This window comes from Castanea sativa, chromosome 5 (genome assembly GCF_040712315.1).
Source record: "Castanea sativa cultivar Marrone di Chiusa Pesio chromosome 5, ASM4071231v1".
NCBI classification, from domain to species: Eukaryota; Viridiplantae; Streptophyta; class Magnoliopsida; order Fagales; family Fagaceae; genus Castanea; species Castanea sativa.
The window spans coordinates 10,512,965-10,585,053 of NC_134017.1; the positions used below are offsets into that span (position 1 = coordinate 10,512,965).

The 72,089-nt window shown below is 35.7% G+C and overlaps 2 protein-coding genes across 2 annotated transcripts; both read right to left on the reverse strand.

Annotated features, from left to right (window-relative positions):
- Positions 1–689: 689 nt before the first annotated feature.
- On the reverse strand, positions 690–19,412 carry LOC142634464 (protein ACCELERATED CELL DEATH 6-like). Its single transcript, XM_075808752.1, has 4 exons — positions 19,136–19,412; positions 13,873–14,681; positions 13,231–13,763; positions 690–1,569 (listed from the first exon to the last, which is right to left on the reverse strand). Exons 2-4 carry the CDS (start codon positions 14,630–14,632, stop codon positions 802–804), a joined length of 2,061 nt encoding a protein of 686 aa, XP_075664867.1. The 5' UTR covers positions 14,633–14,681; positions 19,136–19,412; the 3' UTR covers positions 690–801.
- A 23,151-nt stretch (positions 19,413–42,563) lies between these two features.
- Positions 42,564–43,166, reverse strand: LOC142634711 (zinc finger BED domain-containing protein RICESLEEPER 2-like). The gene has a single exon (XM_075808982.1). The coding sequence runs from the start codon at positions 43,164–43,166 to the stop codon at positions 42,564–42,566; it is 603 nt and encodes a 200-aa protein (XP_075665097.1).
- Between the last annotated feature and the right edge of the window lie 28,923 nt (positions 43,167–72,089).

A 72,089-nucleotide genomic window follows, 5' to 3' on the forward strand; every position in this document is an offset into this window, starting at 1 on the left:
GCCAGCGTTTTAATTTCTTATTTGCAAATATGTTTTCTACAAGAAGACAATCAACAACAGAATATTAATTAAAGGGATATCATACAAAACCGCAAATTCCACACTAATCTTTGAACAAAGCAAAGAAACCGTGAACTTTTTACAATTCAGAGGAAATGATGCTTGTTAAAGTCCAAACATTAAAAAAAAAAAAAAAAAAACAATTCATAGGATATGATGCTTGTTAATGTCCAAACATCTAAAATACTGAGAATTGAATGGTTTATTACAATCACTAATGGCCTGTTTGGATGTTTAAAAAAGGAGGGAGAGTAGAGTAGAGGGAAGGGGAGTAATTCAATTACCTTGTTTGAGAGTTTTTTAAGGAAGGAGGGGGAGGGGTTTGGAGGGGTTTGAAGGGGTTTCAACTACCTCCAACCCCCTCATTTTTAATTCCCCCAAATTGGAGAGATTTGGAGGGAGAGTAGAGCACATAAAATTATTGATAAAGTAAATTACCTAATTTACCCTTATTATATTTATAAAATTACAATGTTAAAAACAATGGGAAGGGCTAATTACTCCCTTCCCCCTTACTAATTATAAAAACATCCAAACAAGGTGGAGGGTAATCATTCTCCTCTACTCTCCTCCCCACTACTTCCCTCCCCTCTACTCCCCTCTACTCTCCTCCCTCTCTAAACTCCCAAACATGCCATAAGCTTCTATATAATTTGAGAAGTCTCACAAACTTTTATTATTTGAGAAGTCTCTCGAGGTTGATCACCAAATGCACAAGGCATCCGGTATATTGGAAGTGAGCTAGTCTTTCTTCTGTTGAAATTCCTCCTGTCTATCTTTGTTGCTTGGCTGAGACTCTTCATGCTTGTCTTTTTCCACTGGAAAAGACTTCTGCTTTTGGTCATCTACTTTATAATTAAAAGGTGCGGTATAATGAAGAATCAAAGGAATGACAACTTGACAAAGGCAATGGAATATAGGATGGCGAATCCCAAATGGGAAAAAAAGCACTATGCAGAGTACAGCTAAACAGGAAAGGTAGAGAATTCCCATGACCAAAACAAGAACTGCAAGCCAAGAAATATTGCTGACGATTAAATATGTAGCGGACATGAATGCCAAGGACATTTGGAAGATAGCTACTCCCACTAGTAAGACGGCGTTAGCAGTGGCAGAAAATGCGATGTCTCTGGCGACAAGTGGCCCTAGGAGGAGGATAGCCCCCGTCATGGAGAAATACATGGCTATGGAATCACAGACAATGAAAACCTGGAACGCCCTTTTTTTCCCTAACGTTGCCAGCCCTGGGATTGCAGGTACCTTATTGGAGCTATTAAAACCACCCGACATAGTTAAGCCACCATTATCAGAGCTATTGAAACCACCCGGCACAGTTAAGCCAGCGGCAAAGGTCACCGTAGCCACTAGCACTGCTATCACCGACATTAAGTCGACCGGGCCCTTAATTCTCTCCAAGTTTGGTGTCTGTTTTGCTCGTAGCAACGAAGCCTTCACTCCCTTTTCACTCCAGGGTGTGCCAGCTGACCGTAAGGCCCAAATTGTTGTTATCTGCATGGAAATTTGAAGACTTAAAATGTAAGAATCGGCACGAATAACAGAAGAATGTTCTTAATTTATACATACAAAATGTTTAGGGAGACAATTTTTCTCACAAGTTTTGTTCACAACAATTACTAAGCTGCTAAACTGTGTACAATAAACAATTAAGTGGTATTAATAGTTGAACCATATCAGAATCAACAAAAACTTGTAAATTCAATGATTGTAAAAAATATTATAAAAAATATCGCGTAAGCATTACTCTCTAGGCAAATATACCCAGCACATATTCAGGCCAACTCCTTTTAATGCAATACTTATCTCACAACATCAATTCCCTCTTTTTATGTTCATTTCTTTCATTTTTATTTTTTAAGATATGATAATATGAATATATGGTATCATATCCATCATAATGGTTATTTACCATCGGGTCAATACATTAATGGATTTTTTTTTTAATATATGTGAGTTTTGATCCGAAATCCTTTAAAATAAGATATTTTGACAGTTAACTTTGAACACACAATTCTTTAATACTCTTTAATAATAGGTAAGGCCTGTATTCCCGAACATTTTCAATTTTTATTACAAGTATGCCATTCTTATCTCATAACATTAATTGAATTAGTAAAGTGTCTTTTTATTGACTAAAAATCCTTTTATTCAAATTCCATCTATACTAAAAGTCAATTAGTGTTTTGGTATAATAATAAAAAAAAAAAATCATTATGGAACAAATGTTGTATGTTTAAATCCTATCATATTTATATGTGTGTGTGTCATATACTATACTATATAATAAAATTGGGTTCTAGAAGTCATGTTTATGCCAAGTGGTTGTATTTTCTTTGCAACAATACTTTTATTAATTATTATTAGTTTACCGCATTCGATCATATCAATTTTGAAAGATTGCTACTAACACCCTATAAATTAATTGGATCCCAATTATCCAATTTTACAACTTAATCACTTTTACCCTCAACTAAAAATCAATACCCAATATAAGTGATTAACCAATTTCCATTGCATGCATATTCAAATAGCAATAAATGAATATAAACAATATAAAGTGAGGAATAAAAAGAGCAAACAAAAGATATCGAGAGGTAATGGGAGCCCCCGGAAAGAAAACCTCTTCACGGCACCACCGTCGAATCTCTACTAATGAATAGTTGTAGTACGTGATTGAATAAAGACCATCCAAGCCTAAATCTCCCATAGTACTTGAGCCCTCTAAGCTCCAGCTACCTATCGACTTCTCGAAGTCCTTTACATAGTATCGAATTCCACGCGCTAAGCGGCCAACAAGAAGCCACCAAGAGCTCTTGGATTTTTAGTGTTGCTCCAAATGCTTTCTAGCACCAACCATCTCTATCATGCTTAGATAAGGTGTAGGTAGTGATGATTAAACTCTCTTCTCTTAGATTTGGAAATGGTGTGAGGGAAGGAGAAGAGAGAAAACAATAAGTATTTGGTTCTCTAAAAGGAAATGTCTCTCTCTCTCTCTCTCTCTCTCTCTCTCTCTCTGAAGCAATCTCAAAGTTGCATTCTATCTCTCTCAGGTTTTATGTGAAGGAAAAAGATATATATATATATATATATGTGTGTGTATGTGTGTGTGTGTGTGTGTGTGTGTGTGTGTGTGTGAAGAGTGAGTTAGCCAAAGGATAAGAGTGAAAGGCTAGAACTCTATCCTCGAGCAAGTCACAACCACTACTAGGTCACGACTTGCATAAATAAATATCATTAATTTATGAGAATAAAATATGCTTCAGAATGTCATCTATATAGTATAATTTCATCTCGAAATATAGAGGACATATGAATTATGGAATCGAAAATGAACAAACCTTAATTATCTCAAAATGTGAGATTGTTTAACCTTTTATAAGGTTATGAATCCTAAGATGACTAAGTTAGGATCAAGAGCTATAACCTTAAGCTTCTAGTAGTTATCAATGGAGAAAGATGAATGAAGATGAATTAAGGTGGTTACTTTGAGGGAACCAGTCCTCCTAAAGAAGAAAGAGATAGAGATAAGAAATTGGAAGTAAAAAAAACATTGGTAATTTTAGTTATACTTTTTTTTTTTCAATTATAATTTCAGGTATACTTTCAATATTCAATACAACTCTCTTTACACCCGTCCATTTGTTGGTAGTTACATTCAATTATTAACAACTTCCTACTAACTAACATAAATACCTTACAACTGCCATATTTCAACTACCTAACAAATCACTATTACACTACACTAATGCTCCCAACAGCTTGTACATAGATTTTTAACGTAATTTTCCCCATTTAAAACATCTTGCCCATAAGGTAAGGAAATGTGATTTGCAGTTACTACAATGACTCCTAGGTGGCATCCTTGGGTGCAGTTCCAATCCATTGTACCAAAACTTCACTTATTGTCCTTATTCTTAACTTCTTAGTTCTAGTATGCAACACAGCTACTAATTCTGGCATTAATTGTCCAATTTCATCAAGAGATGGAAGAGTAGGAATTGGAGATACATACTAATTTGACTTCAGTTTTAGATAAGATACATGAAAAACAGGATGGATCTTGCTATCAAAAGGAAGATCCAATTTATAAGCCACCTCCTCCACTCTTTGAAGAACTTGAAAAGGTCCATAAAATCTGGGAGATAACTTCCATTTCCCTTTATAAGACAAGGATTTCTTCTTATAAGGCTGCAGCCTTGAATACACCCAATCCCCTCACCTGAAATGACCTCTCAAACCTATGCTTATCAGCCTGGAGTTTCATACTTTCATGTGCAAGAGATAAATTGGCCTTAAGGGAAGCCAAAAGTTCGTCCCTAACTAAGAAGAGAATCAACTACCTCCACTCATGTAGTACCAAGATTATTGTTATGTAGCTTTTGGGAGGAGTGACCATATAATGCTTCAAAAGGAGTGACTTTAAAGGGCTATGAGAAAATTGGTATTGAGCCAAAATTCAGCAAAGAGAAGCCACTCAACCCACCCATGAGGTTTATCTCCAACAAAGGCTCTCAAATATTATTCCACACTCTTGTTCACAATCTCAATTTGACTATTAAACTTAGGGTGGTAGGCTTTTGACATAGATAAATCCACACCTTGCAGTTTGAATAATTTAGACCAAAAAATATAAGTGAAAGTGGCATCCCTATCATTGACTACGGTAGTTGGAAGGCAATGAAGCAACCTTAGAAGTTGTGTAAGGATGATTTGAAGGAGAAAAGTGCACATACTTTGTCAACTTGTCTACAACCGCCAAAATCACCTCGGAACCATGAGACTTGGGCAATCCTTCCACAAAATCAAGACTCACAACAAACCAAGGCTTAGTTGGAATGGCTAATGGGTGCAATAACCTAGCTGCAGCTAAATTTCAGATTTAATCATTTGACAAACATCACATTCTATGATAAACTTCCTAAGGTCAACCTTCACACCCTTCAAATAGAATTCCTGCTTAGCTTTCTTAAAAGATTTTAAATAACCAAAATGTCTAGCAATGGAACTAATATGCACATGAGCAAGGACTAATGGTTTAAGAGCACAATGAGAACCTAAATAGAATCTACCCTTGTACAAAAGAAAACCATTTTGCCGAAAAGACCTTTTGGGAGCATTAACCCCTAAGTGAATGGACTAAAATAACTCCTAAATTTTTTCATCACCTTGATAACTAACTTTGATCCAACCAAGTGGAGTCAAGGAAGAAAAATAAAACAATCAACTGGACTTGCAACCTTCCTGCAATAAACTGGAATCAAGAGAGAAAGAATGAGGTGCAATGCCCTATAGACTAGGATCAAGTTTTCTAGAGCGAGCGAGCATCAACAACCTTATTCTCAATGCTTTTTTTTACTCCACCACAAAGGTGTACCCATTTGCCTAGTCATCCACTTTTGTTGTGCAGGAGTGCCAATTCTTTGCTCCTACAAAAATTTTAAACTTTGGTGATTAGTACTAACCACACAAGGTTTTTGTAAGAAATATGGCCTTCAATCTTTTACTGCAACAACCAAAGCTAATAATTCCTTCTTGTAGGTTGACAAATGAAGACTCTTACCTTTCAAAGTTTGATTGTGGAAGGCTATGGGCCTCTTATATTACATCAAAACAGCTCTAAACCCCAAACCAAATGCATTACACTCAATGATGAATAGCAATGTAAAATCTGGTAAGGTAAAGACATGTGGTGTAAAGACTGCTTCCTTTAGCTTGTGGAAACCAACCAACTTTAGCATCCTAATGAAAGGATTCATTTTTAATTAAGTTAGTAAGTGGTTGGGCAAATAACTATAACCCTAAATGAATTTTCTGTTTTACCTAGACAAGCCTAAGAAACCCCTTAAAGTTTTGACAAATGTTAGGATAGGCCATTGCTGTATAGCAACTATCTTATTAGGATTTGCTTTAACACTCTCCCTAGAAATAATGTGGCCCAAATACTGCATTTCACCACAACCAAATACACACTTCGATTGTTTAGCATAAAGTTGGTGTTTAAGAAGCACTTCTAATACAACCCTTAAATGAATCACATGATCAATTAGATTCTTGCTAAAGGCCAAAAAAAAAAAAAAACCCAACACAAAAGCCCTTAAAAATGGTTTGAACACATAATTTATCAAAGCTTGACATATAGAAGTAGCATGTGTTAAACCAAAAGACATTACCAAAAACTCATAATACTCTTCATGAGTCCTAAAGGCAGTCTTTGGAATACTAGTTTCAATCATTCGAATATCATGGTAACAAGATTTGAGATTCAACTTAGAAAATAGAGTAGCCTTACCAACTCATCCAATAATTCATCAACAACAGGTACATGAAATTTATCTTTAATTGTAGCCTTATTTAAAACCCTATAATCAATATATATATCCTCCAACTTCCATCTTCATTTCTAACTAACAACACATGGCATGAGAATGGGCTTTGGCTTGGCCTAATGAATCCTACTTCAGACAATTTTTTAACAATTTTTTCAATCTCAGACTTTTGATAATAAGGATACCTATAGGGTCTTTTACAGATTGGCTTGACTCCTTCCTTCAAGAGAATGTTGTGCTCATGACCTTTGAAAGGAGGCAAGCCCATTGGAACCTAAAAAACTTTGGCGTCACTCAAACATGCAGGAAGTTGATCTAGAGTGGAAATAGTAGAGGCAGTAGGCTAGATTTGTAGAATAAAAGCTTTCCTAGTAGAGCCTTTAAACAGCTGCTCACCAGCCAATATAGAAGTACCTAACTACATCAAACGATGTAACATCATAAGCTTTTGCAGATACTAGAATTTCATTGTTAACAACTTGAAATCCCATAAAATTTCACCAAAGGTACTTAACCAATTGGTTCCCAAGACCACATTATAGCCCCCTAAAGAGAGCACATTGAGATAAACTACATAGATGTAAGCTTCAAAATACACAACCATTGTTCAAATAGCCTCACCATTGGCCACCTTTACTTCCAAAATTCTAGAGGTATAAACCTTCAATTTCAACTTCAACACCAAAGCAAGGTCAATGAAATTGTGTGTACTCCCTGAATCAATAAAAGAGACTATTCCCAAATCTTTGATTCTATAGAGACCCTCATAGTATTAGGGGAAGGACTACCCACTAAAGCCTAGAGATTAATATCTGCTTCCCCATGATTGTGCTCCAAATTCTAATCATCAGGAACTTCCACTACAGCCTCATCCAACTACACTATACCTTTGAAAGTTGATCACTTTCCAATGGGATTCCCTACAAAAGAAATACCTTAGCCCTCTTACATTGATGAACAAACTGATACTTCTCATCACAATTGAAACAAAGATCTTTTTTCCTTTTGTCATCCATTTGAGTAGGAGTTAATCTTCTCAAATTTAGCTTCTACTTTTGTTCTTCATTCATTTCTGCCTTAGGAGGTAGCACAAGAATAGAAGATTTTCCAGAATATTATAAAATTTTGGGTCCTTTTCTACTATTAAATATAAATTCCTCCTGAATCTTGGCTAAACTAAGGGTTGTATTCATGTTCTGTGAAGCAAACATTCTCACTAATAGTCTCACTTTCTCCTTTAATCCATTCAAGAAGCAACTAAGTTTATGGCATTCAGAGAGCCTTTTGATTCTATTAGAGAGAGCATCTAATTGACTCTTATATGAAATTACACTTGTGGTCTACCTAAGCCTAGTTAGAGCTTCCATTGGATCATCGTAAGTAGTGGTTCCAAATCAAACTTGTAAAGCCTTAACAAAGGCTTCCCAATCTCCAAAAAGGCTTGTCTCTTCACCATCTTAAAACCAAACCAAGACTTCCCCTTCCATAGGAAAAGAAGCCATAACCAAATTTTCACGATTTGAATTCTTGTAAAAATTGAAGTACTAATTGGATTTGTATTCCCAAGTAATGGGATCTTTACCCCTGAACTTGGGAAACTCAAGCTTGAGGGTCTTAGTAAGAGATAGATCTAAGGTATTATTTGATGCAAAGTGATCACTGGATTGTGGTGCATGGGGCTGTTGCTTCTCAATTTATGAATTGGAAAGCTTCTACAATATAGCACTGAGTTGTTGTTGAATATCTTGGAAATGGTGATAATGCTGATCTTTTATTTGATGGATCTTGTGAAAAATTAACATATAGAAAGTGTCTTTGTATGTAACATGAAAAATTCAAGGGCATGTAGATTATTAGACTTAAGGTCTAATATAATTTTGGAATCACGAGACGTTAAAATTTGTTGAGAATAAATTAAGTCATGATTCTGTAGATGCATCGATACCTACTTAAACATAAGTTGATTACTCTAATTCTAATATTGCACTACAAGAACTAATGGTAGCTCACCAAGTCAACAAAGGAGTAGTCAAAGAGTGAGGAAAAGAAAAGGACTTTGGTCAGGATTTCATTTCCTATCAAGCTCTTGTTTACCTTGTTGAAGGGAATAGAGATGTAAGCGATGCATGAAGTTTCATGTAACCATGGAGGATATGCTCTCCTTTCCCACATTCTTTAAGCCGTTTATTTTGCAATGACATGCATTCAGGCTTCATAGGTGAACAACATAGATATATAAAAACTGGAGCTTTTGTTGTCTTATGACCATACTTGTCAACCATTTGAGACCTTTTTACTTCTTTTTAGTTTAATGAACTAGAAATCCTTGTTGATATTTTGTGATCCTCCATTGCCATAGTGCCTTTCACGATTAGCCTTTGCATTTTACAGTGAATCCAATGTATGGTATATGTAAGAGTACATTAGATATATTATGATAACCCTAAAACTACGATAGCTCTATTGGAAATTAATTTGTAATTTTAATAAAGAAATTTCTAGATGGTGGATGTTAGTATTTCAGGGTGATAAACTGTTGGTGTTCCTAAGGGTTAGTTATTTGTATCTAGAAGCCTCTTTCAAGTATAAATAAGTTCTATTGTACTGCTTTATGCAGATCAGAAAAAACTAATGTAGCATTGTGCAGGAGCAGCAGCTCTGCATCACAAAAAACTTTGTAATCCATTGCACTTTATCAATAAAAATTCTGCATATGCCAACAAATGTTGGTATCAGAGCCAGCCTATACAACACCTATACATCACCTGATTTTTCTTTCTTCACCCACTTTTAAACCTCTCTTTAGTTAATCTCCATGGATGCCAAATCTGGAGATATCTTGTTTTCCTATTCAACAATCTAGGTTCCTATTTTCGAAAGAGAACACTATGACTACTAGAACTCTCAATTGATGACCATTTTCATTTCCCAAGATCTATGGGATTTGGTTGAAGATGGTTTCCAAGACCCACCAGCAACTGGGAATTCAACCTAGACTGATGCAAATCTAAAGGAGTACAAGGATAAATTGAAGAAAAATGCTACTACCATGAGGACCATTCATCATGGGGTAAGCAAGTCTATCTATCCTAGAATATTTGGTGTTATAAAAGCAAACGATGCGTGACAGATTGTACAAAAGGAGTTTCAATGCTCAAATAAAGCCATCTTTGTTAAGCTTCAAAATTTGTGGAGAGACTTTGATAATTTGACAAGGAAAGAAACTGAATCTGTCAAAGATTTCAATTCAAGAGTTGCTAAGATTGTTAATCAAATCAAGAGCTATGGAGATACTATTCAAGAGAAGAAACTAGTTGAGAAGATACTCCAGAGTTTGCCTAAAAAATTTGACCATGTAATAGCAGCAATAGAAGAATCTAAAGACCTACCAGTTCTTACCATGTATGAATTGATGGGGTCTGTTGAAGCACATGAAGAAAGGATGAGTAGATTTACAAGCCAGCCATTGGAGCAAGCATTTCAATCAAAGCTGAATGTCTCTCACAATAAGTTTTCCAAAGAAGAACAAGGGAATGAGGCAATTACCAAAAGAAGGGTCAATATGGAAAAGGCTTAAGCAACTTCAAAGAAGGGCAGAACAAAGGACGAGGAAAGAGTGGAGAAATATTCTAGTAAAAAACAAGTACCAATGTTTAATTGCAAGAAACCTGGTCATGAGTCAAATGAATGTTGTTTCAGATGCACTAGATGCAAAATTCCTAATCACTCTAAAAGAGATTGTAGGTACCAAGATAAACAAGAGAAAAATTATGCGAATTTTGTAAAAAACAGTCAAGAAGATTAGTTATTTTAGTCTTGCTTGAATGCTCAACATGAAACACAAGATACATGATTTCTGGATAGTGGATGCAGCAATCATATGACAATAATTCCAGGTCTTTTGTGGAACTTGATCGTAGCTATACTTTTGTAGTAAAGTTTGCAGATGGGAAGCTAAAGAAAGTTGAAGGAAAAGGAACCATTGTTGTGGACTTGCGTAATGGAAAAGATGTGATTGGCTTAAAATGGATTTACAAAACAGAGTATAATGAAGATGGCTTAATTCAAAAGCATAAGGCACATTTGGTCGCAAAAGGCTATGCACAACAAATTGGAGTGGATTTCCATGAAACAGTTGCTCCTGTTGTTTGCATGGAAACTTTAGAACTTTCTTAGCTCTTGCTGCACAAATGGAGCTTCAAGTATTTTAGTTTGATATTAAGTCAACATTTTTAAATGGTGGCTTAGAAGAAGAAGAGTACGAAGAGCAATCAAAGGGATACATGAAGAAAGGCAAAAAAGACAAAGTCTATTGTCTTCGAAAGGCATTGTATGCCCTAAAGCAAGCTCCAAGAGCTTGGAATAGCAAAATTGACGACTATTGCCAAAATGGTTTTCAAAGGAGCAAATGTGAGCCATCGATTTATGTCAAGCATGAAGGTACTAAAGATTTTCTAGTAATTTGCTTATATATTGATGATTTGATCTATATGGGCACAAATATGAAGATAATTGAAGATTTTAAATAGGCCATGATAAAAGAATTTGAGATGACTGATTTGGATTTAATGAAATACTTTCTTGGTTTTCAAGTGCAACAATCTAAAAGTAAAGCTTTTATTTGCCAACAAAAGTACATTGAAGATTTGCTTAAAAAATTTCACATGGCAGCATACAAACTGGTGTCCACACCTATGTCTTCTAATGAGAATTTGCAGCAAAAGGATGCAGTGGAAAAGGCAGATGCAAAGGCATATCGAAGCCTTGTTGGTTCTTTGGTTTATCTCACAAATACAAGGCCAGATATTGTTCATTCAGTCAGCCTTATATAAAGGTTCATGAATCAACCCAGCAAGCTGCATCCTGCAGAAGCAAAAAGAATTCTTCGCTACCTGCAAGGCACCAAGAAGCTAGACATTTTGTACAAAAAGGAGAACGACTACAATCTTGTTAGTTTCATTGATAGTGATTGGGTTGGATCACTTGATGACAGAAAAAGCACATCCAAATACATTTTTTGCTTGGGATCAAATGTGATTGCTTTAAGTTCAAAGAAGCAAAAGGCAGTTGCATCCCTTATCTTCGGCAGAAGTTGAATACATTGCAGCAACTAATGGAACATGTGAAGCTATTTGGCTAAGGAGATTACTTTCAAATTTGTAGCAAAAAATTGAAGAACCTACTGTTATTTGCTATGGCAATATGTTTGCCATTGCAATGACTAAGAATCATATTTTTCATGCAAGGACAAAGCACATTGAGCTTAGGCACCGTTTTATTTGAGACTTGGTTAGTGAAGGGGAAATCTAGGTAGAATTAATTAGTACCAATGATCAACCAGCAGATGTTCTTTCCAAAGTAGCTAAAGTTGACAAAATGGAGTGGTTCAAGAAGCACTTAAAGATTACAAAGGGGGTGTGAGAAATTAATTTGTAATTTTAATAAATAAATTTCTAGGTGATGGCTGTTAGTATTCTAAGGTAATAAAATGTTGGTGTTCCTAAGAATTAGTTATTTGTATGTAGAAGTCTAGAAGGCTCTTTCAAGTATAAATAAGTGCTATCGTACTGCTTTATGCACAGCAGAAAAAATCAATCTAGCATTGTGCAGGAGCAGCAACTTTGTATCACAAAAAACGTTGTAATCCATTGCACTTTATTAGTAAAAATTCCAAATATGCCAACAAGCTCATGGTATTACAAAGCAACTGTAGTCCATGGTCCTAATATATTCGAATACAAATTTTTTGTATCATTTTTTGTGTTTCACTTTATTTTTCACCCATCACAATTTGTCATATATTTATTTAATTTTTCTTATAAAATAGTTAAAGTTTAAAATGAAAAAAAAAATATATATATAGAACAATTTATAATTGGTGGAACATAAACGGAACACAAAAAGCAATAAAAAAATATTTATATTTAATACAATCACCGTTGAAGAGGAAGAAGCCCGTAAAGCTTGTGATGCACGTGAAAGTCCATCATGCTGAGGGTGTGCTAAAGCGGTCACAATTAAAGAGTGTTTTTGGTGTTGTTTAGGTAGATAAAAGCATCGAGAAGGCTCTTGAAACTGAGACTTGGCCTCATGGCAGAAAGAGCTCTAGCACGAGACCATAAGTAGGCACGTCTCCAACACGTGTTGTGTAGAGGAAGGACCCATGGAAGTTAGGCGCATTGCCATTATGAAACTGGCATATACGTAGGGGCTCTAACACATGGAAAGTGAGTAGGAAGTGGTATGTGTGGCCACAAGGATGTCAATGATAGGGACTACGACTGTGCATGAGAACTTGTGTGACATTGAAACAACAATTCTAACAAAACCCAGATAAATATGTAAGAAGTTTAAGTATATATGGAATTCCAATGGATCTAGAACTTGAGTGCTGGCTATGATGTTAACAAGAGAATGCCTTTGTCTCTCCGGGACGTGTAGCAATGGTCTCAAAAGGTATTTGGTGTCCGGTTTGGGCAGAGAAAACACTTGAATACAAAATCTCGACATAATGCATAAGAGGCTGCAAAAAGCCACAGATTCATGGCTCTAATACCATGTTAGAATAGGAGGAAGGTAAAATAAAATAAAATGATGGAGAGAGAGAGAGAGAGGTAAGCTAAAGAAATAGAATTATTGTGCATGATTCGGCCTTCCGTACATAGTAGAAAGTAAAAAATGACTATTTTTTTCCTATTTTTCAATGAACCTGACGAGAGTATATATATTAGAATATATTATGTGTAATAGGGTAACCCTAAAACTGTGGGAGCTCATGATACAACAAAACCATGATAGCCAAAATTCCTAGCATATTCTAACATACCTTTCTAGTCCGCGAATATGTCTGAATCCCCAAAACAATATCAAGAGCAGTCAAGCCTTCCTTGTTTCTGCGTTTTAAATCAACTCTCTTATCCCACGTGAGAGAACATATGACTTTAGAATGAAGGTTCATGGACGCCAAATGCAAAGCTGTGTTTCCATTCTTGTCTACTGCGTTTTTAAGCTCCTCAACCTTTGAGTGTTTCAATAAGCCCTTTACCACATTGTTTTTTCCATTCTCAGCAGCAACATGAAGAATATTCTGACCCTCTTTGTTGAGTAATTCTGTTGGATTGGGCCACTGTTGTTCAAGCAGCTTCTCGACTATTTTTATGTGGCCTTTTTTGCTTGCAATGTGAATAGGAAAGTCCCAATTTTTACTCCTTTTAAAGGCTTGTTCTCCAAATTTGCTCAACAGGAATCGAACGCCATCAATGTAACCTTTGGATGCTGCAAAATGCAGTGGCGTCTTCCTCTTTTTGTCTCGTATGAGGAATAGTTTTGGATACTTCATGAATATTTCTTCTAAAATATCTAAGTTCAAAAAGAAAGATATATATTATAAAAAGTGAATAAAATGAAAGAAACTGATTTAAATAGAGTGGAAACAAAACTGATAAAGTTAGGGGCCAGTACGTAGTACCTTTTTTTTCCTCTAAGATGGCAGCGTAAACAGGTGACTCTTCTTGAGGCCTTTCAATCAGCCCATCATATACACTGGGAGCTTCTAACAGAAGTTCAAGAATTTCTATATTTTCAGTTTCAATGGCTAGACATAATGGAGATTCACCCTTTTCATTCAAATAGTTTGACACTTTTGGATTTGCCACAAACATACAACTGAGGGCTTCAGTAAAAAGAGCTTTCACAGCCTCATGCAGGGCAGTATTTCCAGTGTGATTTTTCATTTGTGATAAAGTATCATTATCATTAGCAGGACTTAGTTTACAAGACTTATCTACGAGGACTTTGACTACGTTCAACTTTCTAGCCTTCGTAGCCACATGAAGTGCAGTATCCCCTAAATTGTTTGTCCTGTTAACAAGGAAGGGGAAGTGATCAATGATGAGCTTAGCTATCTCTCTGCTTCCAAAACTTGCTGCCTTGTGAAGCACTGAATTCCCGGATGCGCTCACTTGGTGCAAAATAGTAGCCAAATGGGGTTCTCTTTCCGTTAAAACTATTTCCGATGTAGAAATGAACCTGCCAACATCATCATTTTTTACTGCTTCATATAAATAAACAGCCATCAATATATTTGTGCCTTGGTCCTCCATCCCCTGCAACGTGGTATTTGTGGATTGGAGCTTTGGGAATTGTTTTGCCTTTAAGATCTCTAACCTCTCGTAGTTTCCTCTCCCTATCTGGGAAGCATAGTCTTCAATGGGTATCTCTAGAGCCATTACTCCCACAAATGTCTGATCAAAAATTTACTGACGACTTCGAAAAGTTCTACAAACAAACAAAGAGAATATCAAGATTTGGTTTTGGATGGGTATGGTTTGTGGTGGATCAGTGGTGGTGGGTATTTGTTTGATGGGTTTTTGCGGTGGACCAGTAGTGTTTGATGGTGGGTGGGTATGAGTTTTATGGTTTGGTTTTGGGTTTGGGTTTGTGATTTGATTTTGGGTTTGGATTTGTTTTTGTTTGTCATTTTGGTGGTTGGGGGTTGGGAGTTGAGGTTATAGGTAGTGGTGGCTGTGGCAATGGTGGCTAGTAGTAGTGGATGTGGGCAGTAATAGGAGGTGAGTTTTGCAATAGGTTTGAGAGAAGACAAATACATAGAGAAAGAGAGAGGAAGAGATAGATTGAGAATAAGAAAGAATTAAAAAATGATAAAGAAATAATATTTTAATAAAAGGCTAAAAAATATAAAACTTTTGATGTTTAGTGTATTGTAAAGTAGCATGTTAAAGTAAATAAAGTAGGAAATATTTACATTCTTTGATGAAAATGCTCTATAACCATTTACACCAAAAGTGTGATAAATGTTCAAAAGCAGCCAAAATTAGGAATTAACCCTGTTTGCCAAACAATATAATTAGTAGGCACTATTACAAAACTATATTTTTTACTAACATTTCGAGTCTAAAAGACTCGATTTAGGGCCTACAAATTGAGTCCCTGTAGAGAGGAAAAATTCCCGACCTATCACAAGCTGACACATCATACTACCAAGTCCACAAAATACAACCAATTACAAGATGCCACGTACTGCTGCTAGGTTTTGCCATCACTATTCGAACTCCAATAGAAATTTGCTAAGTGTCATTGAAATAAAGGCATGAAACTGCATCAGCACGTGTAAGCGATGACACAAGCAGCCCTGCACGTGTAAGCGATGACACAAGCAGCCCTGCACGTGTAAGCGATGACACAAGCAATCCAGCACGTGTAAGCGATGACATAAGCGGACCAATCAAGCTGTGACAAGTGTCACCAATCAGACTTCGCCACGTGTCGCTCACCTACCCCTAAACTCTTATAAATAGAAGCCTTCCCAAGATATTTAGGAGGACACACAGACGGAGGCAGACAGGACGGAGACAGAAGGAAGAAGATATCTTGAGTTCAGAAATCCAGAAGCTCTGTCGGAATCAAACCCCAAAGCCTTCAAGAATTTCAAGAACTTCAACCTCGAATATAGACAACATTCGAAGCAAAATCATCCAAACTACTCGTCCAAGTCTCAAAGGTCACTGGAATCAAGCTCAAAAGCCTTCAGAAACCTCAACAAACCATAAATCAACGAAGCTCTACGGAATCAAGCCTCTAAAGCACCGAATAACTTCCACCACAAACCTTCAAACACGAAGAACACACGAAGAACACGAAGAACAAAGAATTTCTAACAAGCTCATAGCCAGAGATTCATTGTAATTCCGTTTCAAAGATCTTCGATCCATTCCTCAGCTAAATTGAAGAATATCTTGTGTTCAAATCAAAATCACATTACCACAATTCCAATCAATAAATCTTTCAAGGAGATCGAATCAGAGGATCACTCTTTTGTAATTACAGAGAATTGTACCACACATTTATCAATACAAATTCGTATTTGTGAAACTATTTTACTTGTTTGATTTATTTCGAACTAAGAAATTTAGTCGTCTACAGTCTCAAAGACTTGGTTTCAGTGTTCTGATCACGTCTAATTTGACGTTTTCTCCACGTGGTGTCCATCTGGAAATCGAGTCTCTAAGAATTGATTTATAAGCCAATCAAGTAAAATGTTTTAAGCCTACATCTTCAACCTCCTTACACACATGTTCAGCTCTCTTATGTACAAACCATTCCCCCCACCCCACAAAAAATGACTCACCATCACCATTCACCACAAACATCAACAACCACCAAAACCCACATTTTGCCTATCTCACATCAAAATCCACCCACCACCATGGGGTTTGTAGAAGGTCATGACTGAGCAAAATCCACCAAAAAAAGAAAGAAAAAAAACCCAAGGCAACCAGCCACCACTCCCAACCCACCTACCCAAAATCAAAACCCACCCATCACCCCACCACCACATACACCCTAGCAACCACCAACAAAAAATAAAATAAAAAATAAAAAAATAGCAACCCCAAAGAAGAACAAGCATCAAAACCACTGATCAGCAACCATTCCCACTGCCTGAATCCACAAACCCGGATTTAAAAAAATAAAAATGGATTGCAGATCAGGTGAGAGGGGAGACAGGGGGAGAATGGTGAAAAGGAAAGAAAAGAGAGAGCAGTGAGAGAGGACCCGATCTTACCCGTAGCCCAATTTGATGGAGGTTGAAAGGTAAAAGAGGCAAGAGATGGAGGTAGAATGGGAAGAGGAAAGAAAAGAGAGAGCAGTGAGAGAGGAGAGATGCAGGCTTAAAACATTTTACTTGATTTGTAAAGGGTCGGCTTATAAATTGAGTCTTAGAGACTCGATTTCCAGGTAGACGTCATGTGGAAAAAACGACGCCAAATCAGACGTGATCAGAACACTAAAACCGAGTCTTTGAGACTCGATTTATAGGCCCTAAATTAAGTCTTTTAGACTCGAGATGTTAGTAAAAAATATAGTTTCAAAACAGTGCCTACTAATTATATTGTTTAACAAACAGAATTAATTCCCAATTTTGGCCATGAAAAAAGCTATTTGTAGCACAAAACCACTAAAATGCAAGCTCCAACAAACATGCTATACTTAAAAAAAAAATAAAAAAAATAGCATTGGAGCTCAAGTAAGTTGTCATCTATAGCTACAATCTTATCTCTCTCCCTACTTTTCCTTAAAAAAATATTTTTCTTCTATTTCTTTATTCTCTATTCAGTTCGCTTCTCTCTCTCTCTCTCTCTCTCTCTCTTCTCTATTCAGCATTCATCTTTTTCTTTTTTTCCTCTTTTTATTGGTTCTCTCCTTCTCACCGGTGGGTCGTGGTCTTCAAATCTCCGTGGTGGTGAATCGTGGACCGTTCTTTCTCCTTTTTTTGGGTTTTGGTGGGTCCGGCTGTGGGTGATCGCGGTTCTTGGGTCACAGTGTTTCTGTGTGTCACTTTGATTCTGTGGGTAACGATCTTTTAGAGTAGGTGATGTAGGTTGATTTGGTAGCTATGGATTGAGGTTGGGTTTTGTGGCTGGGTTTTTGGTGGTGGTCGTTGTTGGTGAGGGTGGCTGCATTAGATCAAATCGGGGTTGGGGTGGGTTATTTGGGTGGCTAGGGTGGCTTGTTGTTGGAGTTTTGTGGGTGGTGGTTGATTATGGGTTTGCGAAGATGATGAGCTGACTGTGAGGGTGATGAAGAGAGAGGGACAGAAAGGATAGAGAGAAATCAATAAAAGAAAAATGAATAGCTTTTAGGTGACATGTGAAAATAGAACATTTGGCGTAGGATAAATGGTAAAGTATTTAATAGATGAAATTGTATTTTAAGACCTTAAAAGTTAAAAGCATGTTTGTTACATGAGTTTAAATATATGATTTTTAGTTTTTAAACAATATTACATGTATTTTTACATATTTTTTTATCCATACATATTTTCAAAAAAAATTCAAAACTGTTGTTTAAACACACATATCTAATAGCCCTAAATTTTTTTAAATTTTTACAAAATATCCTACTTTACCTCTTAAAAGTTACTTTATCTATTATAAAAAAACATTTTATAATTCATTTTATATCTCAACTTTTATTTTATTATAGTAGTAATATATTTACGTAATAAAATAATTACTAAAATATAAAATTGATCATCTAATTTTTTTCAAGATTTATTTCAGTTTTTTAACTTTATTAAAATTTTTTGAAAAATAAAATTTAGAAAATATTTTTTAACCATTAATTAATTTTTTTTTAATTTAAAATTTTTGAAAAAAAAATTATAAAATTAAAAAAATTAAACTCAGCATATAACAAAAATTAATAAAAAAGTATTAATTAAATAAACTTGACTGTCAGATAACTGAAATGAAAAAAAAAAAAACAAAAAAAAAAGACTAAAATAAAATTAAAGAAACTTAAACTGTCAGTTTCACATTTTAAACCTAAAATAATATATCCAAGAGCCAATAAAACCCAAATTCAGTGAAAGAGGAATGATCGGGAGAAGGGGCTGAACGAATTAAACAGAATAAAAAAGTAAATACAAGCTGCTACCGTAAGAGCCTACTGTAGCAGTATTGTAAATTTGTTAGCATATAAAAACCGGATAAAGCATTTATGGATTGTAAAATACCATTTTAGGGTGCCCAATACTAATACTCTTCAGAAAACTCCAAAGGCAAAAGAAGAATCAATTGCTACAAAGAACCAAAAAGAAGTAGCAGTATAAGAGTAACTTATCTTCAATAATCTTTCTCAAAAAAAAAAAAATCCTTTTACAAAATCCCTCCAAATAGAAAAGGAAAAAACTAAAAATTTTCTCTTACACAGCTGTAGTGTCCACACTGTAATAACTCAAAAGTAAGCTTCCACAAGTCGTCCAACGCTAGACACAGCTTTAGTCCTTGTCTTCTGCAGCCTCCAGTCGACGACCAGTGATCGAATCTCTCCAAACCACGCTGGGATCTCTCTTTCTCTCACTGTTCTGGTTTTTTGGCTGAGAACTCTCTTTCGTTTGTTGAAGACTTGAAGTCTATCTATCTATTTGGGAATGTAATTTCCACTTTCTAGCTTAGAAAATGATGCCTGTAAATTTGTGTGCCACACACCACCAAGGACCACAAAAAATCAGATTTTGATTAATGTTTGTTAAATTTAACTTTTAGTTTTGTTGACATTTGTGTACCACGGCAGCTTTTGACGTCTTCAACGGACCCTTTTTTATATTTGGGCCGGGAGGACGTGTGCCTTTAGAGAATACATTAAATTATTTAATTATGGTAAAATTTTTTTAAGAATTGAAAAAATTGTTAATATTTTTGAAATTTTTTGAAATTTTTTTTTTAAAAAATAAATAATTATTGTGTGCCCTTAGGGCACACATTAATAAAATCCTTTATATTTTAGTAATATTTCATGTTAGATTTAAATTTGATACCGGTGATTTATTATCGGTTTACTCGGTAATTCTACTGTACTCTTTTTTGAGCACGAACTTATTGTGGGGAGTAAAAAGACCTTGATGGGAATATGGGCCGTTGGGTCTTGCTAAGGAAGGCCGACCTGCTCTTGGGGTTAGGGCTTGTTAGTGCTACGGGTCGGCCCATACGCCGAGGATCCGAGGATCCAGCCGAGGATGTTTTTCCCCTCGGACTGACACCGGAGAACCCGGGACTTCATGGTAAAGGTTAGGGAATGACACGGTCAAGACCAATGATTAGAGGGAGTGAACCCTAGAACGCCCCAGAAGTACCGGTGTTGAAGAAATGTCAAAGATAAAGGCTGCTACCTCCACATTAAAGACCCTGCACCTACCACCCTGGCCGCATTTATGGGGAAGTGACACTTGAACAGTGGAAGGGAAACTTCTAGTTACTGTTCAAAGGCACTAAGAAAAGAAATATCTAGGCTAAGGGAGGAGTTGGGGCAACACGTGTATAAAGTATTAAAAAGAGAAGTATTTAAGGAAGAACCTAGAACAGAAACAGGGACGGACTTTTTGTAACCTAAAAAGAAAAAAGACAAGGAGAAAGATATAATACAAGAACAGCTCTCGGCTTGCGTCCGAGGTGGCCAATCTACAATATCCCTTGTTGTTTCCAAGTATTTGCAGTCTTTAGTTTGTCATTTAATCCCCACACACTTCTAACCTGGGTTTCAAGCCCACACTCTACAAATTCATATTGTTTAAGGCTCATTGGGCCTGGGCCCATAACTGTTCTTGGGGCCAGGTGCACTTGTGCACTTACACTTATCATGTTACCAAAATGTCATGTTCATCTTAAACAGTATTAACATTACATGTAATTATACTTTGGTTATATTTCGTAGTTCTTTTATTTTTTGTCATACTTGATAATTTTATTATCACATTAGCTAGTACCAATATCACATTTGACCACACTTTTCTCATATTCGATAGTACTCTAATTTTTTCTTCACATATGATAATTTCATCTTTACATTATGCTATATCAACATTATATGTGACTATACTTTTTCACATTCAGTTGTCCCCCATTTTTTTCACACATTTGATGGGTTCCACAGTCACATTAAGCAATACTAAAATCAATTTTGACCGTACTTTTGTTGTATTCGATGGTACCATAATTTTTTTCTCACATTTGACGATTTTATTGTCACATTGGACAATACTAACATCACATATGACTGTACTTTTTTCACATTCGGTAATTCCTTTTTTTTTCCCCTTATATTTGATGGTTCCATTGTCACAGCAAGCAATACCAACATCACATTTTACTATACTTTTGCCACATTCAATGGTACTCTAATTTTTTCTCATATTTGACAGTTTCATTGTCACATTTGACAGTATCAACATCACATGTAACTGTACTTTAAAAAATTAAGCTCAATTAACCAATTTTAACATACACAAGCAACTCGGCCCTTTGAAAAATTTTAAAACAAAATAATTTTGTTCTTACCAAGAAGGAGATGCACACATCAAAAACACTAATAAATAATAAATAATAAAACCCTTTAGCAATTAAATAGAAAAGTTGGAGGTCAGAGCTGCCGCACGCAGCTAGTAGCAAAGTTGCTCACCTAACCTTAAGTTTTGACTTCATCCTTAGTACCAACATCACATATGATCGTAATTTTATCACATTCGATGTTTCCCTCTTTTTTTTTTTTTACTCAATTTATTATTTGTTCTTTTTTCTATTTTTATATCTTAATTTATGATTTGTGTTAGTTTCTTAATTATAAATTATAAATAAGTTTGATTATGTTCTTAATATTAAAATAATTCTTAAATTCAAACATATTCACATTCTCAACAATCTTATATATTTATGACTATGATCACGCTAAATCCCTGTGACTAGACATCAGATTCAGAAGAAATTAGTTTCGTGCTAATGTATATTGCCATTAGCTAGGTCCAGAAACACGATATGCTTGTGATGCCCTAGATAAAACTAGTTTTGATACCAATAAATAACCACCATTGGCTGGGTATTAGAGTCAAACAAAAATATATCCAAAATCATATATATCAATTCAGAGTTCAAACAAAAATATATCTAATTCAAATATATATATATATATATATATATATATAAATCATATATTCAGTATTCAAATATATTTGTAATAATTCTTTGTTCTTTACTTTAAATTAGGAATACAATTGAAATAAAATTGTAACAATTATAAACAATTTTTAGTAGTTAAAATACAATAGTACAAGCAAAATAAAACTAATCAGGATAAGGTTACTTACCTCAGCTAGCTCACCACAAAAGAATTTCTCCGTAACATTTCCTCTAAAATCCTTAGATATCACCTAAAATAATTTTTCAAGTACTATTTACTCAATAATCAAATCTACTAACTATATAAAAAGCGGCTGTGCCGCTACAATGTTTCGACACTGTTCACTCAACTTATTTCACTGTGCAGCACTGGAGCTGCAATAGTGATTTGGTTTAGTGAGTAGTTTTTTTTTTTTTTTTACGCCAATGCGGGCATAGTGCCTTGGCACTGTGCATCCAGTGCAAAACACTGTTCAGCATTGTAGCTGCAACAGTACTTTGATTTAGTGAGTTTTTTTTTTTTTTTAGTAATCGGTTTGTGTTTTTTTTTTTTTTTAAATATTGATGCAAGTTGACATTTATATTGTTATGCTGACATAACAAATTTTACAATTATTAACGTGTCAATTTCTTACGAGTTGAAATAAAATAATAAAATAAAATATGAGATTGGTTTTTTTTTTTCCAGTAATCGATTTGTGTTTTTTTTTCTTTTTAAATATTGATGTAAGCTAACATTTATATTGTTATATTGACATAATAAATTTCACAATTATTGACGTGTCAATTTCTTACAAGCCGAAATAAAATAATAAAATATGAGATTATAGCCAACCACAACTGAAAATTAATGTTTTAAAAAAATGTTACAACACTTATTGTTATCACAATAATTTCACAATTTTTGAGATCTCAGTTTCTTATAGATCAAATAAAAAAAAATGCTAAGTCCACAACATTTTAACATTAATTTCTACAGTGCCTAAAGTTTTTTTTTTTTCCAAGTAATTGGTTTGTGTTTTTTTTTTCTTTTAAATATTTATATAAACTGACATATATATTATTATACTAACACAACAAATTTCACAATATTTTCACAATTATTGAGGTATCAATTTCTTACAAGTCGAAATAAAAAAATAAAATATGAGACTGTAATTGCAACTGAAAGTAAATATTTTGAGAAAATGTTACAACACTTATTGTTATCATAATATTTTCACAATTGTTAAGATCTCAGTGTCTTATATATCAAATAAAAAATTGCTAAATCCACCACATTTTAACATTAATTTTACAACAAATCATAGGTAAGGTATTATTGATGGATAGCACTGGAGCTATAGTGCTTTTGGTTTATTCAATTGGCACTATAGCTACAGTGCCTAAAGTTTTTTTTTTCCCCAGTAATCGGTTTGTGTTTTTTTTTTCTTTGAAATATTTCTGTAAGCTGGCATGGCATATATATTATTATACTAATATAACAAATTTCACAATATTTTTACAATTATTGACGTGTTAATTTCTTACAAGTCAAAATAAAATAATAAAATATAAGACTGTGACTAACCATAACTGAAAATAAAAGTTTTGAGAAAATGTTACAACACTTATTATTATCACAATATTTTCACAATTGTTGAGATCTCAGTTTCTTATAGATCAAATAAAAAAAAATGCTAAGTCCACAATATTTTAACATTAATTTCTACTGTGCCTAAAGTTTTTTTTTTCCCCAATAATCGGTTTGTGTTTTTTTTTTTCTTTTAAATATTTATGTAAGCTGGCATATATATTATTATACCGACACAACAAATTTTACAATATTTTTACAAATATTGAAGTATCAATTTCTTACCAGTTGAAATAAAATAATAAAATATGAGACGTGACCAACCACAACTAAAAATAAATGTTTTGAGAATAACAATAACAATGTTATCAGTTTAAAACCAATAATAACTTGTCATTTAGAATTTGTTCTAAAAATATTATGAATGTAGCATTTTTCTCAAATAAAATTAAAAAAAACATCTATTCGAATCCTAAAAATGAAGATATTGTGAAAATATTATAATATTTTGTTGTATTTTTAGACTTCTTTTTTAATATAGTCAAATTAGATAAGCTAAAATTCACAATTTTATACACAAAATTTATATTAATTTTCTCACTATTAGCACAGCACGTGCCTTGCACGTGCAGCCCACGCTAGTAATCTAAAAAATCTTATAATAGTACCCAACCAACAAAAAAAAGCTAAAAATATCTAATAATTTCTCATGAATATCTCACACCAAAAATCCCCGCACTTTCTGCCACTAATGCCACTAATAGTTCCTAGCGATAAGGCCTCTAGATTACATGTAGGGTCAAAGTCAATTTGTAAAGGGCTATATGTGTGTTCCATTCTTCTTCTTCTTCTCCTACTTTTTATTTTTTTATTTTTTTTATTTTTTATTTTTTTTACCTGCCACTATTAATTCTCTTTGAGAGGAGGACAAAACCAAGCACAAGTAAGGCACATGGGCAGTTACGGGATACTTTTTTTTTTTTTTTTTTTACATCTGATAGCTTGTTAGACTACAGGCCTACAACTTGACCTTTCCTATTCACCAAAATTTTCCTTACATTCAAACAGTTTTATTCTCATGTTGTGCTGTATCAACATTATATATGACTGTACTTTTTTTTATATTTGGTGATTTTTTTTCTCACATTTGATGGTTTCATTGTCATAGTAGGCAGTACCAGCATCACATTTGACTATACTTTTATCACATTCGGTGGTACTCTAATTTTTTTTTTCTAATATTTGACAGTTTCATTGTCACATTGGATAGTATCAACATTGCATGTGACTGTATTTTAAAGAATTAAGCTCAATTAACCAATTTTAACAAACACAAACAACTCGGCCTTTTAAAAAAATTTAAAACAAAATAATTTTGTCTTTACTAAGAAGGAGATGCACACAACAAAAAACTAATAAATAATTATCCTTTGAGCACGTGCTCAAAGACTCTTATTTTTTGGATAAAATTTAATTTAAAGCATTTATTATAATTTTGGATTACTACATTTTCTAGTCATAACGTGCTCAAAGGCTCTTCAATTTTTTGGGTAAAGTTTAATTTATAGCATTTATTATAATTTGGGATTACAACATTTTCTAGTCATAAAAAAAAAAAAAAAAAAAACCTAGGGGTGTGATGATAATTTTTTCATCACACCCCTAAGTTTTTTTGTGATTAGAAAATGTAGTAATCCCAAATTATAATAAATGCTCTAAATTAACTCTTATCCAAAAAATAGAAGAGTCTCTACACACATGCGTGAGCGTGTACTCAGAAGCTAGTATAAATAAAAATACACATAACTCTCTCAGACTACTCTCCCTCTCTTTGTGAAATTCAAATTCTCTCTAAAAAGTGAAAACACACTCTCTCGCTCTATGAAAACAAAATTGTGTGTGTGTGTGTGTGTGTGTGTGTGTGTGTGTGTGATAATGAGTTCCTATCACAGGAACTCTTTTCCACAAAAACACTCGGATTGAAGAACCACTAATTTCCAAAACGTAAGAATTCTTCATTAATTTTATACTCCTCTCTTCGTAATTTTCATGTGAATTAAGGAATTATTAAAATTTAAAGTGTTCTCTAGGGTTTTGATCAATAATAGTTTAAGAATTTTGTTAATTTATTTTGTGTGTGTGTGTGTGTGTGTGTGTGCAGATTGATTGGTTTATTCCAAATCGGTCGGCAATGGACTTTGATTACGCACACTACATGCTCACTGAAGGCAGTAGGAAGCAGAAAGGGAACCTATCTCCATCGAGTGTGGCGTACCTGAAGCTACTTGCGAAGGCCTTGAATCTCAATTGTACTCTAATCACAAAAATACCTCGGGGTGTGATGACTATAACTTGAATCAATGCACTTTTTCAATGCATTACTTCACAAATCCAAAACTGACTATTAAAAAATTTTAATGTACCAAAAGAAATAATTAAATCTATTGGGAAATTTAGACCCCGGTTGATAGAATTAACAAGTTTTAAACCCAAGTTATTAATTAGATTTATTATGTATAAAACTTGTCAAAACAAACAAACATCAATATCATGTCAAAAACATGCATAGCGGAATAGTAAATAAGACAAGATATGATGACCCAAGAAAACCAATGAAACAAACTAGTTTCACAGTAAAAAAACCTTGGGGAAAATCTTCTTGAAAAGCAATTCACTATAGTAAAGAGAAGTTTCAAATCTAGAACAAAACTTTCGTCCCTAGACTCTATAATCCCCGTAGATAAATTTACAGCAGAAACCTTCTACCGCTTTAGAACCTCTGAACTCTTCAATATATGAACGCCACCTTTTTGTACGGATCCTAGTACGTGACTAACCAATGATGCACAGCTCCTAGTACGTGACTAACACACCAACTTGAGAAGAAGATGTTGACTGCAAAGTTCTTTAGTTCATCACACGATAAAGATCAAGAAGCATTTAGTTACAAAACCCTAAGGCGTAAAGACGCAGTAACTTCTTTCAGAGAGAATATGGCACTTGGTCACTTTTTGCATATGTTCTCCTTATATTCTCTTATGTGACGGTCTTTAAAATAAGTCTTATATATGTCTAGCGTTGTGAGAAAAAAATCCTACACATATATGTCAGCATGAGCCGAAAATCATATCTGAAAATTCTGATTTCGTAATTCTCAATAGATAGTATCTGTCGAGCAGCTGTCGAGCCTCGATAGATGGTATCTGTTGAGCAGCTGTTGAGCTTTAATGAATCAGCACTTCTTCACTTATTTCTTGGACAGATTTACATGGCTTCAATACTAGACTTGAACTCTTGCTCCTAAAAGTATTAAACACATCATAGATCTATTCAAATACAAGTAAAGTGCGTTTTGTCAAAAGATTAGTCAATTCTAAATGACAAATGTTCCTAACATGAATCACATATGTTCTAACAAAATCTAAGCAAGGCCCATTATAGCAAAAGTATAAAACTGGTAAGTAGATCAAAATGATAATGTAAAACTCACAAATAGCATTTACGGGTCGTAAAAATTAGGAAAACCAAAAGGCAAAATAATGAACCTTATGAATCCTATAAAAAATTGAAGAGACTAAAAAAAAGAGAGAGAATAATAGGTACCTTTTCTTTCTCCTCTTTGGCCAAGCAGTTCATGCTATCTCTGGCCTGATACTCACAAATGTCCAAAAGGCAAAATAATAAACCTTCCTTTGAACCAAAAAGGGTTCTAAAGGTACCCATAAATGATAAAAGAATACCCTAGCAAACGTACCTTTATCAAACAAAAACAGCAAAAAATACTACATCAAACCAAAAAAAGAAAAAGAGAAAAAGCAAAGAGTAGAGCCATATATGAGAATGGCATGTCTCATCTAAACAATAATTGCTCAAATAGAAGGTTAATAAAAAATACAAAACCTAACATGGCAATAAACGCAATTTAACAAAACCTATTTCCATTTGGCAGAGAAGTTTTGGCACACATATAACAAAACTTGTAATATATGCATACATAAATATGAGAAAGATTCCTCAAAAAAAAAAAAAAACAACAAATTTGAGAGAGAAAATGAATTGGATCATCTGAGGAACAATAAGTAGCAGGTACAATTTTTGTGGAGTTTGGATGGTGTTCAGTGAGATCTAAAAAAAGGCACCTATGAATATGATTAGAAGAAATGTGGATATATGGCTGGTTTTTTTTTTTTTTTTTTGGGGGCGGGGGGGGGGGGGGGGGGGGGGGAATAACGGTAGATGTGAGTTTTTTTTTTCCCTGTACGACATATGTGTTTTTTTACAAAGAAACGTGTCTTTATTTTAATTTTAATTTTTTTTATAAATGGATAAAACAATTTGAAAACTATTAAGAGAGTGATCTTATTTTGTAGGCAACATTTTAATGGGAATTAAAGATGTATCTACTTTATATATATATATATAAATTGTATATATCTATTTAGTTTAGTTTTTTTGTTGATAACTATTTAGTTTTCTTTTTTGGATATTTAGTTTAGTTTTTTTTTTATATAAAAATTAATACTAATGTCTATGGATAAACGTAGGGTTTTTTTTTTTTAATAATAATAAATTAGTATTAGAAACTAAGGTTTTTTTTTTTTTTTAAAGGAAAAAAACAATAGAAACGTAGGTAGTTTAACTAATTTTTCTATTAAAAAAAAACAATAAACCTATAGTTACTTTGAAGAAGTGGGTTAGTAGAAGAGTGTTCCTATTTTGTAGGTAATGTTTTAGTGCATGTTAGATATGTATTTTTACTAAACTATCCTTTAAGTTTTGTCTCTATTTAAACTTGGGGGTGTAGGGGTATTTTGGAATAAAAAAAAATCCAGTCTAACCAGGGAAAGCTCCTTAAATAGTAATATAGATAAATAATAAAACCCTTTAGCAGTTAAGTAGAAAAGCTAGAGGTCAGAGCCGCCGCACGCAACTAGTAGCAAAGTTGCTCACCTAACCTCAAGTTTTGGCTCTGTCCCTAGTATCAACATCACATATGATCGTAGCTTTATCACATTTGGTATTTCCCTCATTTTCTGTTTTTACTCAATTTGTTATTTGTTCTTTTATCTATTTTTATGTCTTAATTTATGACTTGTGCTACTTTCTTAATTATAGATTATGAATAAGTTTGATTATGTTCTTAATATTAAAATAATTCTCAAATTCAAACATATTCACATTCTCAACAATCTTATATATTTATGACTATAGCCACGCTATATCCTCGTGACTAAGCATCAGATTAAAAAGAAATTAGTTTCGTGCTAATGTATATCCCCATTAGATGGGTCTAGAAACACGATATGCTCGTGATGTCCTAGATAAAACTAGTTTTGATACCAATGAATAACCCCCACTGGTTGGGTATTAGAGTCAAAATATAGTTATATTATCCAAAATCATATATATCAAATCAGAGTTCAAAATATATATATATACACACACACACACACACACATCTAATTCAAATATATATAATCATATATTCAGTATTCAAATATATTTGTGATAATTCTTTGTTCTTTACTTTAAATTAGTAATACAATTGAAATAAAATTGTAACAATTATAAACAATTTTCAGTAGTTAAAATACATTAGTATAAGCAAAATAAAACTAATTAGGATAAGGTTACTCACCTCAGCTAAGTCAACACAAAAGAATTTTTCCCTAACACTTCCTCTAAAATCCTTAGATATTACTTAAAACAATTTTTTAAGTACCATTTATTCAATAATCAAATAATTTAAGAAAACTTATAATGGTACCCAACCAAAAAAAAAAAAAAAAAAGCTAAAAATATCTAATAATTTTTCATGAATATCTCAAACCAAAAATCCACTATATATTTCCTTTACTTTGTGCCACTAATAGTTCCAAGCGATGAGGCCTCTAGATTACATGTAGGGTCAAAGTCAATTTGTAAAGGACTATACGTGTGTTCCTTTCTTCTTCTTCTATATTTTTTTTTAATCTCCTGCCACCTGCCACCATTAATTCTCTAAAAACTCCCTTAGTAATGTAAATTATAAAATTAACCCCCACAAAGAGATTTACTTAAATACCCCTCCTGTTAAGTTCCTTTTTTTTTTTTTTTTTTTTTTTTTATGGGTAGTGCAAGTCCAAATTACTAAACTTTAAAATAATTATAGTAATAGAAAAATAAAGTTGAATTCTAAATATTTTTTAAAAGCAATCAAGGCAGTGAGACGATATACAACTTTCAAGGAGTATTGCTATACTTTTATACTTTATATTGAATTATTTTCTCAATTTTTTTTTGAGTAATCAAATTACATTTTTAAACTTTATTTACTAAGTTTAATCACTTGAATTAATTTTCATTAGTTATGAATTTATTATATTTTTGTTTCTTTATTTTTGATAATATGAAAAATCGTTGATGGAAACTAAGTAAATTTACCTAGGTATGAATTATACATTATAGTTTACATTTATATTGCATTTTGTATGAAGTTTACTTTATTATTATATAATTGTTTGTTTGCCAAGGGTCTTGTAATTGAATTGACACATCTTCATGTACAAAGTGCTTAGTGGTCTAGGAGAGTGTTGATATCGTATTTTGTTCGTCCTCGATTTGCATGCCGGGCCCCGAAAAATCCAAGAATATTATTTCTTTCCATGGGGCTGCGAGAACATTCAAAATGACATGGCATAACCTGTTCTGACATTGGAGCACTCAAAGTGCCTTTTTCAACCAAAATGACCAAAATGCCCCTGGTCAGCCCTAGGTTGACCAAGGGTCAAACAAGGTCAAAATCCTCACAAAATAACATTTTTCATGATCTTACATCAAATCCGAGCTTCTCGGAGACTTTTAGTAAGTTTCACCAAGTTTAACCCGGAGTTGACCCTAGCCCTAGATAGACATGGCAAAATGGGCGAGTCGGGTCGGGCTCTGGTCGGGTCAATCGGGTTTGCGGGTCAAACGGGTCACGGGGCAAAACAGGTCCTTTTTAACTGGGTCAATCGGGTTGCAGGTCGGGTCAGGTTGACCAGTATTTTCAAACAAGTTTTTTTTTTTTTTTTTTTCCCAATTACAAAAACAAATCAATGACAATCTGTTTAGAGAGAATGATTAAAATCAATTAAGCAAATGAATTACACTTAATGCCACTTGTTAATATCCTTCCAATTCTAACAGTTTTGAGCATAACAAAAATTATTTATAGTCATAAATTCATGGTGGGAAAAGTCTTCAATGTTAATAGTTCATTGTCAAAATCCATATAATTACAAGTTTACATCTTTAAAAAGAGATAGATCTTAAAACAAACAAAACAAGTAAGCCAGCTGTGGGGAGTAAAAGGACCCAAGTGGGCATATGGGCCTTTGGACTGTAGCATGGAGGGCCGACCTGCTCCAGAATTAAACTCTACGAATTGGCCCATACGCCGAGGATCCGAGGATACAGCCGAGGGGGAGCTTCTCCTCGGACAAATCCAAGAGAACTCAAAACTTCATTATGAAGGTCAAGGCACAACTCTGGAAAGACTGATGGTTAAAGGGGGACACCCTGAACCTTCTAGATGCACCAGTGTTAAAGAAAATATCAAGAGCAAAGGCTGCCACCTCCGCATTAAAGGCTCTACACCTACCTCCCTAGCCGCATTAATGGGGAAGTGACCCCTGAACAGTAGGGCTGAAACTTCTAGTCACTGTCCAAAAAGTATCAGGGAAGGAAGTATTTAAGGAGAGTCTGAAACGAAGAAAGAAATGAAGAATTGTAATCTTTAAGGAAGAAAGAGAAATAGTAAAGAAGTAGTCCTCGGCTCAAGTCCGAGGAGACCCATTTGCAATTATTATTCGTTATTTACCAGTGTTTATTTATAAAAGCCTGTTATTAAGTTCTCAGTACCTTTAATCTAGATTTCAAACCCACACTCTACAAATTTTATTGTTTAAGGCTCATTGGGCCTGAGCCCATAATCTTCTTTGGGTCCAGGTGCAATTGTGTACTTACAATTGGCGCTGTCTATGGGAAATCTAGTCTCGAAGGAGTTGGGATACTATGGCAGGCCTGGGTTCTCACCACGCAGAGTCACAGGGATCACAATCGGAGGATAATTTCGAGCGTCTTGAGCGTCGAAGGGATCGTGAGGAAAGTGTCCATACAGAATACCCCGAGGCTAACCATACTCATGGTGGGGGTAGCACCACCCATGAGGATGGTGCTAAAGCCATGCAGAAGGAGATTAATCGTTTGAAGAGGAAGTTACGTCGCGCCAGACGCAGGTCTTCACCGTCCTCATCTAGTCCTTCCTCAGAGGAGGTACGGGGAGGTAGCTATAGCTCAAGGTCATGCTCACCCCCCAGTGCAATGTCCTCTGGTGAGGAGGACGACCAGCCAGCTCGCAAACGCAAGAAGCTTCCTTCAAGGGGCTTAGGGAACGATGCTATGAGTCGGGCGTTGCACCAACTCTCCAAATCTCCGTTTTCACGGAAGATTGAGAAGGGGAGGCTTCCCAGGAGGTTTACCTAGCCAACCTTTACCATCTACAATGGCCGGACTGATCCGGTGGAGCACGTGAGTCACTTTAACCAGAGGATGGTGGTGCACTCTCACAACGAGACCCTGATGTGTAAAGTTTTCCCCTCTAGCTTGGGACCTGTTGCTATGAGGTGGTTCAACGGCCTTAAATCGGGGTCTATAGGTTCGTTTGGGGAGCTCACTAGAGCATTCGCTTCCCGGTTCATTACGTGTAGCAGAGTACCTCGGCCATTGGACTCGCTGCTATCCATGACCATGAGGGAAGGGGAGATGTTGAAAGCATATTCTGACCGGTACTGGGAAATGTTTAATGAAATAGATGGTGACTTTGATGAGGTGGCGCTCAATACTTTTAAGGTAGGCCTTCCTACTGATCATGACTTGAGAAAGTCTTTGACTAAAAAGCCCGTCCGCAGCGTACATCGCCTCATGGACCGCATTGACAAGTACAAGAGAGTGGAGGAAGACCAGCAGCAAGGAAAGGGTAAGGAGAAGGTTATCCCGCATGAGAGAAGGGATTTCAGGTCGGACAGGTACCACAACAACAAGCCGAGGAGAGATTATGTTGGGCAGTCCGGCTCGGCAGCACCTCAGGCCGTGAACACTGTGTTCCGAGAACCAGTACATCAGTTGCTAGAGAAAGTTCGTAAGGAGCCCTTCTTCAGATGGCCTGGTAAGATGGCAAGAGACCCTGCGAAGAGGAATCAGAACCTCTTTTGTCAGTACCACCAAGATGTGGGCCACACTATCGAGAACTGTCGGACCCTTTGGAACCACTTGGAGCAGCTGGTCAGTGAAGGGAAACTAAAGCAGCACTTGTGTCAACCTGGTGGACAGGGCAGTCAATCTGGCTTGAACAATCAGAAGAATAATCCATCTCGGCCCGCATTGGGAACGATTAATGTTATTTTCGCTGCACCTAGCAGGACTGGTTCAGGCCCCACTAGGGTGATGGCGGTTTCCCATTCTCAGGCCGAGGAACCAGACTGCAGGCCGAAGAGGTTGAAGGTGACCTTACCCGTCTTGGGATTTTTGGAGGAAGATAAGGTTCGTACCATTCAACCCCATGACGATGCTCTTGTGGTCACTCTCAGGATAGGGAGTTATGATGTCAAGAGAGTTATGATTGATCAGGGCAGCGGTGCAGATATCATGTACCCTGATTTATTTAAGGGGTTAAGGCTGCAGTTGGAAGATCTTACTCCTTATGACTCGCCACTCATAAGCTTCGAAGGAAGGGCCGTTGTGCCGAAGGGACAGATTCATTTGCCCGTCCAATCCAGCTCAGAAACGGTTGAGGTGGATTTCATTGTGGTCGACGCGTACTCCCCATATACAGCCATCCTCGCCAGGCCATGGCTACACGCTCTGGGAGCTGTCTCCTCTACCTTGCATGTTAAGGTTAAGTTTCCCTCGGGGGAATATGTTGAGGAAATCCTCAGCAGCCAATCAGTGGCCAGGCAATGCATATCGGCCGCAGTGCTTCATCAGTCAGAAGCCGAGTCATCAGCTTTGCCTATCCGAGAGTCATAGCAATTAACAGCTCCGGATGCACCTGGGGCGGTGACAGGAGATGAGGCTTTTTGTGAGGAGTTAGAGAAGTTTTTAATAGCAGATGACCCGGAGAGGTTCTTCCAAGTTGGCATACGTTTGCCACACCAAGAGAATATGGAGTTGTTGGAATTTCTGAAGGACAATATTGATGTTTTTGCGTGGGACCCTTATAAGGCCCCAGGCATTGATCTAATCTTCATTTGTCATTGTTTAAACGTCAACCCTGCCATTATGCCGAGAAGGCAGCCACCTCAGCGCTCTTCCAAAGAGCATGCCGAGGCTGTTAAAGAAGAGGTGCTCAAACTCAAGAGGACTGGGGCTATTAAAGAAGTTTTCTACCCCGAATGGTTGGCACATACAGTTGTGGTTAAAAAGAAGAATGGAACGTGGAGAGTATGCGTGAACTTCACAGATTTGAACAAGGCCTGCCCCAAGGATTCATTCCCAATGCCGCGTATTGATCAACTGGTGGATGCCATTGTCGGACATCCTCGAATGAGTTTTTTGGATACCTTCCAGGGTTACCATCAGATTCCATTAGCATTGGAGGATCAAGAGAAGACTGCTTTTATTACTCCAACAGGGAACTACCACTATAAGGTCATGCCATTTGGGTTGAAGAATGCTGGGGCTACCTACCAAAAAATGATGACCAGAATGTTTGAACAGCAACTAGGGAAGACCATTGAGGTATATGTGGATGATATGGTGGTGAAGAGTAAAACAATACCTTCACACGTGAGAGATCTGGCCGACACCTTTCAGGTGCTAAGAAAGTACAAGCTGCGCCTCAACACCTCAAAGTGCTCTTTTGGCGTGGGGTCCGGAAAGTTTTTGGGATACATGATTACTCACAGAGGCATAGAGGTGAACCCAGCGCAGGTCAAGGCTATTCAGGATTTGCAGCCACCTCGAAACCCAAAAGAGATCCAGAAATTGACCGGAATGATAGCTGCATTGAATAGGTTTATCTCTCGGTCAATTGACCGATACCGTCCTTTCTTCCAATTGTTGAATAAATGGAAAGGGTTTCAATGGACTGAGGACTGCGTGTTAGCTTTCCAACAGTTTAAGCAATATCTTTCTCGGCCACCCATTTTGTCTCGCCCCGAGGCGGACGAGGTCTTGTTCGCTTATCTGGCGGTGGCCGTCCATGCAGTCAGCTTGGTCCTTATAAGGAATGAAAGCGGGGTGCAAAGACCGGTCTACTACGTTAGTAAGTCTTTGAATGAGGCCGAGGTGCGCTATCTGCTCCCAGAGAAAGCGCTTCTGGCCATAGTTCACGCCACGCGCAAGCTTCCTCATTATTTCCAGTCTCACACTGTGGTGGTCCTGACCCAGTTGCCTCTTAAGGTGGTGTTACGCAGTGTCGATTACTCTGGCAGGGTGGCAAAATGGGGAACCATTTTGGGAGCCTTTGATGTTAAATACAAGCCTCGCACCTCGGTGAAGGGCCAGGTACTCGCTGACTTGGTGGCAGAGTTTACCGAACCATTGCTAGAAGAAACCCTGAAAGAGGCACACATGGATGAAAAACCAGTTGGTGTGATCACAGCTGCAGTACTTCCGACCTGGAAAGTGTATGTGGATAGGGCAGCTAATCAGAGAGGATCTGGTGTTGGACTTGTCCTAATGTCCCCTGAGGGAATTGTCTTCGAAAAATCTTTGAGATTGGCGTTCTTGGCTACCAATAATGAGGCTGAGTATGAAGCAGTCTTGGTGGGCATGAAGATGGTGCATAGGATGGGTGGAAAGGTAGTTCAGGCGTTCTCGGATTCTCAGTTAGTGGTCGGCCAAGTCAAGGGCACCATGGAGGCTAGAGACTGTAGAATGCAGGAATATTTGGCCCAAGTCAAGCGTCAGCAAGCCGAATTTGACTCCTTCATCTTAGCCCACATTCCTAGGAGTGGAAATACTCATGCAAATTCTTTGGCTACGTTGGCAACGTCTTCGGCTCAGGGTTTGCCCAGGATTATCCTCGTGGAGGATTTGTTAGAGCCAACTCTTACCATTGTCAGCACAGTTCACATTCATCTGATAAGGCCTGGACCTAGTTGGATCAACCCGGTTATATCTTTTCTTAAGAATGATACCCTTCCTGAGGACAAATCTGAAGCAGATAAGATACGTAGAAAGGCGCCACGTTTCTGGTTGTCCGAGGACCAGAAACTGTACAAACGATCCTTCTCAGGACCGTACTTGTTGTGTGTGCACCCTAAATCAACGGAGGCATTACTGGAGGAACTGCATGAGGGGATTTGTGGAAGCCACACTGGGGGAAGGTCCTTAGCCCATAAAGCTCTGACTCAGGGTTATTGGTGGCCCAATATGCAGAGAGAGGCTCAGGACTATGCCAGAAAATGTGATCAATGCCAGAGGTTCGCCCCTAATATTCATCAACCTGGAGGGGTTCTTAGCCCTCTCTCCAGTCCTTGGCCTTTTGCACAATGGGGATTGGACATAGTGGGGCCATTTCCGAGAGCTGCAGGAAACAAAAGATGGCTTCTCGTGGAGACAGACTATTTCACTAAATGGGTTGAGGCCGAGCCCTTAGTAAATATCAGAGACGTTGACTCCAAGAAATTTGTCTGGAAAAACATCGTCACTAGATTTGGTATTCCACACACACTTATCTCAGACAATGGCGTTCAATTCGACAGCAAGGCTTTTAGGAAATACTGTGGTGATATGGGCATCATAAATAGATATTCAACCCCAGCTTATCCTCAGGGAAATGGGCAAGCCGAGGATGTTAACAAGGTCATAGTTAGTGGGCTCAAGAAAAGGTTGGACGATGCGAAAGGCAAATGGATAGAGGAACTTCCACATGTTCTGTGGACGTATCGAACTACGCCGCGCAAGTCCACGGGAGAAACACCATTCTCTATGACTTATGGAGTCGAGGTGGTTATACCCCTGGAATCTGGTTTTCCCACCCTGAAGACAAGTTCTTTTAGCCTGGAGAATAACAATGGACTCCTGGAGAAAGGCCTCGATTTACTTGAGGAATGACGCGAGGCAGCTATGGTCCAAATGGCTTATTATCAACAGAAGCTAAAACGGGGATATGATGCTCACGTGAAGCTAAGGCCACTCGCACCTGGAGATCTTGTACTAAGAAAAGTAGTGGGCACTTCTAAGTACCCTGCTTGGAGTAAGCTAGGACCAAACTGGAAAGGCCCCTATCACATTATTTCAGTAGCTGGCATAGGGTCATATCGGCTAGCTGACCTAGATGAAAGAATTGTACCACGTCCGTGGAATGTAAATAACCTTATAAGGTATTATTATTAATAAAATGTGCTTTTGTTAGCTAACATTTCAAAGTTATAAGTACCTCTAACATTTGGAGTTACTATTCTTAAGAATCAAACAGAAACTTAGTTAAGTGTAGTCCTCGGACCACAAACCTTGTTGAAATTGATATCTTATCATTTGTTAAACAGAACCTTAGTTATGCCGGGTCCTCGGACCTCCTACTTTGGGGAAATTAGCATTTGGAGTTACTATTCTTAAGAATCAAACAGAAACTTGGTTAAGTGTAGTCCTCGGACCACAAACCTTGTGGAAATTGATATCTTATCATTTGTTAAACAGAACCTTAGTTATGCCGGGTCCTCGGACCTCCTACTTTGGGGAAATTAACATTTGGAGTTACTATTCTTAAGAATCAAACAGAAACTTGGTTAAGTGTAGTCCTCGGACCACAAACCTTGTGGAAATTGATATCTTATCATTTGTTAAACAGAACCTTAGTTATGTCGGGTCCTCGGACCTCCTACTTTGGGGAAATTAACATTTGGAGTTACTATTCTTAAGAATCAAACAGAAACTTGGTTAAGTGTAGTCCTCAGACCACAAACCTTGTGAAAACTGATATCTTATCATTTGTTAAACAGAACCTTAGTTATGCCGGGTCCTCGGACCTCCTACTTTGGGGAAATTAACATTTGGAGTTACTATTCTTAAGAGTCAAACAGAAACTTGGTTAAGAATAGTCCTCGGGCCACAAACCTTGTCACTGTTCTTAATATCTTGTCACTGTTCTTATTCTTACCACACGTTTTATGGAAATCAGTATCTCACCATTCATTAATTTGGATCTCAAGTTCCACATTTTTAAGTGTTAAACAAATTTTTGTAAGAAATGGCCTTCGGACCTTACATCCTACTAAAAGCAATATGTCAAATTACAAAGGTTTAACCACCATGTGAGTTGTGTAACTGTGACATTATTTAATATCTAAATTAAGTTATGTGGCTGTTTTGAAGTCATAGTTGTTTGCATGGTGGTGTTAGACTTATTTATTCTGTTTTCCCTTTAACTGTTTATTATTGAAAACTTTCATGACAAGCACAAAAAGAATAAGGTAAAACAAAGACAACATGAACGAAAGTTGAATAAAAATTTTCTTCATTAATTATATACAAAAAAGGGGGAGGAGTACAAAAGGTTCTATCCTAGGCCTTAAGCTTGTGCAGGGGGTCTTGGAGGGAGCTGCTGCCAGCCTCAGTACTCTTCAACTCCAGTTCAAAGGTGGACAAAACTTGCTTCCCTTTGTTTATTGAAGGGACGTGGGGCTCCATGTCTTGAACTTGCTCCTTCTCGGCGCCATCACACTTGTCCTTCTCTTTATAGGAACCTTCAGGTTTTGTAGGATCAGGAACAAGTTCTTGCACCACAGGAGGAAGGGCAGGAGAGGCAGCAACAGGAGGGTCTTCAATTTCCTGTATGTCTAGGGGAAGCCAAATGTTCTCGGGCTTCCTCAGCTTGGAAGCTTGAGGAACCCCTGCTGCATTCATGGCCTCTCCGCAGACCTGCTGACAGTACTCTCGGCACAAAGCCGCAAAAGCCTCTGTCAGCTGTTCTTGCGTTCTGGTCACCCCCTCCTAATAGCTGGCCTTCTTCGCGGCCTCCAGTGCGTGCTTGTGGGCGCGAGCCTCCTCCTTCGCCCGCGTAAGCTCCTTTTCCAAGTCAGAGCGTGCCTGTTGGACTTAGGCAAGCTCGTCATCCTTTTGGCGGAGAAGCTTACGCTGCCCCTCCACTTAGCCCTCCATTGTCTTCAAGCTGGCCTTGTCACCATCTCTCTCTCTTTTCAAGTCGGCCAGCTGTGACGTGATCTTCCCGTTCTCTGCTAAGGCCTGGCCTAGGGACCTTTCTGCCTCTTGCCTTAGCTCTTGCTCCATCCCAGCGCGCTTCCAAGAATCCTCCACGAACTTTTCGGCCGCGAAAACTTCTTGGATGGACTGCAAAAATGCCAGGAGGTTAAATACGGTAAAGTGTTTACAAATAAATATAAAGTACGAGTGCGAGGTGGAACTTACCAGAGCTAAACCCCTTTTTAATGAGAGGAACAACTGCGGCTGACCCATCTTCTCCAAGGTTTCCATGTCCTTGGGCAGTAGAAGAGGACGCTCCAACACCTCGGCCAAATGATGGGCGTGGCCTTGTTGGACTGCCCTAATGCTAGAGTGACAGGGAATGGGTGCGCCATCCAGTCTCAAGTCAGGAGACCAGGTAGCTGGTGCTCGGCGCACCTCAGCCACTTCTCTGATCTCCCCGCTTTCAACTGAGCGGGCGCTCCCTTTGCCCTTGTCCAATTTCTGCTGCTGGGCCGGCGCGAGCTGTTTCATCTTCTTTTGTTTTTCACCACCAGCCCCTTCGGCCTCCGCTTTCCTTTTCTTCTTGGGATCTTCGGCTGGAGGCTTGGGGTCGGCTGGAGGAGGAGGAGGTGGTGGTAAAGCCAGGGGAACCTGGGACCCCCTCGTCCCCTTCTTCGCCACTCGTGTGCCTCTTTCGGTCATAAGGCCCTTCAGCTCATCCATCTCTTCTTCAATGGAGCTGTCGTCTGGACGCGCTATCACTAGACCTTCTATCCCAGAGGCCTCAGCTGTTTCTTCTTCCTCATCGGAAAGAACAACGAACGGGTTTTCACGAGGTCGTGGGGAGTCCTCGAACTGAAATTGTTCTATCTCCTCATCCAACATGTTCGAAGAAGACACTCGCTCCTCTGGGACAGCAATTGCCTGAGAGTGCACAGCGAGGGGAACTGCCGCTATGGGCTGTGTGTACAACACGATGTGTGGGGCGTCAGGGATGTCCTGGTCGGCCAAAAAGTGGGGTCTGGCTACGTGAATTCTCCTGCGCCTTCGGTCACCCGCGATTATTGCGTTCTCGATCTCCTGGAAGTCCGAGGAGATGGGATCGTACCCCAGAATCAAGTGGGCCGCCCTAAGTTGAAAGTCTCTGCTGACGAACACCTCGGAGCGTAGCACTCTATTCAAATCTGCAACGTTGCAGTGGCTTAAGCGTGGGCACACGTTTGGCTTATCTGCAAAGAAAAACATCCAAATAAACAAACATGGTCAGATTCGTAGAACGTATAATAAATTAAATTTAGACGCTCAAGTAAATGCGAATGCACATGTCTAGATGATTTAGGGAGTTATGGAGTGGGAAGTTAAATTCTAAGGTGTCGCACCTGGATCTCCCCACTCAACTGGGCAGTGGGAGTCGTCGTGCCAGTTGCTAGAGACGATGAGGTAGTCATCTTTCATGCCTTTATTGAACTTGGGCAAACAGGAGATCAACCTAACTACGCTAGAGCGAGATTTGATGTAATAACCTACTCCAGTGAGTTTGTGGCATTCGTACATAAAGACGACATCATGCCACGTGAGGTTCAGACCCATTTGCTCGTTTAGACTATCAACGCTTCCTAAGACCCTAAAAACGTTGGAAGCGCACTAATCGGGGCACAATCGGTGGTTGCGGAGATACTCCTTGGTAACGGGTTTCATTGGGAGGGTCATCCCACCTTCTACGAAGGCAACCATTGGGATGATGACCTCTCCGGCTTTCCTAGAACCGGCCACGGCTTCCGCCGTGCAGTATCTTAAACCTACATCGCTGGGAATGAGGTACTTAGCTCTAAAACCCTCCATCCCAGCAGCGGTATCTACTAGACACTTAAACTTTCCCATCAGGAAGAAACGAAAGACTAAGTTCTAAGAGAGGGAACAGTTAAAAGGGGGGCCGAGGACAAGATCCAAGGAGAAAGGTTTAAGGAAAAGGAATAAGAACTTACAAATTTCAAGTTGTGCGAATTTTCACGAATTTCTGCAGACAAAAGGTGATTACTGATGTTTTGATGGGATTAGCCTCTGAGGAAATAAATAAGGGCGCAAGTTCCCGAAGCGTCACGACGTGTGGGAAGCGGCCTCGAAATTGCATTTGTCCCGCCCAAATTTTCATGGAGTAAGAAGGGCCGTTGGATGCTTATCTCACCGTTGAACGTGGGGGACAAGGTGTAACTTACGGTAATAAATGCGCGCGTTTTTGAAAATAAAACCGCCAAGTGGCATCCTCTGGAACGCAAAACGATTTCCACACGTGCGGTTATTTACAAAACGTGTGGGGTAAGTCCTCGTTTAATCAAAACCCTATTTTTTCTCCTCGGACGAGGAAAAATAGAGTTTTAAGGGGCTATTGTAGGGAGTGAAAGGACCCAAGTGGGCATATGGGCCTTTGGACTGTAACAGGGAAGGCCGACCTGCTCTAGAATTAAACTCTACGAATTGGCCCATATGCCGAGAATCCGAGGATACAGCCGAGGGGAAGCTTCTCCTCGGACAGATCCAAGAGAACTCAAAATTTTATTATGAAGGTCAATGCACAACTTTGGAAAGACTGATGGTTAAAGGGGGACACCCTGAACCTTCTAGATGCACCAGTGTTAAAGAAAATATCAAGAGCAAAGGCTGCCACCTCCGCATTAAAGGCTCTACACCTACCTCCCTGGCCGCATTAATGGGGAAGTGACCCCTGAACAGTAGGGCTGAAACTTCTAGTCACTGTCCAAAAAGTATCAGGGAAGGAAGTATTTAAGGAGAGTCTGAAACGAAGAAAGAAATGAAGAATTGTAATCTTTAAGGAAGAAAGAGAAATAGTAAAGAAGTAGTCCTCGGCTCAAGTCCGAGGAGACCCATTTGCAATTATCATTCGTTATTTACCAGTGTTTATTTATAAAAGCCTGTTATTAAGTTCTCAGTACCTTTAATCTAGATTTCAAACCCACACTCTACAAATTTCATTGTTTAAGGCTCATTGGGCCTGAGCCCATAACCTTCTTTGGGTCCAGGTGCAATTGTGTACTTACACCAGCAAAGTAGCAAGTTATCGGTCTTCTTAAGTACACATGTTCTTGTTGCATTTAAAATAATAGTAAAGTTAGATTACTTAGAAAAATAAACTAAACAAAAAAAGATTTAAAAATAAACATAACGTATTAAGTAAAGAAGAATAAGTAAATATTTTATAAAAATTACATCTCAATCTCAATCTACTCAACGTTGGTAGCAGATTCGGCACTTCAAATATTCATACTTGCAAATTGTAGCTCAAGTTGGCCAATTTCGTCAGCATCTTCATCTACAATACAATATTTTAATATAACTTAATGTACCATGAAAGCAAATCAATAAAGAATTAAAATTGTATAATTATAACTATAAAAAAATTAAATTACCTTCAAATCCATATAGCCAACTTTTAGTACATAACATAGCTTCCACATTCTCAAGTAAAAGACGTGATCGATATGGAGTAAGAATTTTTTTCCCAGTGCTAAAACTTAATTCAGAAGCAACAGTGGTTATCGGAATTCTCATGAGATCCCGTGCCATTGAAGAGACCTCTGGAAACCGATTGTAATGCTCTTTCCACCAAGAGAGAACTTCCAACTTTGGATTTTGCTTTTTGTTAAGTCTAGACTCTTCTAAATACAAGTCTAACTGAGATTTTTTTTTTTTTGTTTTGGTACCACGACCACTTTCATGATGATCAAATTCCTAATCATTAAAAAAAATTGCAATGAAAAATAATACCACACAACATTACAATCTTTATTATTAAAAAAACATTGCACAACATATACCAAACAAAATGCAATTCACTTACATCATCTTCCTTATCTTCATCATCATCAGGATCATCCACAACACCGCTAGTATGACTAGAACTCCCAACACAAGATGAAATAGTGGTCATAGGCTTAGGGCATTCATATTCTGAAAAAGCTTATACAATGTAGTCTCAACGCTGTCCACCTTCATTTTAGCAATGTATTCAATTGGCTCTATTTTCTTGAAAATATAGTCCACATAATCCAACATATACCTTGGATCAAGAACAATGGCACAAGCTAGCACCACACTATAAGAATCCCAATATTTGTCAAATTCAACTTTCATCTGTTCTGCCATATTACTGATAAATGAATCTTGGCTCTCCATTTCTTCAAGTAAGAGCAATTCAATTTGAGACACTCCTTGAAAATATAGATTTGTTGTAGGGTAATCAATTCCAGAAAATAGAGTTGTAATGTCATAGAAAGGTTTCAAAAACTGAGTTATCCTTTCAACTCTATTCCATTCATTCCTTGATGGACAATGCTTGAAATTAGCATCTTCCTCTGCTAAACGGTTCAACACAAAACGATATCTCATAGCACTATCAATCATGTCATATGTTGCATTCCATTTTGTACACACATCTAAACGTAAACCCTTTGTTCTCTTCATACCAACTAGTTTTGCACATTCATCAAATCTACACATTCTACTCTCTGATCCTTTAAGATATTTCATAGTTTCTCAGATCTTAATCACTGAGTCATCTATTACTTTCAATCCTTCTTGAACAATAAGATTCAATATATGAGTACCACAACGCACATGGAAAAAGATACCATCACATAACAATAAACCCCCCTCATTAAGCTTTTTCTTTAGGAAATCTTGGTAATTATCATTATTAGATGCATTATCTAAAGTAATGGACAATATTTTCTTCTCAATACCCCATTCTTCCAAGAAACTTAAAATTTTCTCGTATAAAAGAATTCCCGTGTGTGGAGGTGGCATCTGACAAAATTCAAGATGATGTTTTTCAATTCCCAATTCTCATCCACATAATGTGCTGTAAGACAAATATATCCCTCACTTGTAACAGAGGTCCATAAATCTGAAGTCAAACATATTCTACTAGGAATTAATTTCAACTTATTTCTAACATCATCCTTCTCTTTCTTGTAAAGTTTTAGAACATAAGCTTTTGAAGTATTCCTAGAAATATGTTTAACATCTGAATTTAGATTGCTAAAAACTTTTCTAATGCCCTCATACTCAACAAAGCTAAATGGTAAATTATGTTTAATAATAGCCTCCGCTAAAATTTTACGAAACTCTTCTTGAATTATCTTGTTTTGTAACACCCTACACTCTTCTTCACCATCTTGTTTTACTTCATTTCGTTTTAAGCATTTGAGAAGATGGCGATGCAAGTTTGATATTCCATGATGACTATCCGCCAAAAAAAATTTCCCACACCATTGACAAGTAGCCTTACTTATCCCTTCTTCATTAATAGGCAATTTCACAAATTCAGTCCAAACTGTAGAAGTGTGATGTTTTTCCTTTTTATTTTTCCCTGAAACTCTTTTTGGTTTCTTAAACTTTGATTTTGAATTGACTCTTAAAGATGGTGAAGGATTAGTAGAAATATCCATAATTGTAGCATCATCATCACTTTCCAAATTTACAGCTAGTGAAGCTGCTGTACTCTAATTATCAAAGCAAAATATATAATTAAAATTAAAATTCTAGTCTATTTAAAACATCTAAAGAAACTGTGAACGTAACTACATAAGTGATAACACATTCATCCAAATGACATAGAGGTAGAGGCAGAGGCAGAGCAGTATACCATATTTGATGACACATTCATCCAAATGACACATTCATTCAATAATCAAACACACAAACACTTAAATATAATGTTAGCAGAGGCAGAGTAGTATACTATATTATTATTGATAATCATAAATTCATAATATTAAAAAATCAATCCAAAAACTAAAAACATTTAGGGATTTAAGAGAATGATGAAAATGATTTAACTTACCTTCACCATAGTTGATGATTTGTGGTTGAGCTCTTCTTAAATGGGTCAGCAGCTGTGTGGGCCGTGTGGCCTATGGGTGGCGAGAGACAGAGAACTGAGAGAAGTGAGAAAGCAGGGCAATGAAGAAGCATAGAGGGGCAAGCTTTGACTGCTTTGTGTGAAAATAAAAAAGTGTGGAATGCTGAATGTGTGAAGAAGGCAGGCCGGAGGCGCAAGAGAAACTAAGAATTGAAAGACAAAAAGAGTAGAGCAGAAGACTGAAGTACTGAATTAAGGAAGAGGAACTTTTAGGTTTGTAAATTTGTATTCTACATTATGTCATTTAGTGTTTTTGGCTTTGGAAAATCTGAAATGGACGGACCTGTTGGTGTAAGGTGCTGTGAGTTGTCAATTGTCATGTCATGACAATTGTTTCAATTTTTATTAGTTTATAATTTTATATGATTATATTGAATCATTTTATTACTAGTTTTGGTACTGAGGTGCTTTATGCACCTAGTATCAGGACATAATTTAAATATTTTTTTAGCAAAATTTTTTATCGAGTCGGGTCACAAGTCAACCCGTTTTTGCTTCGGGTCAAAAAAATCAGGTTCGAATTAGGTATTTTTCGAGTCGGGTCGGGTCAGAAAATTCTGACCCGTATTGCCATGTCTAACCCTAGGTGGGCTCAAAAACCCTAATTGTGATTTGGCCGTCAGAACAAAAGTTGAAACCAACGCCACTGCAAAGATTATCATATTCTCATTCCAACGACTATCATGAAAACCGGGATAATGCATCGATCGATGTACTACTAACTTCCCAGAGCCATAACTTTTGATCTGACCGTTAGATTTTCAAGTTCCATACCTTTTCAGAATTAGGAAGTCAACATCTTTCCAAGGGTGTCAAGATCAACCCGATTAGAGGAACTTTCAAGGTGGCGACCCTTGAAGGGAGCCTCCTCAAAAAGCGTGCTGGGGCTATAAATAGCCCCAGACACCCCCAAGACCAAAAAAGGAAAAAAAAAAGAAAAAAGAAAAAAGGAGAAGGCTCACCAAGTTGTTTGCTTTGCTTGGACGTTTTCTACACGTTTTTTCTCTCTTCCAAACACAAAAAACACAAAAAAAAAAAAAAAACACACATCAAAGCCTCTTGATTCTTCCTTCTTCACCAAAAATACAAGGTAGTGTTCTTGCACCTAATCTTCTTTTCCTTGGTTCTACATCTTGGATTTAGGGTTTAGGGTTGTGGATGTAGCTTTTTAGCTACTATCCATGCCCCTAACTTTCTAAATATTTTTCTAGCATTTATCTTGCTCTTTTTGCCTTAATAACATGATTTATTACTTTCTTTAGCATGTTTCTTGTTTTATCTTACTCCTAGCATGTTCTTAGCTTAGATCCATGTTCTTCGATGCTTGTTTATGTGTTTTTTGTCTCGATCTACATGTTTTGTTGCCCTTTTCGTTCTATGTTGATGTTAGGGTTAGATGCTCACATGCTTGTATGATGTTTTTGGCTATGCCTTGTTTGGATCTATGTGTTTATGTGTACATTTCCATGTTGTATGATTAGATCCTTTTCTTTGCATGCTTATAGGCTTGAATTCATGTTCTTCCATGTTTATGTGCTAGGATCTACACGTTTACATGCATGTTTCTATGCCTACTTGTCTTGACCTTTGTTCTCACATGCCTACATGCTTAGATCTATGTTCTCTACATGCTTTATGCCATCTTTCATGTGCTTGTGCGCTCCATGCCATGTTTGTGTGCCTAGGCCTAGACTATGTTTGTCAATCCATGTGTTATTGTAGCCCTTTTGTCACTTTTGTCACTCTTTCTTGTGTTTTGGCCTATTGGTTCGGATCCAATCTTGACCCTATGGTCTTGGTTCTCATTTGTACGCCTTGGCCCATATCGAAGGGTTTAGATCACCCCATTTGCATGTTTATGTTTGCTTGCTTGTATGCTTTATCTTCCATGTTAGCCTTTCGAGTTCTAGGTTTTGCCATGCTTGATGCCCTTTGCGAGTTTGTGGTTGTGTGGTTATGTCCGACGCCCCTGAGGCCTAGTTTGGGTGTAATCACTTGGGATGCGTCTCCGGATGCTAGGTTGCTTTGTGCATACCTTCCCCTTTTCCACTTTGTGCGATGATATGCTTGCCATGCTTGTTTGCGCCACCTATTGGCTTTCTATGCATCTTTACACGCTTGCTTACATGTCCATGCATGAGTCTTGATTGTATGTGTCATCCATGCTTCAAGACAATGAAGTTATGGACATTTGATCCAAACCTACATTTGTCCCTCGCGGACACCACCTTTTGTTTGTTTTCTTGCTTCTCATTTGTTTGCTTGTTTTCTTGTTTTTTTGCTTGCCATGTCTATCATGCACATTTGCTTTATACCTTTTTCATGCTCTTTACGCCTTTTCCTTCCCTCACTTGTCTGTTGGTTTCTTGTTTTTGCCCTCGTATGTACACACAAGGAGCGAGGATGCTTGGAGCTAGGGCATGGTCTCCCAAGCGCAAGCAAAAAAGGCACGGATGCGAGCATGTAAATATAAGCTAAACGGCTATGTTTAGTTGGTTTAGGAGTTTAGCCTTTCCCATTGAGTTATGTACTCTTTTAAAACCCCATTCCTTCCCCCCTCCTTTTTCTCTTAGATGGGTTGTATTAGATATATCATGCCGTGTATCATTCGTCCTCATCTCTAGAATATGGGGATTCTTGTTTACTTTCTTGCACCTATATTTTGGGCCATACTCTAGGGATGTAGGCATTTACTTTCATGCTCTGTGTGCTAGCATTGTGCATGATGTATGTGTATATACCTGCTCTACCCCTTCCGGTGTGATTGTCACATTCCATGTCACCTAAGGCAAGCAATGCCTAATTTCCACCGCGAAAGTAAGGTGACACGTCGCCAGATTTTCGCTGTGGAAATCTGGTACTTTGCCCGAACGCCTTAGGAAAACATAGATTAGGACCACACCGTTTCAAAAGCCAAACCTCAAAGCCTCCCCATGCATGCAAAGCCCCAAAAGCCAATACCAAAATCATGTTTTTATTACCAATCTCCAAAAATTAAGGTCTTATCAAAACAAAGGACTGTCCTTGGACAGGCGTTGTGGGGTGCCTAACACCTTCCCCACATGTAACCAAACTTCCGGACTCAAGAATCACAATTTTTTTGCCATTCATATTAGATTGGGAAAAATGCCATTTTTCTTAGCCTAGGATTAGTAATGAAATCAACTAGAAATAGGTGACCAATCAAACCTTAGAAAAACCTAATGATTGGTGGTGACTTCACTCACCTTTGGTAATCCCTTAAAATTTAGCCAAGATTCCCGCCACACCACCAAAGCTAGACACCTACCCTCCTCCACCGAGAGAGAGAGAGAGAGAGAGAGAGAGAGAGAGAGAGAGAGCACCTGAAGCTCTGCGCAAACAATGTCGATCATTCGAGAGGGGCCTCCAACGGGCCTCACGCACGCGGGAGCGTCCCCACGGCGGGTGGTCGAACGAATGCATGTGGTTCTCCGTTTCGGGCCAAGCGTTAACAAGGAGAAAGGGTTCAAACTGGGAGATTAGCATCATGTTGTAATTATCTATATATATAATTGTTTATTTATTTATGTTAATCTCCATTAATATTTTTTGGTTCTAGTACCATATGCCTTCTTTATTATAGTCCTTGAGCTCCCATATGAATACATTTTCTTTTTGTGGATTATCCAAAACCTAAATTATCCTCTGGCAGTTGTTTCAGACGGCAAGACCATCAAATCTTCCATGGGATGAGAGGTGCTACGTCCACAACATTTTTACAACATTTTTACAACAAATCATAGGTGGTTAGTTGTTATTGGTTCAAATTTGAACCTAACACTAAGATTACTTTTTTGCCCCAACAATAACAACCAGTAACATCCTGCCACTTAGGATTTGTTGTAAAAATGTTATAAAAATGTTGTGGACATATCATTTCTCTGTTCTATTTTATAGGATGTTCAAAGAAACAGCAACATGTGTTGTTGAAGAGATGTATATCTCATTCTTCGTTGTTGGGTTAAGATAGCTTGACCTTGGTTAATTAATTCAATTAGGTTCAATTGCATGCAAATTGTGAAGGCACCAACAAATCACCAAAAAACTAAGTGCAGCAAAAAATAAATTATACACAGTGATTTGTTGACAAATGGGAAAAACCTCGCAAGGAAAAAAACCTCACCAAGTAATTTTAGGGTCACCACTCCCAAGGATCCACTAATCAACAATCAAGCGGTTACAACTATAAAGAAACTTACCAACTATCCTAGCCTATCTCGAAAAACCAACCTACAATTGAACCTTTATTTCAATACCCAATTGGACTTAATCTTGTAGTAGTCTTCGTTCCTTTGATGCACAAACCTCCAATTTGTGATTAACCCTTTGCACGGATCCCAGTAAGTTACCAACTCCAACAACTTGAACAGATGTTGTTGGCTGCAAAGTTCTTTACTTCATCAAGAATGAAGATCAGGAAGCACTTGGTTACAAAACCCTATGGAGTACAAACGTAGTAACTTCTCACAGAGAAAATAAGCATTTCGGTCTTTGTATCCGTGTGTGACGGCTTTTAAAATAAGCCTTATATATATCTAGGGTTGTGAGAAAAGAAACCCTAAACAAATACACAAGCCTAGGCTGAATTTCAGATCTGGAAATTTTGAAATCGTATATGATGAGTACCGCATGAATGGTCGTCTATAACTCAAAAACTGTCTATAACAATGATGAGTAAGAGTGTGGATTAGCGTAAATGCATTTAGTCTAGATAGCATTTAATGATTGAGTGATAAATGAGCATGAAACCGTTATCTCTGTCCAATAATGTGCAATTAAAGGTTGGTTACAAATAGCAAACGTTGGGATTAAATGACCATCATTGAGCATTAAATCCTCCGACTACAGTGTAACATGAGACTGAGCATTAACTTAGCTTAAGGCTATATAAAGCCAGGAAAGATAGGTAAAAGGGACAAGATTTACATACTACAGAATTGAGATTCCTAAATAGTTGAAACTAACTTGAGCATTAGAGGGTCTCTGGTAGGCCCTAAATCAGTGCCATTATCTATTTGGTGTTTTCTCTTACACAGGATCTCAGGTCGTCCATCGTACTAATGAGGGACATACTGACCAGGTGAAATCGTGTTTCATTAATTTGGCGTCGTCTATGGGAATCCGAAACATAATCCGTTGAACTCCCTATTGACTAAGTTCCATAGAACTGATGGACTCAAACGTTATTGCACCACCAGATCTGGTGGTAATGGCTCAACAAATTCAAGTACTGATAGCTAATGTGCAAGAATTGATGAAACAGAATGAAGACTTGGAGCGGAAGGCACGTCGTGAGGGCACGAGTCTATCATAGTGTCGGCGTAACCACAACGACAATGATGATGAAGTCTAGAGCCCAAGAATTAGCAGAAGAGAAACTTCAGAATACCCCACGCAGTCAACTTGTGGCAGTGATCAAATGACAAAGAACATGAGGAAAGAGCTAGACGAAGTCAAAAATGCCATGAATGGTAAGACAACTATAAACCTTGATGGCATGATCAAAAGAACAGACTCACCCTTCACTACTAGCGTTCTAGAGTGCCCTTTGCCTCTCAAATTTTGTCTCCCTCAGCTGGAAGTTTACGATGGCATGAAAGACCCTTTGAATCACATAGGGGCATTCAAGACAATTCTAAGCCTCCAGCAAACCCCAGATGAAGTTATTTGCAGGACATTTTCGGCCACCCTTTGGGGAGCAGCAAGGGCCTGGTTCAGTAGACTGCTGTAGCATCTATTGCAAATTTTGATTAGCTGAGTGACTCCTTTGTTTTTCATTTCATTGGGGGCTAATACCATAAGAGGCCCACCTTTTATCTGTTAACCGTGAAACAGCAAGAAGGAGAAACCCTAAGAGAGTATGTAAAACGTTTCAACAAAGCAGTATTAGAAATTGACAAAGCAGATGACCAGGTAATAATGACGACCTTCCAAGCAGGGTTGAACAATCCTGACCTAGTTTTCTCTCTAGGGAAACTCCTCTAACTTCAATGACGGACTTGCTATTCAAAGCGCAAAAATACATCAATGGGGAAGATGCACTAACTGCAAAGGGATTGACAGGTAAGCAAAAGAAGGAAGAAACCTCACAAATGCCAAGGGCAAGAAGAAAGATCGTAAGGATAACCTCACAGATGCCAAGGCTAGCAAAGGTGGTCTAGAGACATTGTCAAAGAAGAAGTTGAATTTCACTCCTTTGCTGATGCCCACTGACAAAATCCTCATGCAGATAAAGGATGACCCAACGTTGAAATGGCCCAAACCTCTAAGCTTGTCCTTAAAGCAGAGAGATACAAAGAAATACTGCCACTTCCACAATGACCATGGTCATTATATTGACAAGTGTCGAGATTTGAAAGAGCAGATTGTTAGGACATATGTGATTCAATGTTAGGAACATATGTAACTATTTATGCAATTGGCTAATCGTTTGACAAAAGGCACTTTACTTGTAATTGGGTAGATCTAGGATGTGTTTAATGTTTCAAGAAATCTTGTTCCAAGATCAAGTATTGAAGCCATGCAAGTTTGTCCAAGATTCAAGTGTGATAAGTGTTGTTCTTTAAAGCTCGAAAGCTAGCATCTATCGAGACTTGAAGAGCTGTTCCAGCTAGCAACTCGATAGTAGCTCGACAAATAGGTTATCTGTCGAGGTTTATGAAACTCAGATTTTCTGGTCTGTTTTTCATCCAATTTGTGATTATGTGTTTAAGCTTTCTTTTTCTCACAACCCTAGACATATAAAAGGATTATTTTAAGGGCTGTCAAAGGTTACATAGCCAAGAGCACAATTTGGGAGTGTGGGGTTGCACAAGACGTAAGGGCTGGCTGTGCAATAAGTCTGCAGAAGTGTATCACTGATTTCCATAATATTGTGGCGTTATTTGAGTACTTAATGGACCGATTATCTACATCTGATTTTGAGGTCTTCATTGTTCAAGCCTGGCTTCTTTGGAATCAGAGAAATGTGGTTGTTCACAGAGGCCAGATAAGGAATCCAAAATGGCTAAATCAGAGAGCAATGGAGTACTTAGACGAGTATAGGAAAGCGCAAGACCAGATAACTCTTCCAAACACCGCGGCACAGTCCAGACAGAGCTGGAGCCTCCTTCATCATCGATATATAAACTTAACTTTGATGCAGTTATATTTGATGGGATTCAGTGCTCGGGCTTTTGGGCAATAATCAGAAATTCACATGGTGAAGTAATGGTGGCAATGTCTGTTAAGGGACCTTCAGTCATTAGCAGTGAAGAAGCGGAGGCATTGGCATGTAGAAAGGCTATTGAATTTGCTGTGGAAGCTGGTTTTTCAGAGTTGATAGTTGAAGGTGACAATAGTGCAGTCATGAAAGCAATGGCAGGTTCATTAGGTGGCTACTCGTTGCTGGGACATGTGTATGAAGACATCCATTGCAACCTTCGTGGGTTGCACTCGGTTTCTATAAGTTGTATTAGAAGAGGGGGAAATAGGGCACAATATGCTAGAAATGTTACTGTTGAGTTGTATTGGATGGAGGATGCTCCACCGTTTGTCCTAGAAGCCTTGTACCATGACTGTTTAAATATTAATGAATGAACATTTGCATTGTCTTCCAAAAAAAAAAAAAAAACAGAGTTATTCCACAAGTATAAGTGTTTGAGGAGTGTGGGGGGATAAGAGCCGAGGTTCAAGTCTCTAGGAATGAGCTTCACACACATATACACTTAAATTAGGCTATAATAGAATTTTTATCTTGTCTATATATATTAAAAAAAAAAAAAAAAAAAAGAGACTGAGGACAATTGGCATCCATTAGGACCATTACAATACAAAGCAAATATTTTTCAGATCATGCATGGCTAACACAGTAAGCAAACTAAGTAAGAGGAAAAAATGCAAAAATGTTTTTTTAGAATAAAAAAAATGCAAAAATGCTTTAATAAAAAAACGAATAAAAATATTGTTTCATTAGCAGTTTCAAATTTTCTATATACATTTGCTCTTTTAATAATGGTTGTCCATTTAAGAATAGGAGAAATTATACAATACTTTGGGAGCATAATAATGTCATAATCTCTCCTCTAATATGAATAACAACAAAATTCATGGTAGGATCCACTATTCATATAAGAGAAGAAAATATATTATTGTAATTCTAAAGTATTGTATAAATTTCCAACAAATAGATCTGATTCTATGCCATCCTCACCACACAAAAAAATCCAACTCTATTTATAGAAATTCAAAGAGATTTGTTGTCATTCTCCTCTACAATTCATGCATAGAGAAGACAGAAAATTATTGAATACTTCGAGAGTGTTATAAATTCATATTCTTCCCTCTCACATGAACTGTGGATCCCACCATGAATTTAATTAGCGGAACTCACTATTATGTGAGAAGAGGGAGTGCATTTATAGTACCCTAAAAGTATTCTATTATTACTCAGAGAAGATTGGTCCAAAAGCAAAAATGATATTCTACCTTTGTTTTTTTCAATCATACAATTTAATAATTATGGTACTTATTGTCTTATTGATAGGTATTTATTATGATTATATTTGTATATGAAACTATTGATTCTATAATCAAAAGAAAATACTTTCTCAATATATATATATATATATATATATATATATATATATATATATATATATATATATATAATCAAAAGAAAATATAATGTGATAAAATATAAAAATTTGATTTAATTAAATATAAGAAGTTTTTAACAATTCTTTATAAAAATTAAGTTCAATTTAATTATATATTAGAATTATGACATAGAATATTGTGAGGCCTTAAGCTCTTATTTGGTGAAATTTCATGAAGCCAACAAAAAGTTAAACGTCTTCGGTTTTATATATATAGATATAGATATTATACATATATATATATATATATATATATATATATATATCTTATTCGATGACAAAATATATAAATAGTTAAGCTAACTAAAATTCACCATATCTTTATCTATATATCAATTTTTTTCCCAAGCCAAAAAAAAAACCAAAATTACCCTTGTTTAATTTTAAAATTGCTAAAAGTGCCCTTGAGAATCATCAAACAAGCATCAACCCAGCATAACCCTCCCAAAAATATAATTTTGCCTTGATTGCCCTAAAATTATGGATCTCACACAAAATTTACAATTTTACCCCAAAATTACTAATTTCATCTAAAAAGTACAATTTTGCCCTTGAAATCACGAATTCGCTCCAAAATACTCAAAATTAAAATTATGCCCCTCAATTTTGCAAATAGATCACAGACAACAACCCCAGGCTATAATAAAAGCAATATCATTCTAAACATATCATGAACCACAATGTCACATGAAAGTGAACATTGTTCTTAATTTGTTCAATGTCTTTTACTTTTTCAAGATATCAGATAAAGAAGGGACAATTGTGGCTACCTCATCTTACCCTTCTTATTGTTAAAATGTAAAGAGATGACAAAACCCTAATTTCAATTGGAAAATAAATTGGGGTCATGAAAACCTTTCAAACACCTCAAATAGCAAAAAATGGTTAAATTAGGATAAAATCAATAGTTTTGTAGAAAAATGTGAGGTTTGACCAACTCTAACAAGAAAATCTAACATTCTGATCTAATCAATTAATTTTCACACAAACAAAAAAAAATCTTTGAATTCCCTTTAAATGGTTGGTTGATCACAAAGATCATATTTAAATCGAACAAAATATCATGAAAGCACAAAAATTTCCACAAAACACATGAAAAATTGGCTGTATGGAAAGTTTAACATAAATTTGGCTAAGTGTGAAAATTTTAACCTAATTTGTAGATAGGTTAATTGCCATAATGTAATCTCACGACAATCTTGCAAAGCAATGATTACAGAATCCCACAAAATAATGACAATACCGCAAGATGTACACTGTATATGCTCCTTTTCTCATAAACTAATTTGTAACTAGGTTAATTGCCATAATGTAATCTCACAATGACTCTATTGTGACAATTATATACACGAGTGAGTGTCTAGATAGTAATAGTAGATAAATAATAGCCAGAGATGGAGAAGGAAGTAGAAGAAGACTTGGAGTAGGGAAACTTTCAAATAGTGTCAAGTGCAGTTTGTGCCTAATGGGAAAATTGGATATTTTGGAAAATTTTGGGTAGTGCTTGATATTAGCCTAAACCTCGGGGTGGTTGAGAGAAAGAGAGAGAGAGAGATTAATTGAATCTCAAATAGGATCTCTTGTAATTTCTTACTAGAAATAGAAAAAATATAATAAAAACTTTAGGGGACAATCTCACAAATGAATAAGAAAAACACACCATAAACTCCACTAAAAAACCATTATAACTTATAAGAGTGTTGTATGTCGTATAACTTACTCCACTCTCATTTACATGTTATCATACAAATACCTTCTACTATAAGAAATGGTGCTTGGTAAAGTCCAAACATCTAAATTATTACAATCCATAGGATATGATGCTTGTTAATGTCCAAACATCTTATTACAATCACAACCCTTCCATTTTTGAGAAGTCCCACAAGCTTTTACTCTTCGAGAAGTGGCTTGAGAATGATCACAATATGCACAAGCATTAGGTATATTTGCAATGAGCTAGTCCTCCCTTATTCGGCCTTCCTCCTGCAAATCTTCTCTCTCTGGCTGAGACTCTTGCTTTGCTATCATCTACTTGTTCCCAACGTTGGACGAATAAAAGCATCAGTGGAACATTATATTAAAGGGACTCCTTCCCAAATTTGGACCCACAAAAGCTTGTATGGAACGAGATAGTGACTAATGAAATGTAAGATACGATTGGAAGTCCTAAATTTTGGGAACATCAACGCAGTGAAAATGAAGCTGAAAGTGAGAAGGTAGTAGATTCCCCCAGCCAAAAGAGAGTACGAAATCCAAGGAATATTGCTCAGGGCTATGTATACAACGGCCATGAATGCCATGGACATCGTGAAAATAGCTACTATCAGTAGAATTAAAGCGAAATTAATGGAGAACTTTTCCCTGTCACTGGCTACTAATGCCCATATGAGGACGAAAGCCCCTGTCATGGAGAAATACATAGCTACGGAATCACAGATAATGAAAACATAGAAAGCCAATCTATGCCCCGCATCAGAGCGGTTGAAACGACCCGGAACAGTGAAGGCAGCAGAAAAGGTCACGGTGGCCACTAGCACTGCTATCACCAAAATTACGTTGATCAGGTTCTGAATTTGCTCCAATTTTGGTGGTGCTCTTTCTCGTTTCAAGCTAATCTTCCTTCCCTTTTCACTGTAGGGTGTGTCAGCTGAACTTAAGACCCAAAGTGTTAAGTCCTGCATGAAAATTTGAAATTTTGAAATCCAAGTCCTTGGCATTAATAACAAAATGTTTTTTTTTTAATTAATTAATTTCTAAATAAATATAGTCAAGAGACACAATTTTTCTTATAAACTTTTTTCATAGCTACTAGGGTGTTAGATTTTTAATGATAGACAATAAAGTGGTCTTAATGGTGGACCCATATGATCATGACTCATGAGAATCAATAATAAGTGACAAGTTTAACAATTTAACTTGAGACAAAGGATTGAGGAGCAATTTCTGAATTTTAAACAATTTTTTTCTTAAAATATGCGTCAATGAAAACTTGTCAAATACTCGAGTTTGGAAGGGAAGTTCTCAATGTATAATGAACGTACTTAAAAACCTTCAAATGAATTAGGAACCACCAAGAAATCCATGAAAAAAAGTGTTCACGGTTGAAGAGGGAGAAGCTTGTGATGCACATGAAAAACTCCTTGTTGAAGGCGTGCTGAAAAATGGCAGTGCTTTGTATGCTGCTTGGGCAAAGAAAAGCATTGAGAAGACGCTTGAATGCAAAGAAAACATAATGATAGAAATTGCTCTTTCGCTATAGCATAAGTAGGCATGTCTACAACTAGCGTGTAAGAGCTAGCTCTAAATGCATGTGAGACACATAAAAGGTGTCTTCAAAGGGATGCTGTAGATGTGGCTACAAGGAAGCTTGTAATTGAAACTGAGACTGTGCATTAATGTGTGCGCGATGATAAAACGGTCACTATGGAAGGACAGGAATGCATATCTAAACAGATTAAGTATAGATGGATCCCCATGGATTTAGACCTTGTGTGTGGGCTATTATGTTAATAACAATATGACTGGATCTGTGCCAGGGATGTGCAACTACGGTCTTAAAAGGATTTTAGGGTGCTGCTAAGGAAAAGAAGGCATCCAAGAAACACTTGAATACAAAAAATTAGCACAACATAAGGAGATTACTAAAGACCACATATTTGTGACTCTAATAACATGTTAGAATGGAATGAAAATAAAATAAAATGGTGTAAAGAGAGAGTGGGAGAGAGTTGATGAATTAGAATTAACATGGTTTGGAATGATAGTCCATGTCCTCAAAAGAAAGCCCCGAATGACTCCATATTTTCTATTTTTAAGTTGATTTTATTTATATATATATATATATATATATATATATATATATATATATATATAAACAAAACCACATTAAGAATAATATGGTAACCCTAAAATTACAGTATTTCATGAAACAACAAAACCACTATGACCCATGGTGCTTAAAGAGAAAAAAAAATTGGAACAACTGACATTTGAGAGAACTTTTGACAGTTTTTAGGGGCTAGAAAATAATAAAAAAATCTGACATATGAAAGTTGCTTTTAACTTTAAACATAACTTTTGCAAGCTGTCAAATTTATTGGGTGTTTTGCATTTGGCTCTAACTTAAAAAATTAGTTTATTTTACTATTTAGCTTATTTTTGCTACTATTTATGGGTTTTACTACACTTTTTGGTACTATTCATAAAGTCTATTATACTATTTCAGCTAACTTTTACTTTTATCTAGAGTACTTTCAAGAAAGAGTTTTCGGTTTCAACTAAATAAGCGGATCCCAACCTTAAGTTTTACGCAACCAAGAAAGAAGAAAGAGAGAACAAATCTGAACGAGAGAAAGAAAAATGCTGGTTTTGCATGTCAAAAAGATCTAGAATTTGAGGGAGGAAATACCACGCAGTATGAGTTTGAGAAACTGCGAGTGACGCCAATGAGTGGAGAGATCGAGAGAGTGAGAATGGTTTTTTTTTTCTTCTTTTTCTAGTTTCGGTCCGGAATGCATTTATTAGCCAAAATGCGGTATTTTTTCCAAGTATGACCGAAACGATATGGTATGAGCTGGTATTTAAATCGAAACGAAACAACCATGTTTCGCGCCGGCGGAAGTATCGGAACGGTAAATATCGGTTGTACCAAGCCGGTACGGTACGGAATCAACTTCCTTAGTTTAAAGAAAAAGAAAGAAAAGAAAAAAAAAAAAAAACTTTTTACAATAGTTCATGGATGATAAAAAAAATAATAAAAAAATAAAATAAAAAACTTTTTTAAAATGAAAATTGATGAGTGTAACACCTAAGACTTTGGAATAAAAATGCTTACCAGAAGGAATCCGGTTCTTGTCAAATGGTACTTCAGACGTTTTCTTTTTTGGGCTCAGAAATTAAATCTTCAAAACTTAGATCAACATTGTAGTATCCCCGAAGAACTTGACTCCTTAAATCTGCATTGACCTTGCTTTCCTAGAACCATCAATGAACAACCTTAAAAAAAAAAAAACAATTTAAAAAAAAGTGAGGATTGTGATTGAGGGCAAGAGAGGCACAGGAGGAGACATTTGAATAGAGTGGTAAAGAAGTTTTGTGACTTTTAGTGCTACTGTTTGATTCTCTTCTGGATAAGAACCTAATAAATAAGAGAAAGAAGCAGAAGACCTTCCTTGTCCTTTTTTATAAAGAGAAAGATGCAGAAGACAAAAAGACGGTGTAAAAGAGGAAGAAAAAGGCTATAACTATTATAAAACACAAAATGTTAACAAATGCATATATGAATGAATGTAATTGGGTAAGCTTCGACAACCTTATAGATGAAATATTTAAATTACTTTCTTATGACTAAGTAATATCACTGTTCCCCCTCAAAAAAAAAAAAAGAGTAATAACACTGTTTATGTTAGAGGAGAGGTGGTATGTTACCAATTACTATACTTGGGGAGTACTCTATTGTTCATGTGAAATGAGGGAGTAACACGCTTTATCCAGGAGTATCTTATAATTGTAATCCTTTTCTCATATAATAGTAGGTATTTAAGGAAAAAACACTTTGGGGTGACCACAGATAACTGATTAATAACATAACATATAAAAATACCACTTAACTCAAAAGTTTAACTCTATGAGTTGACGCTCAACTGTCTTATGTTAAGTATTCTTCTCATTATTATTTAATATGAGACTTCACTCAAACATATATATCTAATAGTCTTCCCTCACATGTGAGTCATCCATGGGAACCAAACCTACACTTCCATGTTCACGAGAAGTGCACCATTGACAACATTACTTTGTTGGGACTTTCACCAAAATTATCTATGTGTGGGTTTGATAGGCCTGCATTATGCAATGCACCATATCTATGCAATTTGTCCTTGCTCCAACTACAAAAGAGAGACCTCATTAATGTATCATTTACAAGCCACTAATGGTGGAGTCAGGAATTTATTTTTAGGGTACCAAGATAAACACAATAAAATTCTTTAGTATTAATAAAAGAAAATTATTTAAAACATCCTTTATTTGACAAATTAACTTTAACTTAACAAAAATTTTCCCTACGCTTTTTTATGAAATTAAATCATTTATAACTGATTTTAAACTAAATTTTTTAGCAATCACTTTCTCTGTTTATATATAGTTAAACAGTCACTCAAGAACTCATTGTCAGTCTTGTTTCGAAGCTTCATCTTGACAAGTCTATAAACAATAATTTAATTTAATTGGAAAAACCACTACTATGAATTAAACAAAAATTTTAAAAATTACTTTTATCAAATTATAATAAATTCAATTTAAGTATACTAAACTAGGCTACTATACAAAACAATCTATTATACTTACTAGCATGTAACCCACACAAACGCATAGATGCATTCAAAATTAAACACAATTTTTAATATAAATAATTTAAAAAAATAACATGTAACACATGCATTAATGCATACTTATAGATACATTTAAAATCAAAAAAAAAATTATCATAAAAATATAAATAATTAGTGAAATTATTTTTTTAAGTAAACGTAATTAATCATATATTAAAATTCTTAACTAAATTTAATACTAATTATGAAAATTTATTTTCTAATTTTCAATAAAATAGAATCTACGGTGATTTTTGTTGTGTGGTTATTTTTATTAAGTATATGTGATTGGTTTTTTGTAATTTTATAGTTTATTAGATTCTTAGTATTTTGCACTCATTAACTCACTTAACACAACTATTAAAAAACTTAAGTGGACATAGCACAAACTTAAATGAATAATTATAACATGATCCTCACATAAATTTAGACACATGACGCAAAATCGGATTCTAATTTCAAATTCTAATTGAACTTTCTCTAAATCTTTCCTATTAATATATATATCTATATATATATATATATATATATATAGATGGTTGCTTTAGGTTTTTTATTATTTAATTTTTGGTTTGAATCATATGGTTGGAAACAATTAATTTTTATTGTGGTGTGCAATCAATGGTGAGTTTGGCATTAGTTTTAAACTTTTCGCTTTTATGTTCAATATTTTAAAACCTCAATTTTTCCCGTATTTTCTAACTTTTTTAAATATTTTCAAAATACAAATATACTTTAACACACATTCAATAAAAAGTTTTCTGCAAAAAAACTAAATAAGTAGTTACAAAACAAACAACAAATGTCATCTGTGGTGGTGTCCTGACTTTATCTTTTCAAGGTGTAGTGCTGTTTATTTCAAACTTAGAGTACAAATATTTATTGTAATGTCAGTGTGTCTTAAGTCCAAAAAACTACTTTACTCTCCTTAATATACATCATGGGAATTGTTTTTTTTTTTTCCCTAAAGAAGCTAATAGTTTTCTCAACATTTATTAGTATATGTTTACTATGGAATCTACCACAAGAAGTCCATTAACACTCTTTTAGCAAAAACAAAAAACTGGCTGCACAACTATTACAGATAAGAAAGTTAAGTTTTTCCCAAGACTTCTTTTTTTATTTTTTAAGAAAATGTTAAAAGTAATACAAATTTTATAGCCTAAAGTTTACAAATTGATGTGTCAACATATGTGATTGATAGATTTCAACCACATATAATAAATCAATATTTAAAATGTGTTTTAGTGATTGTTGACGCAACAATTTATATGCATTATATAGTAAAATTTATAGTATCATTTTAACATTTTTTTTCTTAATGACTACTATTAGCACAAGTTACTTTCAAATCATTGGTTATCAATAAATAGAGCTGTAAATGAGTCGAGTTTTATTGAGTAGTGAATATTCAAGCTAGGTTCAACAGCAAAAGTAGAATGTTCAAGCTTGGCTTGAGCTTGATATGAGCCTACAAATAGTGTTCAAGCTTAAACTTGTTATAAAGTACAAAAACTTGAGCTCGGCTTGGCTTGGCTTAGTTCATTAGTCAAGCCAAACTCGAGCTCTATATCAAGCCCAAACTCAAGCTCAATATCATGTTTTTGAGTTTGAGATCCAACACAAGTATATTATCAAGCCTATATCAAGTTTATTACCTAGCCTATTTGGTTTGGATGAGCGGTCTCAACTTATAATTAATTAAAGTCTTAGAAGAATATGAGTTTACTTATCAAGTTCATATCAATTTTATTATCAAACTCATAAATAAGCCTATGCTCAACTTGTTTTGTTACTTTTGTATCGAGCCTTGGTGTTCACGAGCTTGTTCATGAACAATATTTTTTTACTCGAGCTCGACTTGTTTATTAAACAAGCCTAAAATGAAAGTTTAAGCTTGGCTTATTTACAAACAAACGAACATGAATGAGATTTTTATCGAACCAAGCCCGAGCTGTTTATGAACGGCTTGGTTCATTTATAGCCCTACCAATAAATTCGTTTGTCACGATCTATTTTTTATTATTTAACTATTTACACTAAATAATATAAATGCTCCATTTAATAGACATGACGTCACATATGATTACGTAGGGGGAAGGGAGCATTAAATTGGAAGATTAATCCCTCACCAACCGGGACTCCCTCACCAAGAGATAAGTATAGCATGTTATCTTTTGTATTTTAAAAAATAAAAATAAATAGATAACTAAAAAAAAATGGACCCATGGCATTTAGGTTTTTTTTTTTTTTATTGCCAATGTGCAAAATTTGCCCACTATATTTTACCATTTTTCATTTCAGTCCTCTAAGTATGAGTTTTGTCATTTCAGTTTGTTAAATTTCATTTATTCTCAATTAATTCCTCTATTAACAATCTGTTAGCTATTGCTATTATTTAAAGCAAAACGATGTGGTTTTTTCATTTGTTTAAATTTAAATTTATGATTTATATGTTAAATTTAAGAAAATGTTAATTTAAAAAAAAAACAGAAATTAATTTTAAGAAATGGTGGCATATGGAGAACAACATTGAAGAACAAAAATTCAATCCAAACTCGATACTCTAGCCCAATTCTAAGAGACAGAGAGGGGGAAAGAGGGGGAAAGAGAGATCGTGAGGGGAAAGAGGGAGAAGAGAGACTGAAATGAAAAGTTGTGAAACTTAGAATATGGGTTTTGCATTTTGGCTTAAAATATTTTAGGTTGAAACAAATGGAGCCATAACAAATGAATATTTGAAATGTGCTTTAGTGATTGCCACTACTTCAATTTATAAGTGTCATGCAGTAAAAAATTTTGTAGCAAATCCAACGTATATTACTCTCTTTTTTAATGGTTCTTAAACCTTTCTCGTTAGCATAATATAACTCATGTATGAATGTGATGGTAACTAAGAAAACCTAGCAATTTGTTGGTTGGCAATCATTTTTTGTTATTTAAATATTTATACTAAATGATATAAATGTTACATTTAATAGCAACCACATCAAGTAAAAATACGTAGGGGGATTACGTAGGAGGAGGGCGCAATTACTTTGAAAATTACTTAGGCGGACACATGATATAAACTTAAATAAATAATTATGGTGTAATTCTCACATAAATTTAGATATATGGTGCAAAATTGGATTCTAATTTTAAATTTTAATTAAACTTTCTCTAAGTTTTACCTATTAATATATATATATATATATATATATATATATATATATATATATATATATATATATATATATATATATATATTGATTGTTGCTTTAGGTTTTTTATTATTTAATTTTTGTTTTTTTTTTTTTGGTTTGAATCATATGGTTGCAAAACCATTAAGTGTTATTGTGTTATGCAATTAAGGGTGAGTTTGGCATCAGCATTAAGTTTTTAGCTTTTATATACAGTTTGCTAAAACCTCACTTTTTCTCACATTTTTTTACTTTTTCAAATATTTTCAAGATACAAATATACTTTAACACACTTTTAACCAAGGGCGAACCTACAGTAGGGCGAGAGGGGGTCATCCCCCACCCCCATTAAAAAAAATTGGTATACAAAAATTTAGGTTTGCCTGGCCTTAAATATATATATTTGTCTCTCCTCCTAAAATATTTAGATATTGACCTACAAGAAAAGAAATAAATAAATAAAATTCATGCTCCTTTAACTACAAAAACAAAATAAATAAATAAATATAGACTAAACAAAAATCGTGCACAAAATAAGAAACACTTATTTTGTATGTTATACTTTGTTGATGTGTTTTATAATATAATGTTGGGGACATATTTTTATGTAATTAGCACATCCTTTGATAAAATGCACTTTACTTGTATTTGGGTAAATCTAAGTAGGTTCAAGATGATCATTATAAGTGGTTAAATTGAAGACATGAAGATTACTTAAGAACTGCTCAAGAAAAGTACAAACTGCAGGTCTCGATATCTCCTCGGTAGAAGCTCGATCCGTCGAGATTCATTAAAGCTCGACAGATGTCTCGATCGATCGAGCTTACAGGATTCGGACTATAGCCGGCAACGTTTTATTCTAAAAGGCTATTTGTTTATGGGTTTGTATAATTCTTATTGGACTAGGAAAGCCCAAGGTTTGTGTAAACCTATTTGGAATAGGAGAGCCCATTAAGCTCCTATTTAAAGGAGGTGAAAAAAGTAAAACCTAACCCTAGAGAGCTTCATAAGATTTTCTTTTTGAAACCCTAGCCTCCTCTTACAAAAGAAATAGTTTTTGCTGCGTTTCTTCTACGCCTTTGGATTTTGTAACCAAGCAAAGTCTCTTACACCAACATTGAAGATCTTATTGGTGTTTCTATATGAAGCTACTGCAAATCAACTACAACAATCAAAGGGTTGTTGTGGAGTTAGTCATGTACTAGGATTCGTGCAAAGGAGTGGTGATCAAGTCGCGTACTGGGATCCGTGCATCAGATTGGTTAGTCACGTACTAGGAGCCATGCAATACAAGGAGAGATTGTCACTACAGAACAAATCCAATTGGGTATTGGGGTAAGGGTTCAACTGTAGGTTGGTATAAGGTACTGGGATTTTTTTACTTGTAACCGCTTGTTGTGATAATAGTAAATTCTCGAGAGTGGTGACCTTAAAATCACCCGGTGGGGTTTTTGCCTCGGAAGTTTTCCCCATTCGTAAACAAATCACCGTGTCAATTTATTTTCCGCTGCACCTTAGTTTATTGGTGATTTGTTTATGCTACCACACGTTTGCATGTTAATTTGATTAATTAATAAACTTGGCTAATTAATCAACTTAATCCATCACAAGGGGTCAATACGTTTTTGGCCTATCAAGTGGTATCAGAGCAAGCATACTACGATTAGATTTTAATCTTTTCTTTGTGTGATCCATTGACCTCTATTGTCATGGAAACTCTTGATTGTTTTGATTTGCATGATCTTGTGTTTAATGATGATGATAATATTCAAGATGCCTATTGTAAGCTTTATAATTTTTGTATGAAATCTCTTGAGTTTTCTACAAAATTAAAAGCTAATTTTAAAAAGGTCAAACTTGAAAAAGATGATTTGATTTCAAAATTGGATGAAGCCAATAATTTGAATGAGAATTTTAAAAATCAAATTTCATCTCAGGTGGACAAAATTAAGAGTTTGGAAGAGCAGCTAGGTGAATTTAAAACTGAAGTTAAAAAATTAACTAGTGTCAAACTTGTTGTTGAACCTAACTCAAAAGAAAAAAAAAATTTATATTCCTCCATTTAAAAGGAATAATGAAGAGTTGAAGGCTAATATTGCTAGGATAGACAAAGGTAAACAAAAAAGTATAATTTATACTTATATTTGTGTATCATATCTAGAGTGTTTGCAGTGCGGTTTTGGATCATTTTTAGCACCACACTTTGTGGTACAGTTTAGCTAAAACCATAACTGCATTATACCTTATTTTTGCGGTCACATGTGTGGTGCGGTGTCGTGTGGTATGATTTAGAGTTTAACTAAAACCATAACCGCACCGCACCTCATTTTTGCAGTTACATATGCAGTACAGTGTATAAGATGTAATTTAAATGGTTTGAAGTTGGTATATTTTTCAAATTTTGGGTTTTTCCTACCCAAAACTAATTTTTCCCTTTGTTTTGAACCAAATTTTAAGCTATTGAGATAATTTTTCTTTATTTTTGGTTGACTTTCCTAGTCAAAAAACTTGCTAGAATTATCAAACTTTTTTTAAAAAAACTAGGGTTATTGAACTATTAATAATATATCTAATATTAAAAATAAATCAATATATTAATATATAGAGAGGATGCGGTGTGGTGCGGTTTGTGCGGTTTTCTTATTATAAAGCGCAAACCACACCGCACCATGCGATGCGGTGCGATGTCTTGTTACTTGCGGTGCGGTACGGTAATGCTATTTTGCGAGCGATTTTGGTGTATTTTTGCAGTTTGTGCGGTTTGGTGAACACCCTTAATCATATCATATCATTTACTACATAATAAAAATGGTTTTACCAAATTAAAAGAAGTTTTTTTTTTTTTTTTTATCAGTTTTTCCACAACAACCTTATCAATTCAAAAGCTTAATAGTCGATGATATCAACTTATTTTTTCCTTTTCCCTAATAGACCGCTATTTCTTTTTTGTTTAATATAATACTATACGTTTATAGATATTTATTAGGTTCAAATTATTTTTCCTAATACACGGCTCTTCTCTCTAACTTGAACAATTTTTGTCCTAGTAAACAGCTATTTTCATTAATAATTAAATTAGTTTTTTTATTAATTGTGTTAAAATATATTTCCTCAAATTAAAGATAAAATTTAAAAATAGTTTTAATTTAGGTAAAGCTTCATCATTAAAATTTTACCAAAATTAAATTTTATTCAAACTAAAAGCCTATTATAAATTTTTTATAAACTTCTTGGCATGGCCGACACAGTAAGCAAGGTGGGGTACTGATTGGCATGACCGACACAGTAAGCAAGGTAAGAGGAAAAAATACCAAATTTTTTTTTTTTTTTTAGAATCAACAAAAATGCAAAAATGCTTTAATAAAAAAGAAACGAATATCCCCCTCAAAAAAAAAAAAAAAAGAAACGAATAAAAATATTATTTCGTTAGCAGTTTCAAATTTTCAATATGCATTTTCTCTCTTAATAATGGTTGTCAATTTAAGAATAGGAGAAATTATACAATACTTTGGGAGTATATGAGCATCCACAATAGCAAATGTCATCCCATCCTATTTTACCATTCCAAAAAGCTATTTTATCAATTATACCATACCATTTTACAATGCACCCAACATTTCAAAACTCTATTATTTTACCATTTTATTAAAATATTATTTTTTTAATCTTTATTTATTATTTCTTTCCAACATCCTGCCAATCAAAACCACCAAAAACCACATCCTGCAAATCAGAACCACCAACCAAAAAAAACCCACATCTAGTGGGTAGCAACCAACCCCAACAACTGCAACCAAACTCGGCAAAGAAGAGTCTCTTGCCACACCCATCTACAACTCTCGAAACCTCACCTGAGACCCATACGCAACCCACGGCCGCACCACTTGAGACCCACCCACCATACCAAAACCCGGCAAGCCATAAATCACAAACCGACAATCCAATCTTACCTCACAAATCATAAAAGCGACAACCCACACCCCCTGAATCCAATCTCACCTCCAATGCCCACGAATCCAATCTCCACGCCGATGCCCATGAATCCAAAATATTCTTTGCTTATACCATTCGGCTTCTCTAGCATGTTGGGTTTATGGGATGAGTGAATCGGTAAAGGGATTTGGAGATGGGTGAGGGTGAATCGGCATTCGGCGAGAGGCTTGGTGATAGCGAATTGGTGATTCGGAGAGAAAGAGAGAAGCTTGACAGTGGCGAGAGAGAGAGGGGATGAGAGAGCGAAAACCGGTGCAGTAGCGAGAGAGAGAGGGGCTTGAACGGATTAAAATATACTATTGTGTTTTGGCATAGCGCTACGGTACCATCTCACCTTTGAGATGGTAGCGCGCTATGCCAAAAAAATTTGGCCATTCTCGGTTTTATACTCCCGTTGCTGGGTGTGTTTTGGGCTTGAAGGCCAAATGTACCATGCATTTGGCATATTGCAAGCCTACTGCTGATGCTTTAATAATGTCATAATCTCTCCTCTAATATGAATAGCAACAAAATTCATGGTAGGATCCATTATTAATATAAGATAAGAAAATATATTATTGTACTTCTAAAGTATTGTATAAATTTCCAACAAATAGATCCGATCTATGCCATCCTCACCACACCAAAAAAAAAAAAAATCTAACTCCATTTATAGAAATTCAAAGAGATTTGTTGCCATTCTCCTCTTCAATTCATGCATAGAGAAGACGAAAAATTATTGAATACTTCGAGAATTCCATAAATACGTATTCTTCCCTCTCACACGAATTGTGGATCCTACCATGAATTTAATTAATGGAACTCATTGTTATGTGAGAAAAGAGAGTATAAATTTATAGTACCCATAGAGTATTCTATAATTACTCAAAGAAGATTCACCCAAAAGCAAAAATGATATTCTATCTTTCTTTTTTCAATCATACAATTTAATAATTATGGTACTTAATGTCTATAGGTATTTATTATGATTATATTTGTATATGAAACTATTGATTCTATAATCAAAAGAAAATACTTTCTCAAAATATATATATATATATATATATATATATATATTTTTTTTTTTTTTTTTTGAGAGAGTTTCAACCTATGGCGTATGCTTCTGATGATAAGCTCTTTATCATTAGACCAAGACACCAATCAGTTTTTGGTGTAGATGGAGATTGAACTCCAGATCTCTTATACAACCATTAGAGACTTTACCAGTTGAACTAACTAGAACCCACAAAGTTTAATATAATTAAAGATAGGAAGTTTTTAACAAATCTTTATAAATATTAAATTCAATTAAATTAGATATTATAATTATGACATGGAATATTGTGAGGCCAAGCGCTTATTTGTTGTCATTCTCCTCTACAATTCATGCATAGAGAAGACAGAAAATTATTGAATACTTCGAGAGTGTTATAAATTCATATTCTTCCCTCTCACATGAACTGTGGATCCCACCATGAATTTAATTAGCGGAACTCACTATTATGTGAGAAGAGGGAGTGCATTTATAGTACCCTAAAAGTATTCTATTATTACTCAGAGAAGATTGGTCCAAAAGCAAAAATGATATTCTACCTTTGTTTTTTTCAATCATACAATTTAATCATTATGGTACTTATTGTCTTATTGATAGGTATTTATTATGATTATATTTGTATATGAAACTATTGATTCTATAATCAAAAGAAAATACTTTCTCAATATATATATATATATATATATATATATATATATATATATAATCAAAAGAAAATATAATGTGATAAAATATAAAAATTTGATTTAATTAAATATAAGAAGTTTTTAACAATTCTTTATAAAAATTAAGTTCAATTAAATTATATATTAGAATTATGACATAGAATATTGTGAGGCCTTAAGCTCTTATTTGGTGAAATTTCATGAAGCCAACAAAAAGTTAAACGTCTTCGGTTTTATATATATATATATATATATATATATATATATATATATATATATATCTTATTCGATGACAAAATATATAAATAGTTAAGCTAACTAAAATTCACCATATCTTTATCTATATATCAATTTTTTTCCCAAGCCAAAAAAAAAACCAAAATTACCCTTGTTTAATTTTAAAATTGCTAAAAGTGCCCTTGAGAATCATCAAACAAGCATCAACCCAGCATAACCCTCCCAAAAATATAATTTTGCCTTGATTGCCCTAAAATTATGGATCTCACACAAAATTTACAATTTTACCCCAAAATTACTAATTTCATCTAAAAAGTACAATTTTGCCCTTGAAATCACGAATTCGCTCCAAAATACTCAAAATTAAAATTATGCCCCTCAATTTTGCAAATAGATCACAGACAACAACCCCAGGCTATAATAAAAGCAATATCATTCTAAACATATCATGAACCACAATGTCACATGAAAGTGAACATTGTTCTTAATTTGTTCAATGTCTTTTACTTTTTCAAGATATCAGATAAAGAAGGGACAATTGTGGCTACCTGATCTTACCCTTCTTATTGTTAAAATGTAAAGAGATGACAAAACCCTAATTTCAATTGGAAAATAAATTGGGGTCATGAAAACCTTTCAAACACCTCAAATAGCAAAAAATGGTTAAATTAGGATAAAATCAATAGTTTTGTAGAAAAATGTGAGGTTTGACCAACTCTAACAAGAAAATCTAACATTCGATCTAATCAATTAATTTTCACACAAACAAAAAAAAAATCTTTGAATTCCCTTTAAATGGTTGGTTGATCACAAAGATCATATTTAAATCGAACAAAATATCATGAAAGCACAAAAATTTCCACAAAACACATGAAAAATTGGCTGTATGGAAAGTTTAACATAAATTTGGCTAAGTGTGAAAATTTTAACCTAATTTGTAGATAGGTTAATTGCCATAATGTAATCTCACGACAATCTTGCAAAGCAATGATTACGAGAATCCCACAAAATAATGACGATACCGCAAGATGTACACCGTATATGCTCCTTTTCTCATAAACTAATTTGTAACTAGGTTAATTGCCATAATGTAATCTCACAATGACTCTATTGTGACAATTATATACACGAGTGAGTGTCTAGATAGTAATAGTAGATAAATAATAGCCAGAGATGGAGAAGGAAGTAGAAGAAGACTTGGAGTAGGGAAACTTTCAAATAGTGTCAAGTGCAGTTTGTGCCTAATGGGAAAATTGGATATTTTGGAAAATTTTGGGTAGTGCTTGATATTAGCCTAAACCTCGGGGGTGGTTGAGAGAAAGAGAGAGAGAGAGATTAATTGAATCTCAAATAGGATCTCTTGTAATTTCTTACTAGAAATAGAAAAAATATAATAAAAACTTTAGGGGACAATCTCACAAATGAATAAGAAAAACACACCATAAACTCCACTAAAAAACCATTATAACTTATAAGAGTGTTGTATGTCGTATAACTTACTCCACTCTCATTTACATGTTATCATACAAATACCTTCTACTATAAGAAATGGTGCTTGGTAAAGTCCAAACATCTAAATTATTACAATCCATAGGATATGATGCTTGTTAATGTCCAAACATCTTATTACAATCACAACCCTTCCATTTTTGAGAAGTCCCACAAGCTTTTACTCTTCGAGAAGTGGCTTGAGAATGATCACAATATGCACAAGCATTAGGTATATTTGCAATGAGCTAGTCCTCCCTTATTCGGCCTTCCTCCTGCAAATCTTCTCTCTCTGGCTGAGACTCTTGCTTTGCTATCATCTACTTGTTCCCAACGTTGGACGAATAAAAGCATCAGTGGAACATTATATTAAAGGGACTCCTTCCCAAATTTGGACCCACAAAAGCTTGTATGGAACGAGATAGTGACTAATGAAATGTAAGATACGATTGGAAGTCCTAAATTTTGGGAACATCAACGCAGTGAAAATGAAGCTGAAAGTGAGAAGGTAGTAGATTCCCCCAGCCAAAAGAGAGTACGAAATCCAAGGAATATTGCTCAGGGCTATGTATACAACGGCCATGAATGCCATGGACATCGTGAAAATAGCTACTATCAGTAGAATTAAAGCGAAATTAATGGAGAACTTTTCCCTGTCACTGGCTACTAATGCCCATATGAGGACGAAAGCCCCTGTCATGGAGAAATACATAGCTATGGAATCACAGATAATGAAAACATAGAAAGCCAATCTATGCCCCGCATCAGAGCGGTTGAAACGACCCGGAACAGTGAAGGCAGCAGAAAAGGTCACGGTGGCCACTAGCACTGCTATCACCAAAATTACGTTGATCAGGTTCTGAATTTGCTCCAATTTTGGTGGTGCTCTTTCTCGTTTCAAGCTAATCTTCCTTCCCTTTTCACTGTAGGGTGTGTCAGCTGAACTTAAGACCCAAAGTGTTAAGTCCTGCATGAAAATTTGAAATTTTGAAATCCAAGTCCTTGGCATTAATAACAAAATGTTTTTTTTTAATTAATTAATTTCTAAATAAATATAGTCAAGAGACACAATTTTTCTTATAAACTTTTTTCATAGCTACTAGGGTGTTAGATTTTTAATGATAGACAATAAAGTGGTCTTAATGGTGGACCCATATGATCATGACTCATGAGAATCAATAATAAGTGACAAGTTTAACAATTTAACTTGAGACAAAGGATTGAGGAGCAATTTCTGAATTTTAAACAATTTTTTTCTTAAAATATGCGTCAATGAAAACTTGTCAAATACTCGAGTTTGGAAGGGAAGTTCTCAATGTATAATGAACGTACTTAAAAACCTTCAAATGAATTAGGAACCACCAAGAAATCCATGAAAAAAAAAGTGTTCACGGTTGAAGAGGGAGAAGCTTGTGATGCACATGAAAAACTCCTTGTTGAAGGCGTGCTGAAAAATGGCAGTGCTTTGTATGCTGCTTGGGCAAAGAAAAGCATTGAGAAGACGCTTGAATGCAAAGAAAACATAATGATAGAAATTGCTCTTTCGCTATAGCATAAGTAGGCATGTCTACAACTAGCGTGTAAGAGCTAGCTCTAAATGCATGTGAGACACATAAAAGGTGTCTTCAAAGGGATGCTGTAGATGTGGCTACAAGGAAGCTTGTAATTGAAACTGAGACTGTGCATTAATGTGTGCGCGATGATAAAACGGTCACTATGGAAGGACAGGAATGCATATCTAAACAGATTAAGTATAGATGGATCCCCATGGATTTAGACCTTGTGTGTGGGCTATTATGTTAATAACAATATGACTGGATCTGTGCCAGGGATGTGCAACTACGGTCTTAAAAGGATTTTAGGGTGCTGCTAAGGAAAAGAAGGCATCCAAGAAACACTTGAAT

What these genes read in the sequence shown, in the direction of transcription:
- LOC142634464 (XM_075808752.1), bottom strand. Translation starts at nt 14,632, where the DNA reads ATGGCTCTAGAGATACCCATTGAAGACTATGCTTCCCAGATAGGGAGA. An exon ending in CATCTTAGAGGAAAAAAAAG is followed by an intron (nt 13,764 to 13,872) that starts GTACTACGTACT and finishes TTTTGAACTTAG; the next exon opens with ATATTTTAGAAGAAATATTC. An exon ending in CATATTCGCGGACTAGAAAG is followed by an intron (nt 1,570 to 13,230) that starts GTATGTTAGAAT and finishes ATTTCCATGCAG; the next exon opens with ATAACAACAATTTGGGCCTT.
- LOC142634711 (XM_075808982.1), bottom strand. Translation starts at nt 43,166, where the DNA reads ATGAAATATCTTAAAGGATCAGAGAGTAGAATGTGTAGATTTGATGAA.